The 72,089-nt window shown below is 41.7% G+C and overlaps 2 protein-coding genes across 2 annotated transcripts in view; one reads left to right on the top strand and one right to left on the bottom strand.

Moving 5' to 3' along the window:
• The window catches only part of NEFM (neurofilament medium chain), a 5,454-nt gene extending 3,591 nt beyond the window's left edge, over positions 1–1,863 (top strand). Inside the window, exon 3 of the mRNA XM_055349689.2 lies at positions 1–1,863. This exon is cut by the window's left edge and continues 128 nt beyond it. Within this exon, the coding sequence (XP_055205664.2) occupies positions 1–1,376 (1,376 nt within the window). The 3' untranslated portion in view covers positions 1,377–1,863.
• A 31,776-nt stretch (positions 1,864–33,639) lies between these two features.
• On the bottom strand, positions 33,640–39,522 carry NEFL (neurofilament light chain). Its single transcript, XM_055348210.2, has 4 exons — positions 38,164–39,522; positions 36,874–36,998; positions 36,171–36,490; positions 33,640–35,646 (listed from the first exon to the last, which is right to left on the bottom strand). The coding sequence occupies exons 1-4, from the start codon at positions 39,205–39,207 to the stop codon at positions 35,504–35,506; spliced, it is 1,632 nt and encodes a 543-aa protein (XP_055204185.1). The 5' UTR covers positions 39,208–39,522; the 3' UTR covers positions 33,640–35,503.
• Between the last annotated feature and the right edge of the window lie 32,567 nt (positions 39,523–72,089).

The following is a 72,089-nucleotide window of genomic DNA, read 5'->3' on the forward strand; positions in this document are numbered from 1 at the left end:
AGCTTAAGGTCCAACACAAATTTGTCGAGGAGATCATAGAGGAAACCAAAGTGGAGGATGAGAAGTCAGAAATGGAAGAGGCCCTGACAGCCATTACAGAGGAATTGGCCATTTCCATGAAGGAAGAGAAGGAAGAAGCAGCAGAAGGAAAGGAACAGGAACCCGAAGCTGAAGAAGAAGTAGCTGCCAAAAAATCTCCAGTGAAAGCAACTGCACCTGAAGTTAAAGAAGAGGAAGGGGAAAAGGAGGAAGAAGAAGGCCAGGAGGAAGAGGAGGAAGAAGATGAGGGAGCTAAGTCAGACCAAGCCGAAGAGGGAGGATCCGAGAAGGAAGGCTCTAGTGAAAAAGAGGAAGGTGAGCAGGAAGAAGGAGAAACAGAAGCTGAAGCTGAAGGAGAGGAAGCCGAAGCTAAAGAGGAAAAGAAAGTGGAGGAAAAGAGTGAGGAAGTGGCTACCAAGGAGGAGCTGGTGGCAGATGCCAAGGTGGAAAAGCCAGAAAAAGCCAAGTCTCCTGTGCCAAAATCACCAGTGGAAGAGAAAGGCAAGTCTCCTGTGCCGAAGTCACCAGTGGAAGAGAAAGGCAAGTCTCCTGTGCCAAAATCACCAGTGGAAGAGAAAGGCAAGTCTCCTGTGTCAAAATCACCAGTGGAAGAGAAAGCCAAATCTCCTGTGCCAAAATCACCAGTGGAAGAGGCAAAGTCAAAAGCAGAAGTGGGGAAAGGTGAACAGAAAGAGGAAGAAGAAAAGGAAGTCAAGGAAGCTCCCAAGGAAGAGAAGGTAGAGAAAAAGGAAGAGAAACCAAAGGATGTGCCAGAGAAGAAGAAAGCTGAGTCCCCTGTAAAGGAGGAAGCTGTGGCGGAGGTGGTCACCATCACCAAATCGGTAAAGGTGCACTTGGAGAAAGAGACCAAAGAAGAGGGGAAGCCACTGCAGCAGGAGAAAGAGAAGGAGAAAGCGGGAGGAGAGGGAGGAAGTGAGGAGGAAGGGAGTGATAAAGGTGCCAAGGGATCCAGGAAGGAAGACATAGCTGTCAATGGGGAGGTAGAAGGAAAAGAGGAGGTAGACCAGGAGACCAAGGAAAAAGGCAGTGGGAGGGAAGAGGAGAAAGGCGTTGTCACCAATGGCCTAGACTTGAGCCCAGCAGATGAAAAGAAGGGGGGCGATAAAAGTGAGGAGAAAGTGGTGGTGACCAAAACGGTAGAAAAAATCACCAGTGAGGGGGGAGATGGTGCTACCAAATACATCACTAAATCTGTAACCGTCACTCAAAAGGTTGAAGAGCATGAAGAGACCTTTGAGGAGAAACTAGTGTCTACTAAAAAGGTAGAAAAAGTCACTTCACACGCCATAGTAAAGGAAGTCACCCAGAGTGACTAAGATTTGAGTCCATTGCAAAAGGTTAAGCCATATGACAATTTCAAAATGCATGTGATTGGCAGCTTCAAAACAGAACGGGTTCTCCCATGGGGGCTCCAGACATTGTATTTTACTTTGTGCAATATGAGGGGACTGCATGCAAGCTCAGGGTGCTCCCTCCTCAGTCTTTGGGGGATTCAAATGCATGATATTGTATGTACCTGGGAAATTTGCCAATTTCCTAAGCTGTTGGAAGGGGGTCACTTAAGGGGGGATGTCTTGAGATGTATTATGCAAAGTACCAACTGAGCCAAAAACAATAAACGAAACACAGAACTCAGCCTTAAGAAAGCTATATATGAATAATTATGTTTACCTCACTGGTGCATTTAAAATGGACTTTTGTTCATGGGAGAACCTCGTTGACATGCACAGTTTGCAATCTTATGTTGATCGATGTTAAACGTCACAGCAGTACTTGCTCAATAAAGGTCATATTGGAAACATAGTCAATTGCTGAGTCTTATGTCATTTCTCTTTTTTTAATTTTTATGTATTTATTTTTATTTAGAGATGGGGTCTTGCTATGTGGCCTCAAGCAGTCCTCCTGCCTCAGCCACCCAAAGTGCTGGGATTACAGGCATGAGCCACCACGCCCAGCCTGTTATGCCATTTCAAAGTGAAATCTCCACTACCTGAAGCTTTCTTGCCCTGAAATAGATTACTGGGGGGGAATCATAAGTAAACTGCACATCTTATTGCTATTTCCCTGACAGCAATTACTTGGAAAACGTAATTGCTGAAGATATTTTCAGGTGTCAACATCTTCACGGAGCCCGGTCTTCATCCCAAAATTTTAAAATCATATTTTTGAAATAAAAATAAAAGCATCAGATACAAATAGGAATCTGGTGGAATAGAAATCTTCAGTGTTTGTTTCTATCCCAAAACAGAACTCAGAACCTCTAGGTAAGAGGACCAATAAAGGAGGGGTTCATAACTTGTGCCTTGGAGTTCGGACAGAGACAGAGGAGCTCATGGCATTTATGACGATGTGTCCAGTGGGGACAGGGCTGACATCACTAACACTCCTACCCGGAACTATCCAGCCTCAGAGGCATGCCTCCTGTGCACAAACACACACATACACATTGTCTGCATCACTAATGCTTGATTTGGCTGACAGAGATTTACACCTTTAGTATTTTACTAATTGTGGAAAATGATATAAAATAAATTAAATACCCTACCTGAGAAAAGAAAAATGAGATTCTGTGACATAGGCAATAAGTGTTTTTAAATAAAAAGACATGATCTTGACCAAGGAAATACTATCATCCCCTTTTCAAAACTTGTTTTAGGCCTTGAAGACCATTCATATATTAATTAGCACATTATCCTGTCCAAGTCCCTGTTTTTTCATTAATAGGATCAGCTCAATAATACAATCCTTGATGTATTTTCAATGACTTTTTCAAGATAACTCCAATTTTAACGCCTAAACATACCCAGGAAGCTAATTGTTAATGGCAGTTTTTATTGTTTCCCAATCGTTAGCCATTTGCCAATCCTCACAATTTTGGCTACATCTGAGTATTATCTGTACAATTATGTATTCAGATTTCTTTCTTTAAACAATTTATGTTTTAAGTTAAGATGTTAATTTTTCTGAAGGAAAAATATCCATGACACGCAAAGTGACACAGGATTATTTAAATATAATCAGCAAAAAAAAAAAACTGATCTAGTGATACAGAATTAAAAAATAAAAAAGAGCATATTGGAAGGACACAGGGTAACTCCTAGAGTGAAAACATCAGCAGGGGAGTCAGGTGTTGGGAGAGAGGAGCTCCGACAGCCCCAGGGTCAGAGGTCGCAGGAATCATCACGGAGTCACAGGGCGGATTAAACTGAAAACTCTGTGACACTTCATTGGAATTCCAGGAACAGAGCATCATCTATTTGCCACACACCTTTGCTAGCAAAGAGGAGCACCTTGATTGATAGTCCCACCCAAACTGACTCCAATGACAGAACTGCAGCTCTTCACAGAAAAGTCTGGGAGCTGTTATCAGAAATAGGAATGGAGGCTGGAGTTATGTGATACGATCTATGTGAATTTTTTAAATGCCCATTAAATATACAATCATTACTATAAAAATACTCATTTGCACCTAAAATCATCTCACTTACCAGCACTGGACCCTGGGGCTTAGAAGACTTTCTTTTTTGGTAGCATATATTGTTTAAAAATGACAGGATCAATCAGCAAAACTCTCCAACGCAGGCACCAGAAACTTAACTCTTCAGCTCTAACTTTGTTTTCAGCCACTTCGTTTTCTTTCCTAAGAAGGTAAGACATTCAATAATACTGCCACATATTCCATAAAACAAAATCACTATTTTCTATTCTTTAAAAATGACAGAACACCTCTGGCTGCAGTGGCACAGGCCAATAGTCACAGCTGTTCCAGAGGCTGAGACATGAGGATTCAAGCCCAGGAGTTCGAGTCCAGCCCTGGCAAAGTAGTGGGAACCCATCTCTAAAATAAATAAATAAATAGAACAACAAACTTTAATAACCCATGCAAGTATTCCTAAGTCAATCAATTGCCTGGTTGATTAATTAATTCAATAAATGTTTATTGAGGACTAGAGCCTGGAGATACAATGGTCTTCTCTTATAAAATTACTTACTTTGTTGTCACTGCCGGCCATTACACTATTATTGAAAGAGAAAGCAATTTGAAATTCATGTTTCCAAATATGTTCAGTGACAGGGAGAAACTACATTTAAACTAAGCACAAATCTCCACGTGTTTAGGATATAAGAGTACCTTTCCTCTGACGACAATCGGTCTCTGGGCACAATGACATCAAGTCATTGAAAAACAGAATTTCTACCTTGCCAGTAGACTGTCTTGGAGACACTATTTTATTTTAAATATTGCGAGGATTATCAAAGTTCATTTATTCTCAATCTTAAAACATATAAGAACAGATTTTTTTAAGAAAAACTTCCTCTGGGTCACACACTAGTAGATGACAGAACTGGGATTTAACTCATAGGAAAGGTGCAGAGTATGTACTCTTTTTTTTTTTTTTTTTTTTTTTTTTTTTTTGACAGGCTCTGACTCTGTCACCCAGACTGGAGTTCAGTGGCATGATCATGGTTCACTGCCGCCTGGAGCATCTGGGCTCAGGTGATCCTCCCACCTCAGCCTCCTGAGTAGCTGAGACTACAGGCACACGCCACCATGCCCAGCTAACTATTTCTGTGGGGGTTTTTTTTGTAGAGATAAGTTTCGTGATGTTGCCCAGGCTGGTCTCAAACCCCCGGACTCAGGCAATCTGCCCACTTCAGCCTCCCAAAGTGCTGGGATTATAGATGTGAACCACCATGCCCAGCCCAAAGCATACACTCTTAACCTCTGTCCTATAGTAATCCTCAAATCTATCCATTGTGGCCACCTCCATGTATAAGGATGTTAAGCTAGGGTCATTTCTTTCTTTTAAAATTGAAAAAAAAGAAAACAGAGGAATACTATAAATCATTCATTTAATATACTTGCATATCTCTTTACATTTAAAAAAAGATACAATATCACTTCTCTATGGCACTGTGTTTGCATCTTGAGGAAAAGAATAAATACTCAAATGCAAAATAAGTGGTGATTCTTTCTATCACAACGGCTTGCAAGTGCCAAACAATTTTCTCATAGTAACTTTCATGTTCAATAGACAGAGTTATTTCTAGTGCATTTCCTTCTATTGCCAGTCAGTGCAGACAGAAACAGTATTAAAACATTAGGATATTCATTTCCACAACAAATAGGTTGGTTGTTCCAGTTTAGAACAAGTTATTTTTTCCCAGTGTTTTATATAATTTGCCCAAAGGGAACCAGGAGCTATTTTTAAGTGAATTATTCTATTAGATCTGCCTAAAATTTGTCTATTTTTAGGGCTCCTCAACCCTTAGAGCTTGGCAAAAATAACAGACGAGAGTTCAAGTCCCGGGCTGTAGATAGCAAAATTGTGTGTCTCGGGTCCATTATATTTACCCTCTAAGCCTCCACCTCCCTATCTGTAAAACAGGGCTGCCGAGGTGATGGGGTGTTACCTATGAAAATGCTCCACACTGTAACAGGCATTTGGTAGCCAATCAAAACCATTTGTTAAAGATAATGAATTTTAAATTGGATCACAGCTATAGGTACAGAATTTTTAATTTAAAGAGAAGAAATTAACTGGTACCTTAATTTTCTCATATATAATTTCAATACAGATTGCAATGATGAGTTTACCAAAATAAATACACAATATAAATATACTCATGTGCATATATATTTCTTCATCAGTGTACACATAATTTCATTACCCATATAGACAGTTTGGGTGGAAAATCACTGCATTTTTCATTGCATTAATCTATATAGGCTGTTTAGACACCCAAGAATCCATCTACATAATCATGGGGCTTAAAAGTTTCTTGACCAGGCGTGGTGGCTCACACTTGTAATCCGAGCACTTTGGGAGGCTGAGGTGGGCAGATCACCTGAAGTCAGGAGTTTGAGACCAGCCTGGCCATTATGGTGAAACCCCGTCTCTACTAAAAATACAAAAATTAGCCTGGCGTAGAGGCGGGCGCCTGTAATTCCAGCTACGTGGGAGGCTGCGGCTGGAGAATTGCTTGAACCTGGGAGACAGAGGTTGCAGTGAGCTGAGATCGTGCCACTCCAGCCTGGGCGACAGAGTAAGACTCCACGTCAAAAAAAAAAAAAAGTTTATTGATGGAAATTATTTAAAACCATATTGAGAGTAAGAGAGAGAAATATTTTTGTGCTAGGCTCTGAAGACATGAAATCCCCAGATCCATGCTAACTGTGCTCAACACCATAATGCAGGGCTTTCAGGATTCTCTTTGACTTATTTGAGGTATTTTGAAAAGTTACCACATCATATCTTCAATAAGGTATTCATTTTAGGTAATGCTCCTTAAATCATTCCCTAACTCTAATTAGCATTCTTATCTTAGAAGAGAACAGGGTTGAAAAAAAATTAACAGCCGACTACATAAAAAGGCTTTTATTTTAAGCTTATGAAAAGCATAATCATTCTAAAGGGCTAAGTAGGAAGGACCACTTACATAGGCCTATGCTATAGTCTTGTTTTGTATGTGGGTGGGTGAGGTGAGTAGTGGGAGGAGAGCAGAGAATCAAGGGCCCCAGAATTTGAGTGACAACATTGTGTCCAGAAGGCAAACACTGGGAATTTTTGATTCTGCATTGAGATCACAAGATCACAAGTCAGGGGCCAACTTCAAGTATCATAGGTTCTACTTTTGGTGTTCTCACATTCCTAAGAGAGTAAACTCTGACAACAAAAAGAGATAAGGACTGAAAAGGGCTCCTTTTCCTATTGGTTCTCAAATTTCAAATAAATTTTGGTGAGGAGGGTAAAATTACTGGTTTGCATTAGTGCTTTGGAATATGCTTAATTGTAATTGCTCATCATCTCTTCTGCAAAATCACAGATTAGTTGAAACCACAGAGTATAGCACAAAGAGCCTTCTTTGCCCTGGGATCTAGAAGGTTGGGCCCTCTATACAAGTGACAACACCTCCACACCTCCCATTTTAACTTGGAAAATTCAAGTGTATGTTGAATTCTGTGATGATGCGTTTATATCTTCCTCGATTCATATGTCAAAAACTTACTCTTATCCAAAAACAGTAATTCAGCTTAAGGAGAATTTGCACTCAAAATACTGTGTGCTAACATTTGGAAGAACAAAAAGTTAAAAGTTATTAACTTTTGGGCGGGGAACAGTGGCTCAGCACATTGGGAGTGTGAGGTGGGAGGAGATCGCATGAGCCCAGCAGTTGGAGACCAGCCTGGACAACACTGGGAGACCTGCTCTTTACAAAAAATAAAAAGAAAAATAAATTAGCCAGATATGGTGCCGTGTACCTGTGTTCCAGCTACTCAGGAGACTGAGGTGGGAGAACTGCTTGAGCCTGGGAGGTCGAGGCTGCAGTGAAGCATGATTGTGCCACTGCGCTCCAGCCTGGGTGACAGAGCAAGACCCTGTCTCAAAAAAAAAAAAATCATTTACTTTTATCTATGTAACTATATAATGTATGAATATCAGCAAGAGAAATAGAAAACTGACTTCCCTCTTCCCCAGATTTCTTTCTAACTATGGCTGCCTAGTTACTTCTGAACTGGACTTCTCAGTGGCCCCAAATAAAATTACAAATATAAGACACAGAATAACAATGTCTGACAAATAGTAGGCATTTAATTAGTGGTAAATTTTCATTGCCGTTATTAATATTCATTTTAAAAGTAATAACTGGCTGGGCGCGGTGGCTCACACCTGTAATCCCAGCACTTTGGGAAGCCGAAGCAGGCGGATCATGAGGTCAGGAGATAGAGACCACCCTGGCTAACACGATGAAACCCCGATTCTACTAAAAAATACAAAAAAGTAGCCAGGCATGGTGGCGGGCACCTGTAGTCTCAGCTACTTGGGAGGCTGAGGCAGGAGAATGGCATGAACCTGGGAGGCAGAGCTTGCAGTGAGCCGAGATCGCACCACTGCACTCCAGCCTGGGCAACAGAGCGAGACTCCATCTCAAAATAAATAAATAAATAAATAAAAATAAATAAATAAAAGTAATAACTAAAATAGCCATGTATATTAATTACCATGTCAATAAGAGATACACACAAAAATTAAACCTGTAGCAAAGCTTCAAGAAGTAGAAGAGTAGATACCTTTACACTAAACTTTACTTACTATATATATGCTACTCAGAATCATAAAACCCTAAAGGTTGAATTAGCTGATAATGTTTAACCCACATTTCTTACGCCTAAAAAGCAGCTGCCTAACCTATAATTGAATATCTACAGTGACAGGGAAGTTACTTTGCTGCAAGCCATCCCAACAGATAACTTGGACTGTTTGCAAAACCTTCTTTACATTGTTCTAATCTCTGATCCCCTGTAACGTTCACCCACTGATGCAAATTCCAGGAAGTCATATAAATCCTACTTCCCTTTTCCCCAGAATGGACTTTCAGAGAGATGAAGGGTGGTATAGTGTGGATATTTGTCCCCTCCAAATCTCATGATAGGAGGTGTTTGGGTCATGGGGGTGGAACCCTCATGAATAACTTGGTGCTGTCCTTGCCACAGTGAGTGAGTTCTCATGAGATCTGGTTGTTTAAAAGTGTGTGGCATCTCCCACCTCACTCTCTTGCTCGAGAACTCTCATGTAATATATTGGTTCCCCGTTGCCTTCTGCCATGATTGTAAGCTTCCTGAAACCTCAGCAGAAGCAGATGCCAGCACAAATGCTGCTTATACAGCCTGCAGAACTGTTAGCCAATTAAACCGTTTTTCTTCATAAATTACCCAGCCTCGGATATTCCTTTAGAGTAACGCAAATGGACTAAAACAGATGGCCATGTCCAAATCCAAGCAGCTCATAGCAGTAGTGACCATTGTTGAGTTTACTACCTACCAGGTACTCTTCTAAGCACATCACCTGTAATTAATCCATGATTTCTCATAACAAACATACATGCAGGTATTATTTTTAAGACCATTTTTTTGCAGAAGTTTGGGCATAATAAACCCAGGCTTTTTTATATCAAACCCATGACTTTTCTACTTTATACTTTAATAGACAAAACAGCAAACATATGTAACTACACGTGTTCACCCTTGGAATGAACCTTCTATCTGATGAGCCGAGCCAGTCTCAAGTAGTCCCCATTCTCCAGTTTTTCATTTATGTCAAAATTAACTGATCTGGGGAAGTGCTACTTTAAAACTTATTGCTATATAGATGGCAGGAATTTTAAATGCAACGATGAGTTATCCTAGCTTACAGTCTAGGTTTCACTGATCTGTGCCTGGATATATAACACCATTTTGTGGTATCTTCTTTACAAAATAAAATAAATTAAAATTCTGATTGGCGCATGAGCTATTTCATGTCTCTGTTTTTCCATTTCTCAGATTCTTAAGTAGACGATGCCCTAACAAATAAGTTTTTCTTCTAGTAGTTATTCACCTATAACACATAACCAGTTTCATGGGGAGCAGCAACATGTATCTGCCTATCACCTTTGATCGACACTTTGTTCTTCAGCGATAGCAACGAAGGAAGTATTTAGGCTGGATTAAAGTGATTAAGCATCAAGCGAAATTATTTCTATGCATCAGCAATTAGACAGGTTTGGACAGTTCTAATAAAGAATGCCTTGAATGTCACATGTTAGAAATTTGGACAAATTTGTATGGCACTTTCACATCCCATGCACTGTCATCTGTTACTATCATAGTTTGAGATTAAATTTCCTTTGCTGGGCATTATTGATTATGAGGCTTAATAATCACCATGTTCCTGGGAAAGCAGTTGACCATGTCCACCCACTGAGTTCATTCCTTTGGCATATTCAAATGAATATTACCATTAGAGGGAAATCGTGTGTCCATGACATTTGCAGAGCTAATGCCGATCTCCATTCTTCATCAGCCACCCATTAAATATGCCATAAATGATTCTAAAGTAACACTTTCTCATTGGCAATTAGCAAACTGCTTTGCCAATTCTTTGTCAGGAATTTGCTTACAGGATTTGCTCAAGAAAACACATGAATTTCAAAATCACCATCGAGACATATGAAAAAGTAAGGCCAAGGAAGGAAAAGTGAATGAAGTCACCCAAAGTATATGCTTCCTCCTCAACTTTGGTAGACAGAAGTGTTAGGGGAAAAGGAGCACAGGAGAGCCAGGGTGCCATCATTTGAAAATCAACTCCATCTTAAAACTAGCAAGGCACATTCCTCATCAGTCACAACCCATGGTCATAAGATGTTTATGGCTAAGGAAGCAGCTTAGTCATGCCAGCAAGGACAAACTTCTGTGACAGCAGAATGTCCAGATGTACCAATACTGATGGCAGCAGTGAGCCATCTGCCATCACACTGGCCACTGCAGGGAGGGCGCAGGAGGAGGCAGACAGCACCCTCCCCCCAGCAGCTTCTGCCCTGGGGCCACTGAGATGGGGCCAGGCCAGGTCACGTGCCTGCTGAGGGGGAGCTTTCCAGGTACAACTGCAGCCGCCCCAGTCACAGCTGCAGCCCAGGCACCCTTTTTCTCCTGGGAGCCAGGAGCACACAGAAACCCCACCCCCCCACCCTGCGTAGGTGCAGCCACCCAAACCAAGGCTGCAGACTCAGGCCTCCCTGCACTCTTGCACTTGCAGGCTTGGAAGTGACTGTTCCTGCTGCCTGGCCTCTCCCTGGCATGCGCTTCAATCTCGGAGCAGAGTTGGGGCCAAACCCAGGTGCTGTCACAACCTGGCTGCGTATGCACATGCTTGGGGCAGTGTTGATATGCCAGCCTCCTGCCATCTTGGCCCCCTCCAGACTTTGGGTGCTGATCAGCTGAGGAGCATGAGAGGGGAAGCTGAGGGGAGCTGAGGGCTACTAGGTGCTGCCCTGCAGGTGTCCCTTGGAGCAATAGATGGTCATGGGAGGCAGACAGGCTCCTGGGTGGAAGTGGGTAGATCCCCAATGAAGCCTCACCTTCAGGCTAGGGCACGACTGAAGGCTGGAGGCTGGGCTGCCAGTCCTGTAGAAAGGAGGGGGAACTCATGGTGCTTTATCCTAGGCCCACTCATGGCTGCCCATGGACCAATCAGCATGCACTTCCCCCCTCTGAGGCCTGTAAAAGCCGCAGGCTCAGCCAGAACAGAGCAGAGGACAGGACAACCAGCTACAAAGAGGAGCTACCCTCCCCAGGACCTCCTCTCTGCTGAGAGCTGCAGACCAAACAGGACCACCTGCCTGCAGAGAAGAACCACCCACTCCAGGGCCTCCCCTCTGCTGAGAGCTGAACACTGAATCAGATGACCAGCCTACAGACAGGAGCTGCCCCCTGTGTGTCTCCTCTGAGCTGTTCTAACACTCAATAAACTTCTCTTTGTCTTGCTCACCCTCTACTTGTAAGCATACCTCATTCTTCATGTACACAAGATAAGAACTCAGGCAAAGGTGCCTCCAGCCACAGAGGTTTCTGGCCAGAAAAGTGATACACTAAAGATCCCATAACTTTAAAGATAAAGTTATGTGATACACTATCACATAACAGTGTGTGCTTTTATGATAGCTATAGTCATGCTTTGATGTACTTACTCACTAAAATGCCAAGTAAAACTTTCTTTAAGTCAACAAAGTAATAAATGTTGTCATGCTCTCAGTCCACCTAAACATAGACATAGCTTACTTTTACATAGATAAGACCCCTACATAAGGAGAGTTTAAAACAAAGATGGCATACTCCTCCTCTTGCTTTCTGAGGATGGCCTACTCTGTTACTGAGCAGCTTTCAATAAACTCTGTCTTCTCACTGTACTCAAGGACTTGCCCTTAATTCCTTTCTGCATGACAGCCAAGAACTCTCTCTTGGGGTCTGGATCGGAATCCCTTTTTCTGGCAACAGATGTGAACAAGATATTGCTTGGGAGAAATGAAAGATTTGTCAAAGAATGAGAATAGTTAACAATATTAAAGACATGTACCTTGCCCACATTAACAGCCTATAACTCCATGTGTTATCAGAAAAGAAAAACATAAATATTCACTGCCAAGCTAATATATATTTCAGGGCTTGGCATGCCATATCATGATACCATTCAAGATACTGTCAAGGAACACCAATGTCCACATTCCATCAGTACAATATCCCTACCCCTCTTGCTGTCCATGACAGCAGGGCCACTAACTGGAATGCTGTCTCTCCACACAGACCCCCAACCTCCAGCCTGTCATTACAAAGGATGGGTCTAAAATGTCACATTTAGAACCACTGAAAACTTGAAACTTTTTTTCCATTTCCATCCCTCTTAGTGTCATTAATCAAACAGAACCTCTTTCATATTATTTACTTGGCTGTTCCTCAAATCTCTTCAGATAACCAAAACAATCTAGAAAGTACAGTGTAGCTTTTAAGAACACAGATTTTGATGTCCAATTAGATCTTGGTTCAAGTTCCAGTTTTAAACTTCCTAGTGGACTTAGCATGTTAGGGGCCAGTCAAGGGGAGGAGAAGGAGGAAGAGGAGGAGGAGGAGGAAGCGGAGGAGAAGGAGGAGAAAGAACATTCTAAGAGCTCCAAAGAGAATGGAATGTAATACAAGGAAATATATCACAAGTTAAGGGAAAGGTAAGAAGCAAATTCAACTCTAGTCAGTGTGGGCTGCCATAACAAAATATAGACTTGGTGACTTAAATGACAGAAAGGTCTGCGTGATAGCACAGTCAGTTTCTGGTGAGGGCTCTCTCCCTGGCTTGCAGAGGGCCATCTTCTTACCATGTCCTTACATGACAGAGCAAGAGTGAGCTCTCCAGTGTCCCCTTTTATAAAGACACTAATCCAATCAGATCAGGGTCCTACCCTTAAAGCTCATTTAGCCTTATTTACTTCCTTAAAGGCCCTATATCGAGATACAGTAACATTGGGAGCTTAGGGCTTCAACATACGAATTTGGGGTGGGGGAGAGGGAACAGTTCAGTTCATCGCAGGGCATAGTGGGGCAACCCAGAAATTAGCAATGGAAAAAAGCCGTTATCACCTCTGGGGTTGCAGCACACAAGAAGTAGATGTTGCTACCAGAGACCAGAACCGAGGATCATCCAGAGGGACCTAGAATTATGGCAGCAGGGGCAGCCTGGTGAGAACTGAGACCAAGGAGGGGAGAGGTGTCCAAGGGAAGTCATACTCAAGAACTCAAGCAGGAAAAGGAGACACTACCTCTGCTGGACATGGGGCCTGAAAGAAAGGTGGGGAAGTGATGGTGGCAGGTATTCTCTGATTTGTCCCTCCTCCCTTTTCTACCCTTTCTCTGGTTCCTCCCATGACCCAGTAGCATATGCAATCTAGTCCAGAAGGGAGCCTGAACTATGCAACTCCTGTGATAAAGAGTAGAGCAGGGTCAGTGTGAGAAATTGAGCTGAGAGCAAGCATTGAAAGATGACTGGCACACTCACCATGTGACCTTAGGCAACTCATCCTACTTTTCTTCACATCCCTTTTCTCATCTGAAACATGGGGCCAATAAAAGATAATTTGATCACCATTAAATCAAGTTTAGCCTAAAGCTGCCTCTTGGCATATTTTAAGTTTGGCCTGTGAAAAGAAAATAAATCTTGGAGCCCCAAAAATCACTAAGCTAAAGGGAAAAGGCAAGCTGGGGACTGCTTAGGGCAAATCTGCCTCCCATTCTGTTCTTCTTACTGAGATAAAAGCATATTTGATTGCCTCCTTTGGAGAGGCTAATCAGAAACTCAAAAGAGGCTGGGCACGGTGGCTCACATCTGTAATCCCAGCACTTTGGGAGGCCGAGGCTGGTGGATCACTTGAGGTCAGGAGTCCGAGACAAGCCTGGCCAGTGTGGTGAAACCCCGTCTCTACTAAAAATACCAAAATTAGCCAGATGTGGTGGCACGTGCCTGTAATCCCAACTACTTGGGAGGCTGAGGCATGAGAATCACTTGAACCTGGGAGGCAGAGGTTGCAGTGAGCCAAGATCACACCACTGCACTCCAGTCTGGGCAACAGAGTGAGACTCCATCTCAAAAAAAAAAGAAGAAGAAGAAGAAGAAAAAGAAACTCAAAAGAATGCAACCATTTGTCTCTTTTCTACCTGTGACCTGTAAGCCCCCTCCCTGCTTTGAGCTGTTCTGCCTTTCCAGACCAAACCAATGTTCCTCTTACATATGTTGATTGATGTCTCATGTCTCCCTAAACTGTATAAAACCAACCTGTGCTCTGACCACCTTAGGAACATGTTGTCAGGACCTCTTGAGGCTGTGTCACAGGTATGCATCCTCAACCTTGGCAAAATGAACTTTCTAAATTAACCCAGACCTGTTTCAGATATTCAGTGTTCACAGGCCTAAAGGTCTACAGTCTGTTTATACCTGCACTTGTTAGAGTTCTGTACATCATGAACTATAACAAGTGGAGGTATAAGCAAACTGTAGCCTACACTTTTGCCAATCAGCAAGTTGGGCCAATGAAATGTAACCCACTGTTCAAACCATGTTCAAACAAGGCAAATGTTGAGCTGTAACCAGTCCGGCTGTTTCTGCACCTCACTTCCATTTTCTGTACATCACTTTCCTTTTTCTGTCCATAAATCTTCTTCTACCACCTGGGTGTACTGGAGTCTCTGAGCCTACTTTGGCTTAAGAGGCTGCCCAATTCATGAATCGTTCATTGCTCAATAAACTCCTTTAAATTTAATTCAGGTACAGTTTTTCTTTTATCAGCATTAGGAATAAAATTATTTGGAAGCTCTTAGGGCAGTGTCAGTTCTCTAGTAGATGGTAGGCACTAAATAAATGCTGCTTATTATTAGTCAGGGAACTTTTATTTTAGGTAGTTTCAAGAAAAATCCAAATATTGGTTTGAACCAAGCTGTCTAGCTGTTTATAAAGGGAAGCTTCTGGGAAGGTTAAAACAACTTCTGAGTGTCCACTCATGCTTCCTTTCTGCTCTCTACTTCTTTTTCCCTTGTTACCTCCTTCCATTAGAGGCTCATTTTTTCCTCTCATCCACAAGTCCCTTCTTGTGCAAAAGTTCCAAGATTGTGTACCTGTGTGCCTGTGTATGATAGTCAAGATGGTTAATCAATGGATTGATAATTAATGGATTTTTAACCCATTTAGACATTTTCCCCAGCTGCATCCTTAGACCCAGGGAATGCATAGGCACTCTGTGTAGATATCTTCTTTATGGAATGGCTCACCTTGCTCAGGACTGAACGTCTTAGCAGATATCCCTTAATGACGAAAGACAAATAATGGACACTAGAAGACCCTCAGCTTATGATCCCTCCACATGAACTGCTCTGTCAAAAGGAAGGTCATACTATTCTACCAAGGCCATATCCTTCCCTACGAGGAAGAGACAGTGTGGGGAAGATGGCAAATGTGAATGGATCTCAACCACTCTGCTTCTCAGTTTCTAGAAAAATTGCACATTGCAGACAAAAAGAGGCCAAAAGTAGCGATCTCCAGGAGGAGGCTAGGGCTATTCTCTGCTTTAATCAAGGCAAGAGCATCTATCCAGCTTGTAGAACAAGAACAGCGATGGGCATCGGATGCAAATGCAGTGAGTAATCAATTAGGACACAGCTGAGTGACCACAAACAGGAAGTCCAGAGGAAACTGATTCAAAATCGAGTTTTTAGCCACTCAAGGAAAGTCTCAATAAGGAATTGTTTCAGGACAAATGTGCCAGGAAAGACAGAATCTTGTCGGAATTAGTAATAGCTTTTTATTCCAGGCCTCTCTCCTGAAGAGTTGAACATGAGCACATCAAACATGTTTGCCCAATGAGAGCTGACTGTGTCCAAAAAAAAGACAGAAGATCAGAAAGTATGGCAGTTGTATATCCGTACGGCAATATAACATCCATCTCCACAGCAATGCCAATAACTAAAACACCTAAAACTCATATATTTTTCTCCAGTTTAGAAAGTAGCTTCAGATACATTGATATGGTTTGGCTGTGTACCCACCCAAATCTCATCTTGAATTGTAACTGCCACAATTCCCACATGTTGTGGGGGGATCCCAGTGGGAGGCAATTGAAATATGGGGGTGGATCTTTCCTGCACTGTTCTCATGATAGTGAATGAATCTCACAAGATCTGATGGTTTTAAAAATGGGAGTTTCCCTGCACAAACTCTCTCTTTGCCTGCTGCCATCCATGTAAGATGTGACTTGCTCCTCCTTGCTTTCTGCCATGATTGTGAGGCCTCCCCAGCCATGTGGAACTGTAAGTCCATTAAACCTCTTTCTTTTGTAAATTGCCTAGTCTCAGGTATGTCTTTATCAGCAGCATGAAAACAGACTGATACATACATCATCCTGTTCAAATCTTAGAGTATGTCAGACAGATATTGTGCTCTCTGTTTTCAATCTGCAGACGCAGAAGCTGAGAGAAGTGATTAACTTCTATCAGAAGAAAGTCACCAGTAGGACCTACCATATGCATTACTGGGGCATTTTTTTTTAAGAAAATATATTTTACTTTTTAATTTCTAAGTGTAACAAATATCTGCTGTAGAATAATAGCTTTGTGTTTGCCCATATTCCTGCCACCTTAGATAACTGCTATATTTCAGCATATGTCTTTCTGATATTTCCATATGCACAAATTTGATATGGCTGTGATCATTTCTGATAATTTCATTTAGTAACTCATTTGAAGACCATGCTACCAGTGCGTAATTAACAGATATTTATTGAGCATCCAGTTTCTGCAGGAGAAATACCAGCTATAGGAATGAGGGAGCTGGTATTTGACTCATCCCACTTAAATCTGAGTCAGCATGAGCAATCTGTGGTGGAATTTTTTAGGGGTTCACAAATTTGCATTAGACAAAATAAATATCAGAGGCAAAGGTCAAGATGTAAGCAAGATAATGATATAGTTGGGATATTCATCCCCCCAAATCTCATGTTGAAATGCAATTCCCAATGTCAGAGGTGAGGCCTGGTGGGAGGTGTTTGAGTCATGGGGGTGGGATCTCTCATGGCTTGGTGCTGTTCTCATGACAGTGAGTGAGTTCTCATGAGATATAGTTGTTAAAACATGTGGCATCTCCCCCCCACACCACCTTCTGTCTTTTGCTCCCACTACAGCCATGTGAAACACCTGCTCCCCCTTCATCTTCCACCATGATTGAAAGCTTCCTTAGGCCTCACCAGAAGCAGTGCTGACACTATGCTTCCTCTACAGCCTGCAGAACCATGAGCCAAATAAACTTATTTTCTTATAAGTTGACCAGTTTCAAGTATTTCTTTATAGCACAACAAGAATGGCCTAATACAGATAGGTTTGAGAAAAAAATTCAAGATAAAGAGCAAATTTAGAGACAAAGGGAGGATCAGGAGAGTCAGGAATCTTACCAGAATTAAAGAAGGAAGCCTAAAGGAAAAGAACTAACAATTTATTTGGCAGGAAAAACATAACCCAACAAATAGCCAAAAAGTCCATTCACATCCTGGGTAACCTTGGGCCCATCCTTTCACAGATCCTCAGAATCCAGAGGCTGGAAGAGACATGATTGTGCTTGGCCCTTTCTTGAAAACCATGCTACCAATGCATAATCAACAGTTTATTGAGCATCCAGAGTATGCAGGAGACATACCAGCTATAGGAGTGAAATAGGAATAAGTAAATAGTTAATGTTTGCAACATTATTTATTAAGTAAGTCTCAGGAACCAGGCTAAACATCTTACATGTGTTCTCTGGTTTGTATCATGTTGTTTAATTTTATCATCATAACCGCACTATGAAATAGAAAGCATAAAATCCCTTCCAACAAAGAAACTGAGATTAGGAGAGTTAAATAAACTATCAAATGTCACAGGAGTATCAAAGAAAAAACTCAAATCACTTATCTCTGACACATGATCTCAACCCCCCACTATGCTGCTGTCCTTAAAGGACATCTAGCTTAGTCCAACCCTTCAGATCATTAGGTTCATTTTATAACATAGTACCAATACTGGAAAACCCCCAGTGTCTACTATCATCCAGGGAGGCCCATTCTGTCTTTGGATGGCTCTGAATTCATCAACTTATTCATTTAACAAGTATTGGTAAGCACAAAAATTGCATGAGAGAGGCATAGCTCAAGGCTCTGGCAATATGGCAGTGAACAAATTAAGTCCCTGCCTTTGCGGAATGTATATTCCTGTACAAGAACGTAGGAAAAAAGCAAAAGAAAAATATAAAGGATTCAGAGGGTGATAATTGTTTTGGATAAAAAAGATAAAAAGATTAGGAAGGGTTGAACAGGGAGAAAAGCGTTGGTCTTTCATATAGGAGAGTTAAGCTCTAATAAACATATAGATTATTTATGAGCCATATATATGCAGATGTCTATGAAAGATACATGGATATATATGAGAGAATCTATTCCAGTCAGAAAGAGTAAGTACAAAAGCCCTAAGGCAAAAATTCTATTGGCAAGTTATAGAATAACATCTAGGCCAGGTTCGTAGGAAGGAAATGAACAAGAGGGAAGCCAGGCCAGTGATAAGAGGGGCTCAGTCATGGAGAACCTTGTAGGCCACAGTACATACAAGGCTTTGGAGGGTTCTTAGCAAAAAAGTGACACTGATAAATTTGGGAAGAAGCACTCCCGTTACTCTGTTGAGTGTCTACTGGGGGACAGGGAGAGTTGAGGATGATAGGGTTAGTTATGAAGCTATGGCAATAATCTAGGTAAGAGATTTTGGTGTCTAGGACCAATTGGCGATTAAGAGAACTACTAGGCAGCGTTTTGAGCATATTTTGAAAGTGAGGGCCATGAGATTTACTGGTGATGTGTAGAGAGTAAGAGAAAAGAGAAACCAAACAAAGGTGAACCAGTAAGAGAAAAGAGAAACCAAACAAAGGTGAACCAGAATGTGTGTTCTGGAGAAGAAAAAGGATGGAGTTTCCATCTATTGATGTGAAAATGAGTGAGACGTCTTTAGAAGTGGACAGGGTTAAGGAAGAGGAAGGGAAACCCAGACAGTGGCTTTGCCATGAGAAGTTGACTGCCCATGAGACATTAAAGTGGAGACGGCATCTCAAGAGAGACCAGTTGCCATCGGCCCTGTGCTTCTTATTCCACCTGTAAAATGTGTGGAATACATGTCCTCCCAATTCTCTGCATTGTGGGAAAGGATGAGAGTGCTTCTAAAAGCAAAACACACCATCAAACCCAAACCTGATGATGGTGATAATTTTTATTATCCCTGAAATTAAAATCTCAACTGTGAAGAACAAAAGGAATTGACAGATGGGGAATTGGGACCCATATGGATAGTAGGTTGGGACAGAGGAGAAAACAAGCTTGATTGCATAGATGTCAAATGAATGTGTTTGCTTTAACAGTGTAATGTGACCTTGGAGATGATGTATTGGGCTGCTGGCCCATGTGATTTTCGAGTCTTTCAAAGTAATTATCTTATTTTGATGCTTCACAATCAGATTATTCCTAGTCTGAAAAATCTGCTTTTATTCCTTAGGAATTATGACTAGCAATTTGATTGCTCAAGGAATAAATGGTTGGCTTTATTTCATGATGCTTTAGCTTTGTTCAATGACATGCCCCACATGTGTGTCTTGAGAGAAGGGAATTCTTACAACAGGCAGAGCTCCAAGCTTGGTGTCACTGGAGTGACAGCTCCATCCTTTCCAAGATCACCCAGTGCATGGACTCAACTCATCCTCCTCACTCTCCATCCTAGAATGTCAGGATTCTTCTACAGGAAACAGCACAAAATGAATCCCAATGTGTGAAGTCCAATGTATTTAACCAGTTGATTGAATTGAAAACCAAATAGTTAAACGCAGCTCAACTATTTCCAAAGCAAGCATCCATTAAAAAGAAGAAAATTTCAAGTGATTTCTTGAACTGAGTATTTTGTTGTTGTTGTTGAGATGGAGTTTCACTCTTGTTGCCCAGGCTGGAGTGCAATGGTGCAATCTCGGCTCACTGCAACCTCCGCCTCCCAGGTTTAAGTGACTCTCCTGCCTCAGCCTCCCAAGTACCTGGGATTACAGGCGTGCACCACCATGCCTGGCTAATTTTGTATTTTCAGTAGAGACAGGATTTCACTATGTTGGTTAGGCTGGTCTCAAATTCCTGACCTCAAGTGGTCCACCTGCTTCAGCCCCCACAAAGTGCTGGGATTACAGGTGTGAGCCACTGCACCCAGCCTGAGCACTTCTTTTACATGAACAATTCATTGCTGATCTGAAGAGCAAAAAAAAAAAAAAGACCAGGCTCACAACTGATACAGTTTGGCTATGTTCCCACCCAAATCTCATCTTGAACTGTACTTCCCATAATCCCCACATGTCATGGGTGGGACCCACTGAGAAGTAATTGAATCATGGGGGCAGTTATCCCCATGCTGCTGTTCTCATGATAGTGAGTGAGTTCTCACGAGATCTGATGGTTTTAAAAGGGGCTTTTCCCCCTTTTTCTCGGCACTTCTCCTTGCTGTCACCATGTGAAGAAGAACATGTTTGCTTCCCCTTGCACCATGATTGTAAGTTTATTGAGGCCTCCCCAGCCCTGAGGAACTGAGTCAATTAAACCTATTTCCTTTATAAATTACCCTGTGTCCAGTATGTCTTTATTAGCAGCATGAGAATGGACTAATACAACAACACTCAGAATTTTTCTGATTTGTACATTTACTTCCAAGTCAATAAGTGACCCTTGATGGAACTATTTAATGGAGTGGCTACCAAATTATCAGTAATAAAGCCTAAAATTCAAGAAAGAAATAAAGAAACACAGAAAGATAGGATAGAAAGAAAGGAAGAAAAAGAAAGAAGGAAAGAAAGAGAGAGAAAGGAAGGAGGAAGGGACAAAGGAAGGAAGGAAGGAGAAAAAGAAAGAGAATGAAAGAAAGAAAGAAAGAAAGAAAGAAAGAAAGAAAGAAAGAAAGAAAGAAAGAAAGAAATGGAGGGAGGGAGGGAAAGGAAAAGAGAGACAGAAAGAGATAGAGGGAAGGGAAAGAGAGAGAGAGAGATACGGAAGGAGGGCAGAAGGGAGGGAAGGAAAGTTCCATGTTAAATGGTACAGACCACCCATTGTTATACCAATGTCATTGTAACTGAACAAGACTATCTTTCACTACACAGTCTACTTGATCTTGGCCACCAAAGAAAGAGCAGGAATAATAATATCATTTCTTGGGAGGCAGTGCTGTCTAGTGCAGGGAAAACACACTGAGTTTTGGAATCTAATCCCAACTCTGTTATTACCAATTACATCATATTTGGTAAACCACTTTACCCTCCCCCTGCCCTGATTCTCAATGTCCTCATATGTAAAATAAAAAAATATTTCTTAAGTAGCTTCTATAATTTTGGAATTCTCTAATTCTATGGCACTATGCATTCATGGAGAACTTTCTTATAAGGGCTTAGAGTGTTCAGGGAGAGAACTTTAAAACACTATTGAGATTCATATCTCCTGCCACACATCTGCCTCAAATGTAACATAGACAAAATCTGACCTTTGATGTCCGCAGCCCCCCAACTCTGCAACTCCCACAACCTGTTACATCCTCTGTTTTCCCATTGTGTTACATGGAAACATCATTCTCTCACTCTCTCAGATCAAAAACTTTGTAGTCATCCTTGACTCTGCTCATTCTCCCATATCCAATCTTCCGGGAAATTCCAGTGGCTTTGCCTTCAAATACATGCAGAGTCCTACAATAACCCGCCTTGCCCACCACAATCACCCAATAATAAATCACCATTTTTTCTCACTTCCATTTAAGTCAGTAGCCTTGTAATTGGCCTTCCAGCCTCCGCAACTTATCCTCAACACAGCAGCCAGAGTGATCTTTTAAAAATATAAGTCACTTCTTGCCACAGCATGGCTGGAAACCCTCCCAGGGCTTCCCATGATGTTCAATCTCCCACATAGTAAAATCCAAAGCCTTCGCCAAGCCTGTAAGGCCCCATCTGATCTACTCATTTCCTCCCTGACCTCATCTCCCCTCACTTCTCACCATGTCTATTTTGTTCTGGCCACACCAGTCTCTTCATTCTTATTCCGACACATTAAGCATGCTCCCACTTCAGAGTCCCCAGGCTGGACTTAACCCATTGTCTGCACAGCTTTCCTCCTCCCTTGTTCCAGGTCTCTGTCCAAATGTCAACACAGAAAGCTTCCCTGACCAACCAAGGCATAATTGAACCTTCCTGCCAACTCAATCCCATTTACCGAACTTCATTTTTCATTATAACCCATAGCCCATATCACCTAACATAGCGTATGCGTGTGTGTGTGTGTGTGTGTGTGTGTGTGTGTGTGTGTGTGTGTGTGTATTTGAGACAGGGTCTCACTCTGTTACCTAGACTGGAGTGCAGTGGTGCAATCACAGCTCACTGCAGCCTCGACCTCCCCAGCTCCAGTGATCCTCCCAACTCAGCCTCTTGAGTAGCTGGGATCACACAGGCATGCAATAGTACACCTGGCCCATTTTTTGAATTTTTTGTAGAGATGGGGTCTCATTATGTTGTCAGCATATATTTTTTAAAAAATCATCTGCCACTGTGAAAACAGAAAATTAGTATTGTAAATGCTGCATCCCAAGGACCTAAAGATGGTATCTGGCCCATAATAGGTACTCAGAAAGTATGTCATGAATGAATGAATGAATGAATTGTAAAATAAAAATAAAATCCAACTCCCCCCACCTTCAGCAGATTAAAAGGAACCCTCTTGGCCAAGGAGATCCCAGAAAACCTTTAAGTTTCCCAGCCATGAAGAGACGGGAGGTTGGTCATGCCTCATTATGCCGTCTTTCTTATTAATCTTTACCAGATTATTTCTTAACAATTAAACAGAAACTGGTCCTGGAGAAACAAAGAATGGAAGCTTTGCTCCATCCCTGATGTCAGCCAATTGCCAGATAGATACCACAGCCCAACTCCCCTCCCTTCTTGTGGTTTTGACACAGCAGGTAACTGGTTTCACCATGCATTCCTTTCAGATAAAATTCTCCTTTCCATGGACTGGTTTACAGATGCTGCGCACAAGACACTCTGTGTCCTTTGCTTTACCTTTTCACTTATAGAGCCTAATTTTAATGCATTTAAATGTCTCCACTTCAAAGTGAACATGGGACATGCATAACATGCATGTTTGCTTATAACTTGTTCGCGATCCTCTATTCATGAATATTCATAGCTCCTCCTGTAACCTGATGAATATTATATTATATTCAACCCATTTAGCATAACACTCCTGTCCCACCCTTGCTCTGGCAGAGTGCCTGCTTTTAGTCTGCACAGGAGACTCCACTTCCCAGCCTCCAAGTTGCAACTCTTTTTAAGAAATAAAACTCTACTTTGCAAATTTATGGACGTTGTAATTTTTAAGTCTACAGCAAGGATGTTATAAGTTTACTGGCATTACTGGCAGATATAGCCTACAGTAAGCCTCCAAACCTGGCATTCAGCTCCAGAGAAAGCGTTCATGTTAAAGCTGACAAAAACTGACCACCTCGTGAGCTCTCAGGCCCTGAGCTCTCCTTCGCATCTTGTCTTCTCCTTCCCAGGCTTGTGCCTTCCAAGCACCAGGTCTGCTTGGTCCTGGGGCCAGGCTAACGCTCTCCCTGGGATAGATACAGGGTCCAGAGAAATATCTGGTGCTTGTTTTCCAACCATCGCCACCCCAACCTGGGGGGAAGGCAGAGCTAATATTATACAGGTGAAAGTTGCTTGAGGAGATGAGTGAGGCCTGTCTTACGAAAGTAACTGGCAAGGAGCTTTACAGACGGCAACATGAAGCCAGATAGGATTTGCACCAGGCGGGTGAGGAAAACATTGCCCTGCCCGTGAATGTACATTTTCACTTGGGTTCTGTCCTACCCCACCCCTCGCCCCCATGAGTTTACACTTCTCCCACACGGGGCTTGGACAGCCTCAGCAGGTCAAGCGGCTGAGGGTCCTGGAACATCTTGTGCCCAATGGCCTGACCTCAGCAGGCCTCCAAATGGAAGCCAAGTGCCGACCCTCAAGGGTCTACAAAAGTTCCTTTATCAAACTCTACCCAGGATAGTGAGGGGATGTTTAGAAGACGGACAGGAATGAGCTTTTCCCTTGGCCAGGCCTTCCCCTTGCTTATTACTTATTAATTATTATTATTATTAATAATATAGGATCTTGCTCTGTTATCCAGGCTAGAGTACAATGGCTCTGTTATAGCTCTCTGCAGCCTCAACCTCCTGGGTTCTATGAACCCTTCTGCCTCGGCCTCCCAAGTAGCTGGGACTACAGGCGCCACTACACCCGGCTAATTTTTATTTTTTTGTAGAGACCGGGTCTGCTATGTTGCTCAGGGTGCTCTGGAGCTCCTGGGCTTAAGCGACCTTCCCTCCTTCGCCTCCCAACGCTCTGGGATTACACGTGTTAACCACCGCGCCAGCCCTGCCCTTAGTTTATAAGGCAAAGGGAGAAGCTGCTCCTCTTCTCGCCTCTCTGCTGTTACGAAAAGCAACCTGCTGCCTCCTCTGCCTCCCTTCTCCACTCCCCAGTGTAAGAGTGAGCTGCAGATAAGCGTTATGTTTACCAGGTCGTCTCACACTTAATGTGCACAGGAATCGCCTGGGCGTCCGGTTAAAATGCAGATTCCGGTTGGGTGGGAGCCCTGGCGGGGGAGGAGGGGGTCCAAAACTGCATTTCCAACCAGCGGCGAAGGATGCAAAGGCCGCTTGTCCACACTCCACCCAGGAATCCGTAGGAGGCCCCGCCCCGCCTCCCGGTGGCCTGGTGCTGGGCCGCCCTCCCCCTCCTCCTTCCACCCCAACCTCCTACCCCCTCCTTCTTCCTCCTTACCCCTCCTCCCTCCTCCTCCTCCCTCCTTTCTGCCCACCTCCCTCCCCTTCTCCTTCCCCTGTCTTCCCCATCCCCACCGCAGCCTCTCCGCACCCTCGGAGTCCAGCTTCTTCACATTAAACTCAGACTCCAGAGCGGTTGGGGCGTGGCTCTCGGGGCCAGGCCTCGATGAGGAGGGGCACTGTCCAGAATGACTGCGGATGCCCCCTCCCCAGCCCCATGTTGGAGTCTGGGGTCCCAGAACGGCCCGGCTCTGGAGGAGACACCTCTAGGCTCCCCGAGTAGGGCAGGCGGCAGAAGTTCCCTAAGAGGACACCCCCACACCACGATGCCCACCTCCCGACCCCCGCGCTGCCCACTCTGGCCACTGGGTTTCTGGCCGCAGATCTCGCTGCCGCCTCCTCCGGGCGCGGCCACCTGGAGAAAGATCCAGCAAAACCCTGATTCCCGGCGCCTCCTCCCTCCCCCGCCCCTGTCCATCTCCAATGGCGGAGCTTTCTGCAAAGCCGCGTGGCTCTACCAGCTCTAAAGTATTTCAAAAGTCTCGGAACTTGTTCGTTTGCGGGATGGGGGTCTCAATAGTTAAGGAATTGGAAGCTGCAGCATTTTGCACCTTAGGGGGAGGGGCGGGATCTCTTACTGCAGGGGCTGTGAAGGCTGCACCCCGCACAGGTTTTGCCCCCGGGGGGCATCCTGGGGTCGTGCCCACCCACTAAGGAGACTGGAGCGGCTTTTTTTTTTTTTAAAGACAGTCTCGCTCTGTCGCCCAGGCTGGAGTGCAGTAGCGCAATCTCCGCTCACTGCAAGCTCCGCCTCCCAGGTTCACGCCATTCTCCCGCCTCAGCCTCCCTAGTAGCTGGGACTACAGGCGCCCGCCACCATGCCTGGCTAATTTTTTGTATTTTTAGTAGAGACAGGGTTTCACTGTGTTAGCCAGGATGGTCTCGATCTCCTGACCTCATGATCCGCCCGCCTCGGCCTCCCAAAGTGCTGGGATTACAGGCGTGAGCCACCGCACCCGGCGGAGAAGCTTCTTAAGCTCCTGTCTCAGCCCTGGTCGTCCCTCCCCAGCCCACAGCTCCTCCTCCCCCGACCACATGTGCATCCCGTCTGCCCTTGCAGGGCGGAAAGAAACAAAGAGAGCAGGTGTGACCAGCGGCGATGCGAGCGTGGGTGGCGCCCAGGCAGAGCTGCAGGTGCAGGAACCCAAGGGGGCGGCTCCGGGCAACAGCGGTGATCGCGACAGTGAAACCAGAAAAAGCGGTATCTGGCCATTTTGATTTTTCAAAGCCTTTTATCTCAGCTCATTAGATTCTCACGGGTTTAGGGAGGCGTGTTTAGGTTACTTTAAAAAATATATTCGAATGATCCGTATGTTCAGTGTAAACCTAAATACGCTCGGATGCGCTCCGCCCTGTTCAGGAGCACAACCCAGCCCCTCCAGAGAGACCCCCAGAGCTGGTAGTCACGAGGCTCAGGGAAGATAGAAATAGGGGCTGGGCCGGACGCAGTGGCTTACGCCTGTAATCCCAGCACTTTGGGAGGCCGAGGCGAGTGGATTACCTGAGGTCAGGAGTTCGAAACCAGCCTGACCAACATGGTGAAACCCCGGCTCTACTAAGGTGGCGGGCGCCTGTAATCCCAGCTACTTGGGAGGCTGAGGCAGGAGAATCGCTTGAACCCGGGAGGCAGAGGTTGCGGGGAGCTGAGATGGAGCCATTGGACTCCAGCCTGGGCAACAAAGCAAGACTCCGTCTCGAAAAGAAAAAAGAGAAGAAAAGAAAAGGAAAAAAGGAAAGGAAAGGAAAAGAAGAAAAGAAAAGAAAAAAGGAAACGAAAAAGAAAGAAATAGGGGCTGAGGTCCTACGACCCTTCCTCGTTCTCCACACCGATTTGGGGGAGGTGGGGAGCAGTAGGCAGATGAGGGTAGCCTGCCCTTACAGGTCTGCCCTGGGAAGGCAGGAAAGCCACAAACAGGCTTTCATCACCTCGGGAAACCTGCTGCCACTGAGTGAAAGAAAGTTTTTTGGGTGTTGTTGTTGTTGAGATGGAGTCTCACTCTGTCACCCAGGGTGGAGTGCAATGGTGCGATCTCGACTCACTGCAACCTCCGCCTCCCAGGTTCAAGCGATTCTCCTGCCTCAGCCTCCCAAGTACCGCCACCATGCCTGGCTTTTTTTTTGTATTTTTAGTAGAGACGGGGTTTCGCCATGTTGGCCAGACTGGTCTCCAACTCCTGACCTCAGGTGATCCGCCCGCATCAGACTCCCAAAGTTCTGGGATTACAGGCTTGAGCCACCGGGCCCGGCCTGAAAGGAAGTATTTTTCTACTCATTTTGCTTAAATTATGCATAAACTTGAGCAAAGTGTTGTTTCCTAAGCCGGCTGGAGAGAGCCGCTGGGCTCTAAAAGCACCTGGGCTTCTACTCCCTAAACAATAAGATGACTGTCTGGCCCCTCTTATACAAAAACAAGCTAAGGGCATGGTGTCTAAACAACACACACTCACCGGTGCACACACCCCAACACATCAGGTTGCTTGCTTTGCCTGAGGAGGGGCCACTTGTTTCAGGGCTGTGTGCCACCCCAGGAAAACTGCACCCGTGCTGTAAATGCTGAAAACAACTTCCACTCACTCCTGTCTGCAGGCTTCAGCTGACTTCTCAGAAGTCACACTTGTCTTTTCCAGTTTTCACTGCTCAGGTGGGAGTAGGAGGACCTGAGGGCAGGTGTCAGTGTTCAGAGGGGAAATCGAGAACAAGCTGTGTCCCAGGTGCTCCTATTAAGTCACAGTGGCCCTTTGGGGATTTGGTTCACACTCAGAAGTCACTTCCACAGACACACTCAAGGGGAAGCCACTCTCTGGTTAAGTCCTGGGTTCACACTGGGATCCTGCTGACCATAAGGGCCAATTGACAAACCCACTGGGGAAGGCGCTGCATTTTACTTTCACCCTTGGGGCAGTAGAGGTGGCTCACACCTATAATCCCAGCACTATAGGAGGCCAAGGGAGGAGGATCACATGAGCCCAGGCATTCCAGACCAGCTTGGGTAATATAGGGAGGCCCCTGTCCCTACAAAAATACAAAAATTAGCCAGGCATGGTGTTGTGGGCTGAGGTCAAAGGATTGCTTGACGTCAGGAGGTTGAGGCTGCAGTGAACCATGATCACGCCACTGCACTCCAGCCTGGATGACAGAGCCAGACCCTGTCTCAAAAAAAAAAAAAAATGCTTAGTTAGTTTCACATGTCTGACACCAATTTTTCTGCCTTAAACTCTGAATGATTTGCGGCTTCCAGGTGAGATTCTCGCTCACACATATTCTCCTTTGTGTGCATCTAGGATGGGGAGGAGGAGAAAGAAAGAAAGCCAGCCTCTCTCTGTCTCTGTGTGTGTGTGTGTGTGTGTGTGTGTGTGTGTGTGTGTGTGTGTGTGTGTGTGAAAAAGATTGAGTTTTCCAGTGAATAAGTGATTCAAAACAAACTAACAAATCAGAACAAGCAGATCATTCCTGCCTCACAGCTAGAGCTGATTAGGTAAAACATAGAGTTTTAAATATAGGGTTTCTGTCTTTGCTGGTGGGGTAGATACACAGCAAAAGGGAGCATTAATTTTGCTACATCAAAGCATCCCGCTAGTTGCTATTTGTCTTTTTTCTAATGATCATGTCAGGAAACAGCGTATATTCCACATGAACATATAAGGATGTGGGATGGTTATAAATGGAAAAGACATTTACCTAAGAGTAAAAGGATTAGTGACCACCATTACACAAATGAAAGTGTCTTTAATAGCTATAAGAAGGCTGAACCTCATCTGCAGAATCTCATGTTTTTTGTTTTATCATTTTATATTAAGACTACTTGTAATTAACATAAATTATTGTTTATTAAAAATCTCCCATTTGAAATCATGTGCAAAAGTAAAGTATTTTTAAAAATTAGTTGTTTAAGCTTCCTGAGTAGCTAAGACTACAGACATGTGCCACCATGCCCAACTAATTGTTTTTTTAAAAAAAATATTTTTTGTAGACAGGGTCTCACTATGTTGCCCAGGCTGGTCTCAAATTTTTGGCTTCAAGCAACCTTCTTACCTCAGTCTCCCAAAGTGCTGGAGTTATAGGCATGAGCCATCATGCCAGGCCCTAAAAATAAATTTAAGATGTCAACCGGGGTGCATTTGATCTCCCAACAAAACAATAAACAGTTTTATTTTTCTGTCACAATTTACCTTGTCACATATTAGCTGCCACCATACTTATTCCAATTAACTAGAGTAATATACATTTCATTTAAAATGAATGAATGCAGGAAGTAAAGCTCTTAAAATATAGCTATCACCTTTTATAGAATAGAAATATGAGATTACACATCAGGTGCTATTAAAATGTACATGATATCTCGTGAATACACAAACCCACTGAGGCAATTATTAAAGAAACACTTCACTAGAAGGGTAAACATGAAGACATACATTGAATATTTATTGCCATGCTATCTAGAATTTTTATGAACATGTTTTTAAACTTAAATTGGGACACACATAACAGATAAGAATGAGTATACTGGTGAAATTAGAGCAGAAGAATATTTAAAACTGGAATTTTTTCAGAATCTGTGAAATGCATGCCTATTTTTCATAAAAGAAATATCCACATGCCTAGCTATCTGTGGTAGCCTCTAATGATCTCTCCTTCTTGCTATTTGCCCTTGATATATGCCCTTGTGTAGATCTCTCCCACACTGAATCAGGCAGACTAGTCTCCGTGACCAACAGTACACAGTGTTAGTGATGGTGTGTGACTTTCAAGCCTTGGTCATAGGAGACATTGCAACTTCTGCCTTGGTTTCTTGGAAGCCTTGCTCTGGGGAGGTCCAGCTATCGTATTGTAAGGATACTCAAGCAGCTCCTTGGAGAGGCCCACATGGAGAAGAAATTGACAGCCAAGTTGATAAGCCTCTGTGAAAGGCATCCTACATCCCTAATCAAGGCCTTCAGTTAATAGTACCCTCAGTCATCATCTGACTGCAAGTCCATCAGCAGCCAAAGGCCAGAAAATCCCAACGGGGCCACTCCCAAATTACTGACCTGCAGAAACTAAGAAAGAATGAGTAATTGAGGTGTTCAAATCCACTTAGCTTTGGAATGATTTGTTATGCAGCAACAAATAACTAATACATACTACATATTAACATGTTGAAATATTATGTTATCAAAAGATACTGTTTACAACTTTCCTTCTTCATTCATTTATTCTGTCAGTGAGAAATACCTTAAGAATTTCTTGAATCATACCATGTAGTGCCATGTCTAATGCCACTGCCTATTCTTATCTGGACTAAAATTCTCTTAGTCTCTTACTTGGATTCTTGTTTTTCTACAGTCTATTCTCCACACAAGAGTCAGAGTGGTCTTTATAAAGCATAAAAGATAATATCACCCCTCCCCTGAGTAACCTCTTCAAAAGTTTCTAATTGCACAAGGAATAAAATCTAAATTCTTTGGCCTACAAGCCCACGCATAACCAGGCCTTTGCCTGCCTTTCTCAGCCCTATCTTCTACTCTCATTAATAATCTCATTTGTGTTTCATTCATACGACTGAGCAATGAGTTTAATGCATGTTTCTGGGTTCAAAGAAGCCAAGGTTGCTGTACTTACAGTTCCTGCCACCTGGAGCACTCATACCCCATACCCTTACATGCCTGGCTCTGATCAAAGATTATCTACTTTTTACCTGTTTACTTGTTCACTGTCTGTTTACACACACACACACATGCACACGCAAATACACACCATTATTAAGTCCCCAAAAGCAGGAACATTTTCTGCTTTATTCCTTGTACCTTTAACAGCATCTGGCATTTAGCGAATGATTAATTTTGTGGAATGAATGGATGATCAGCGTCAAAATATACATAAGTAGGAGCAAGAACTAAAACAGAACATATAAATGAAAATAACTGGGTTTAAATGGAGGAAATGTGTTTTCTTTTCAAATTTGTTTTTAATACCATTATTATATTATTTTTTAAATCCTCATATGCAAATAATTACCTATGTTGAAGTAGAATTAAAAGATTGGTTAAAAAACTATAGTTACTTTCTGGGGCTGCTAAGGGTTTTTTTTTTCTTCTCATGTTGCCTTATCTTTTGACACTCTAGTTCTTATTTAAGACTCTTCACTGGGAATTTTCTAGAAGACCTTAAACTAGAAATGGTCCTCACTGCCTAGCTTGTATAACTCACTGCACCTCACTCTGCCGGACATTTTCCTAAGAAATAAATATTCTGAATTCTCCACTGGGAGCCCCTTGCAAATGAATCACGGCTGAACCAGTTCTGACATCTCACTCTGTCCCCAAAAGAGAAAGAAGAAATTCTCTATGCTGTTCATGTTTATGGAAACTTCTCACAAGTATTAAACCTTTGCCATTCCAGAAACATATGCCCACTCAACCCAACATGCTTTGTCGGGTGTTGTGAAGGGAAACAAGGACATTTGTTTATTTATTCAGTCAATCTTTATTCCTCTCCCCTCCCAAAATGATTTGAAATTGCTTGCAGTAAGAAGACTTGCAAGAAGAAGGAAGAGGAAAAGGAAGAAGAAGACAAAAAAAAAAAAGAAGGGCAAACAGTGAAGGGAGGAAAAGAAGGAGAGGAAAAACTTGAGGACTACTAAAATGTCAACAGAACTAGAAAATAGCATCCAGGTAGAAGAATAACATCATGAGAACCAGCATCTTGAATGCTGGTGATCCTTGAAGGTAAATGTCAAACTCATCTCTGCTTATGAGACTTGACTCCTGCCTTCTGAAAGCTTCTATTAGCAGAGGAACTAAGATATGGACATAAGTCATCAAAGGGGTGAAAGAAACCTTGATCCTAACTGCAGTGGAACACTGTGAGTGTATATGTGGCTCTTGAATGGTACACGACTGCCTTGTAAGGATTCTGACTATTGTGTGAACTCCCCAACCACTGTCACAAAACATACCTGTGGAAACATACTCTGATGCCACAAGTGTACCTTATAAGCTGGACCACAAAGGAGATGCAGTGAGGTGGGTGAGTCTGAGTCTCAGCCCTGCCACCAACCAGCTACATGACCTTCGTCGACTCACTTAACCTTAGTTACTTATCTGTAAAATGGGGATTATAGGCTGCTCGCAGTGGCTCACACCTGTAATCCCAGCACTTCAGGAGGCCAAGGTAGGCAGATCACCTGAACCCAGGAGTTCAAGACCAACCTGGGCAATGTAGTGAGACCCTGTCACTATTTTTAAAAAATACAAATAACTTTTAAAATAATAATAACATAGGGAATGGTAATCATAGTGGACTCAGAATGTTGTTGCATGTAAGGAAGAAATGAGTTAATGCAGAAAATGTACTTAGAACAGCATCATGGGACATAGTAACCCCTCCAACAGCACTGGAATCTCCATATGGGTAAAAAAGTGACGAATTTAATTGCTTACCAATTTGAGCAGTTAAATTGCTAGCAATGAAACTTCACACTAAGTTTAGCAATTCCCTTTAGGGGGTGGATTTTTAGTGAGGACATGAGTATCATATGTGTGTTTTCCATTCAGCCATTTAGCCTGGACTTCTAAAATAAAGCAGTAAGGGTATTTCAGGAGATTTTGAATTATGAATCTAGAATGGATCTGAAATGTCCACCACTGAACCCTTGTGTAGATAAGCAAATTGAGGTTGGGCAGGAATGGCCAATGTTCCATAATAGTGCAAAGCTAGGACCCAGGATGGACTCTTGATTCTTGGTTCTTTGCTCTTTCTACAAGAAGGTATGGACTAGACTGGGACTTATTATTGAACACTCTTGACTTGCCAGTCATCTTGAAGGCATTTTAATCGATGGGGAAAGTCACTCATTAAATAAATATCCACTGTGCTTCTACTATGGCAGGAACTATGCTGGATACTGGGGCTAAATTAATGAGCAACAGAGATCTGATTCTAATACTTGTAAAGATCCCACTGTAATGGGGGAGGCAAACATTCATCAACTGATCACACAAATAGATGCTAATGGCAAGAATCAAAAAGCCTACAAAGTCTTATGTACATATTTCAAAGATTTTGACCCACTAGAAGAGGTCAAGGGAGGCTTCCTTTAGAGAATGACATTTAAGCCTAAATCTGAAGGGTCAGTAGGAACCGGCTGGGCAAGGCTGAGGGAAGGAGAGAAAAGATGAGTGCTCCAGAAAGAGGAATCACCAAAAATCCTGTGACAGATGGGAGAACAGAATACCAGGGTGACTGGAGTGCTGGAAGTGGAGGGAAAGGGGTGTACAATGGGATGAGGTTAGAGAAGTAGGCAGGAGTCAGCACTAGGCAGGCCTTGAAGATCACATTTGAGATTTTGGTTTTCATATTAAAAGTGGGAAGCTATTAGAGGGTTCTATTCAGGGAGATGCCATGATCAAAATGTGCTTTTTAAAAGATTGGCCTGCTGTAGGGTGCTAATTGAAGGAGACCAAGAGTAGGCCCTGGGAGAAGGGTTAGAGTGGTGGCAGTATAAATTGAAAGATGTGGAAGGATTTAAGACATTGAAAGATGTGGAAGGATCTAAGACATGGAGGTGTTCTCACTATAACTCGGTGATAGGTTAGTCTATAGGGGCAGAGGAGAGGTAATGGGAGGTAGGATGTCATTCAAGGAGTCCGTTTAATGGAATCAGATGATTATAGAGAGGGGATCATTCATTAGGAGAGGGAATACTGAAAGAGAACTGCAGGTTAAAAGGGGCACTGACCACAGTACCAAATTTGGGGAAATGTTAAAAAAGACTTTAAGCTCAATTTAGGTTTTTTACTATTTTATTATGGCACACAGGATAGAGGATGGTACAGTTTTCTTACTTCAACCAAGTAATTCTCAAAGCATCCAGCTATTTCCATTTGGCTAAAGTTACTTTTTGCACGTAGCTTGCATCTGTTTGAGACTTGCCATGTACATCATCCCAGGTCTAGTAAGCAGAAATGTGAAAAGCTTTGTTTCTGAGGAGACACCTCATCTTTACAGAAGCCAATACACTGAGAGCCTTCATAGTTCCAATCCACACCATCATGGCAAGGAAGCACTTTACCTATTTGCACAGCAACATATATTTAACTAGAAATAGGTGGTACAAAGGGATTAAGTAACTTTAAATGGAGACCACTTTGGTTTCAGGTTAAATTAATAACTTATAAAGATCGTCTAAAAAACAAATATTGAATGAAATTAGCTGACAAAGTAATTGTTTCAGAACAAAGGCAGAATAGCAGATAGTAACATCATCTATATTTATTCCACATCAAATGCAAGTGCAAGAGTGTTCTTAACTTTACAACAGACAGAAAGGATACACGGGGCGTGTATTTGATGCAATGTCCAACCAGTCAAGCTATCATTGAAATCCAAATATTTCCCAGTAGAGACATGCAGAGCAATGTCAATGTAACATACAAGCATATTACCTCCCCCCTTAAGTGACTCATAATTTCATTACTTGTGTCTGTAGTTTTTAAAGGTTTAAAAATGTGTAGCATTAAGTGGTATTTACTTGAGGCAACAGAATTACGCTTAACAACACACTAAATCATGAGCTCAGGATTGCAGGCAACATGTTTGCAGTGGAGTGGCAAATAACCTTTGATAGTTTTAATCCCTTCTCCTGAAATTATATATAGATAAAAAATTATTCCTTCTTATTGTACCATGTTCTCAGGTTTTAACCTCCTCCCATGATATTTAGACTATATTTTAAAATGCAGTTATAGGGATGAATGTATGGGATTCATATTCTATCCATATTGCATTATGACATATCAGTTTGAAATGACCTATTTATCATGGTTCCATAGTGTAATGGTTAGCACTCTAGACTCTGAAATGACCTGTTTACCATAAAGAGTGTATCTGTCAAGTAATTTCAGAATTGCTCCCTAGAAAGCCATCCCAAAACCTAACACAACACGTGTTATGAGGCAAAGTCTATTGTTATTTATAGACTTTCTCATTTACTCATGTTTAATATCAGTAAAATTTTTGTGGGGAGAGATTTCATGAGTAATCATGACATAACTGTATCCCTCAGAATTTCCAATTGAAGGAAGAAAAAAAAGTATTGGTAATTGTTAAAATTTCAACTTTTTAAAAAATTGGAGGTCAATAGTCCACTGGTATATACTTTATATTGGTGCCATCTTTAAGGTATTTTAATTAAGTAACAACCACAGCAAAAAATACATCATTCGGTATAACTTTATTTACTATTTATTGCACATAACTCAGGGTCTTTAATTGCTAACCACCGAAGGTTCAAAAGACTATTTTTCCATGAAGTTTAACATTAACATTAGTGAATTCATTTACTCATGTGGTGTTTTTTATTGTAAACATCTGAATGATTCACATTGCCGTAGATCCTGAACTCATAAGCGTGGACCATGCACAGGCTGGCAGCAAGCCAGAAAGCCACTCTGCAAGCAAACAGATACTCTGCATAAAGAGGAAATTCATAGCACAACATTGAATGTCCAACCTAAGTCATCTCAGAATTATACATATATTGACTTTTTAATTCACATAGAATCTGGAACTCAACTGGTTGGTTGGTTGGTGATGGGGTTGACCTGATTTCGGGAGAATTATTCCTGAAATAATTAAGGAAATGGGGGTTCAATCTTTCTTCTTAGCTGCTTGTTCCTCCCCAGCACCTTCAACTTTCTTCTCCTCCTCTTCAGCTTCTTTGGTTTCCTCTCCTTCTTCACCTTCACCTCCTTCTTCTTCTTCTTTTGCTTCTTCAGACTCTTCCTTGGCAGCTTTAACATAAAAAGAAAATGTACAAAATCCAAATCCAGGGTAAGTCCAGTCAAAACATGTCTGCAAAGGTTTTATTTGCAAACACAACTGTCAGAATGCTCACCAAAACCTCCCAGCTCCACTCTCTCCAAAAGCACATGTAACAGACAAAGCTTGCAATGAATAATTTGCCACTGAACACATATTTAAATCGAATGAGATCACTTCTAGGTATGGGAAGCTCTGCTCCTCTCCAAGACTTAACCTCAATATTTCTTTCATTATGTGTCTGGTATCTATTTTTGTTCTTTAGGACACCAACCTGCTGTGTTAAATGATTATATTAAAAAATGAAAATTTTGACCAATCACCTCATTCAGAGTAGATGCCTTAGGAAAGTTTTGCTAAACAAACAGAAAATTTATTTATGATTCTAATGTCATATATGAATAAATGAGCAAGGCTTCATTTGTCTTATCCACCTCCTAACAAATCTCCACACCCAGTTTACACTTGAAGTTGCAGGGGTTTTTTCTTATCATACCTTCTTCCTCTTCAGCTGCCTCCTCTTCCTCGGCCTCTTCCTTGTCCTTCTCCTCCTCCTCGGCTTCTCCTTCAGAGGGGGGCTCATCCTTGGCTTCCTCAGCCTTGGCAGCCTCAATGGTTTCCTCCACTTCGATCTGCTCCTCTTGGACATGGCTGGTGTAGTAGGACGGGAAGGAGCGGGTGGACATCAGATAGGAGCTGGTCTGTAAACCACCGTAGGCAGATCGGCCAAAGACCTGGGAGCTCTGGGAGTAGCCACTGGTTATGCTTCCCACGCTGGTGAAACTGAGTCGGGTTTCCTCGCCTTCCAAGAGTTTCCTGGGGATGCAGATGCAAGGTGAGGTTAAAAAACACCTGTGTTTCACAACTTGCTCTGAGTACCCTAAACACGAAGGCAACCAGGAGCAGGGCTGGGATTTATCAATACTTAATGCCTGGGGATCTTTTGATGGAGACCAGAAAAAATATAAATAAATCATCCTATTAGATTTAAAGTGTAATGACAAGATAAAAACAGGACTCCTAATTACAGGGTTAAATTCTTATATATCTAAATACCTTCTTCTTGGAAGAAGCCAAAAACTAACACTTCATTATTTCAAAAGGACTATTATTCAAGGTTTCTGATCCAACATAACTTTAAATGGGATCTGATTTTCTTCCTAACGTTTAATGGCTGCTGTCTGCCCCTCTATTTTCACCTGTAAGCTGCAATCTCAATATCCAAAGCCATCTTCACGTTGAGGAGGTCTTGGTATTCTTTTAGGTATCGTGCCATTTCACTCTTTGTGGTCCTCAATTCATTTTCTAATTTGTTGATCGTGTCCTGTTTGAAGACAAAAATAAAACAAAAAAAAAATCCGAGCATAAATCCCTTCTATTATTTTACTGTAGTGTAGTTGCAAAGGCCTAGTTTCGATTAAAATCAAGGTGCACACCTTTGATAAAATCTCTCCCAGAATAACTTCCTGTATCTTTTGAAAAACCTTCATGCCTAAAATACCCAAGTTCATGAAGCCTGAGATGAAAAAAAGATGGACGAAAATTCTGTTCTTCTGTTTCTTTACTTAATACTGTTTAATGATCATCATAAAATGCCTGCAAACAAACTAAGTTGATAGAAAAACTGTGTCTCTCATTCACTGATTAACTCTTCTTTAGCTGGGTTACATGCCAGGAAACTAATGCCTTTCTTTATGAGAAGAAAATAGCCAGATGTAAACAAAAAAAAGAAAAAAATTATTTTCTATAAAATATTTCCTATGTATCTAAATTATTTTTTCTACTCCCCAGAAGAAGAAAAAAATTTCTACTCCCCAGAAGATGGAGATCTTTTAAAATGGAGATCTTTTTAAAATTGTATTTTTTCTACTCCCCAGAAGATGGAGATGTTTAAACAGAAATGTTGTAGAAGATTTTACATATAAAGAAAAAAAGAAAAAAAAAAGGTAAAAGGAAATGGTTTACTATGAACATCACTAGTTAACTACCTAAAACAATGTTGACTATTTTCCTGTCTACCTACTAAATAAAGGAACGGAGTGGTTGGTAAAACTAGTCATAAAGCATGCTGGTCACAGTAATCTTTCAGAATTCATTGAGAGTTGTTCACTCTACTATTTATTAACTAGATGATCCGATAGTTGCTGCAAAGTAACTTGTGGTTAATGCAGGTCAGTAGAGAGCTGATCTCACTGCAGGCCGGAGGCAACGCCCAATTCCCACGTCTTCCCCTCCCCCACCAAACAAGGGCTGGGCAGCTTTAATGCGGAACGCCGGTGCAGCAGCACCGAGAACACTCCCAGACTACAGTCGCGCCCGCACTCACGCCCTTCAAGTGCCCCACCCCTCCCACACAGTGGCCAAGGAGCCAAGCCCTATCCCTAAGACCTGCGTACAGCCGCACCACCCCTGGTCTCCACCTTCTGGGCGCACCAACTCCCCCCCTTGCTCGAGTCCCCCGCCCCCCTGTGTTTCTGGCCGTGCCGCACCTGCATAGCGCTGATGTCGGCGTTCTGCTTGTCCTCCAGCTCCTGCAGCTGCTTCTCCAGCGCTTCGTTCATGCCCCGGCATGCTTCGATTTCCAGGGTCTTGGCCTTGAGCAGACGACGGCTCTCGGACACCTCGTCCTTGGCTGCGCGCACGGCGTCGGTGTTCTTGGCGGCGCTCTCGGTCAGCACGGTGAAGCGGCTCTTGAACCATTCCTCAGCGTTCTGCATGTTCTTGGCGGCCAGCTTCTCGTACTGCGCGCGGATGTCCTTGAGCGCGGCGGAAAGGTCGGGCTTGGTCACGTCCATCTCCACGGAGATCTGCGCGTACTGGATCTGCGCCTGCAGTTCGGCGATCTCCTCTTCGTGCACTTTCTTCAGAAAAGAGATTTCGTCCATCAAGCTGTCGATGCGCTTCTCGAGCTCGGCGCGAGCGAGCGCCGCCTCGTCGGCGCCTTTGCGCGCTTCCATCAGCCGGCCCTCGGCGTCCTCGCGGCTCAGCACCTCCTCTTCATAGCGCGCCTGCAGGTTGCGCAGGGTCTCCTCCAGCCCTTCGCGCTCGCCTTGGAGCGCCTGCTTCTCGTTGGTGGCATCTTCCGCCGCCAGGCGCAGGTCGCGGATCTCCTGCTCGTACAGCGCCCGGAAGCGGGATGGCTCGGAGTGCTTCTGGCGCAGCACCAGCAGCTCGGCTTCCAGGACCTTGTTCTGCTGCTCCAGCTCGTGCACGCGCTCGATGAAGCTGGCGAAGCGGTCATTGAGGTCCTGGAGCTGCGCCTTCTCCTGCGTGCGGATGGACTTGAGGTCGTTGCTGATGGCGGCTACCTGGCTCAGGTCGAGGTTCTCCAGACTGGGCATCAACGATCCAGAGCTGGAGGAGTAGCTGCGGCGCACGGACAGCGAGGAAGACACCGGCGCCGAGTAGCTGGAGTAAGCTGAGCGTGCGGTGCTGTAGCCGCTGCGCACGCTGGAGATGTGCACCCGGGGCGTCTCCACGTAGCGCCGCTTGTAGGAGGTCGAGTAGTACGGCTCGTAGCTGAAGGAACTCATGGTGGCGGCCGGTGGCTCCCCGGCCCGCGGCGGCGGTGGGAGCCCGGAGAGAGAAGACAGGGGAGAGAGGGAAGGGGGAGGATGGATGGCTGTGTGCGGCTCGGCGCCGTTCTGCCACCCCTATTTATACGCCGGGAGGCTCCTGACGCAGCCTGCGATCGATCACGGCGCGCCGGCCAGTGGGGGCAGCGCGCTGCTGCAGCCAAGGCGAGGATTCTGCGCAAAAGGGAAGGCGGGGTCGAGCTACGGCCCGAGGAGCTGCGGCGGTCGTCCTTTCCACTTTGCTCAGAGGACCCTGATTTTCTCTGAGATCCCATGCCCCCTCACTCATTTCCCTTCTGTACTCACTCACGCAGCCCCTCCCGTCCTGCATCGCCCAGACCCCGTGACACTTGGATCCTTAAGTTGTCCCCAAAACAGGTTCTTGCTCCCTTTTGACACCCTAGTTTTCTGTATCCCGTCACCTCGCAGACACTCTGTCCCCCCAACTCGCCCATTTCCCACCAGGAACCTCCTTAATTATTTCCCTTGGTGTTTACGGTGATGGTGCAGCTAGGGGATTTTAGATACAAATAAATAGGCTAGGTTATGTGTATGCAGTATGTATGGAGAAGAGTTTTAATTTCTTTCTAGCTTTCTGCCACTTTCTGCAATTCATCTTCCTTTGTCCTGATTATTTTTCTTTTTCTTTAATGCGCTGCTTCTCAACACATAGGGAATGTGCGCGCGAGTGTGCGCGCACACACACACACACACTCGTGAAACTGCGGCACTACTGCAGGTGTTGGTTTAGCATTTTTAAACCTTTAGAGCAGTTAATCCGCCTGTTAGTGTTTCTAGATTTTCACATTTCTTAACTGAGAATGAAGCCGCAGATGGCTTTAACGTGTTGCAGTGTGTGGGTGGTGGAGGGCAGAGAAAGAGTTGGAAACACAGAGACTGACTTGCTGAGGCAGCCGCACGCTCCGCAGCCGGGAGCTTCAAGCTGCCTGGATCCTCACCAAGCTAAATTCCTGCTTGCTACCACCAACCGCAGCACATTTAAAGTCCGCTTCCCTCTTTTTACACATGTGTAGCACACGACCTGATGATTTCGATAAGCCTTGCAGTTGGCTGATTTTCAGGGAAGCCGCTGCGGCCAGCCCTGAGCGCTGGGTGTGGTCTCTGGGGAGGAGAACTCGGCACCCAGGCTTCTTCAGGAACGGACAGAAAATAGCCATAGCCGCGTGATTCTTCCCCCGATACAATGTAATAACCCGAAAACAGATGCAGTCAGGAATGCATGGATTTCCTTCAGGAAGCACCCAGATGCTTGAAACTGGCGCACGCGGTAGCGCACGTGGATACAACCCTGCGGTTTGCAGGGCATTTTCACACGCATGATGTTAGGAGTCCCCCAGGTTTCATGGAGGGATTGCAGAGATTTACACGAAACACCTAAGATTTATCTGAGCAAGCATTTAGTTTTTGTTTTATTTGTATATCGCAGCATTTGATGTGCAACTTATGCTTTTTTTAAGAGGCAAACTGAGGGGGAGTATGGTAACTGTTTTCAAATAGAGAAGCCGGAATGGCTTCCCCTGTGATACTTGGAGGGTGAAGTATTTGCAGTGGTGCAGTTGCTTCTGGAGACATTTCACTCCTCTCCCGAGGAAAGGATGGGGTGGGGCTTATCCTCAGAGGCCCTTTCTGACCCCCCTCCCCAAAAAAATACCTGTGATTGTGATAGCCCACCGTCCTCATGATAGACTGCAGCAGATAACTTTCCTCGGGTTTCTAAACAATGTCTGTTGTCGCAAATAATGCAAATTCAGAAATATTGAAATTAGTAGTTTAAATCTATCAAGACTAAGTAATCTCAGAGGACCATCCATGCCCAAATATTCTAGATTTCAAGCCTAAGGTCATGAGGCTGTCCTGAATATTGTTTGTCCCTGGCAGGCTTGGTAGGGTACTTACTCTGTTGACTTTTCATAGCCTAGCTATCCTTGGTCTTTTCACTCATGAAATTCAAGGGTGGAATAGGCTTCTCTGGAGGCGGGGGGTGGAACAAGGACCTAGATTAGCCATAGAGTTGTCTCCTCCCAATTACCCATATGTAGATGAAGCGTGGCAGAATGGATTATTTTGTTAACCTGCTCCCTGCAAACCTCATTGTTCCACACTCAGTGTGTGTGAGTCTGCATAAAACACACTCTCAGGTATTTATGAATTCATTTCCTTTGTGCCAGCTGTCTTTCCCCGGAGTTTCAGGTCACCCTCAGATCTTAAGTCCATCAGCGTTTTTTTTTTTCTTTGTTTCTTTCTTTTTTTTTTTTTTTCTTTTTTTTCCGCGGCTCCTCCCTGAAGCCTTTGACTGCAGAGGAGGCTGCCCAGAAAGGAGAGGGGCGGCGGATGCTGCAGGGGGATGCTTCAGAGAGAAGAAACCATTGGGGCACCTGCTGCCTGCCGTCCCCTGGGTAGCTGGAAAAAAGAGGAACACAGGAGCAAAGGGTGAGAATGGGACCCTTTCCTGTGCTGAACCCGGCCCACAGAGTGGGGGAAGGGGCAAATCCACAGCGTTTAGGCTTGTCGATCTCTGGTCTTTTTAAATATCTCCTGGCCTGGCCACCTCATACTCCACGACAGCCTTGCTTTGCAGGACTCCTGAATCCAGCCTGGGTCTGAGTTTTGGTTACTCTACCTTCAGCCTTCCTCTGCCAGGTGCCTGCCTCTTCTTTAATATTCTGTCCAGTCATCCTCCTTTTTGAATCCTCTTTCCAGCATTTTGCTCTAAAAGCACACATGGCATTGCTTTGTGTGGCAAAGCAAAGTGAGCAACTTTAGAAAACCTATTTGGGTAGAATATATATATTGACTTTTTCTTTCCCTCACCATAAATGTTTCTGATTAGTGCTGTTTGTAGTAGAGTCGCAGTCTCTTTAGAAGGAGGCTTTTCAGTCTTGTCACACCCTTATGCATTTATTCCCCTTTAAACATATTCTCTGCAAACCTGAACTTGGTTGAGGGCTATCAACAAAACATGCTCCTGGGAGATTAAAAATATGGAAGTATGTTGATGACCCCTTTAACAGAATTCCTACCACTCTGGTTATCCTTAATACTTCTGTAACCCTCCAAAGAACTGTCCCAGGTCATTTAGTTAAAAAGCAAATATCTTCACAGTAATAATAAAAAAAAACATAAGGCATAACTCTTAGAACCACTGAAAACATTTTACTTCTTCTCCAGTGCCAGCAGAGCCTGAAAGTTTCAGATAGATGGGACCTGGCGACTGATGACTTTTCATTTTATTATTCTAAAGCCATTTGAGAAAGCAGGAAGTTCTGTATTGGCATGTGTTTTTGAAAAGGTCAGCTTTAGGGTAGGGCCCATGAAAAGCCTCAGTCCAAGAGTCAAAAGAGTCAAGTTCTCCTACCACCAATAAGCTCTGGCAGAAGTCCTAGGATAGAACAGCGGATGAGTCGGCCGGGCGCAGTGGTTCATGCCTGTAATCCCAGCACTTTGGGAGGTCGAGGCGGGTGGATCACAAGGTCAGGTGTTCGAGACCAGCCTGGCCAATATGGTGAAACCCCATCTCTACTAAAAATACAAAAAAAAAATAGCCGGGTGTGGTGGCACATGCCTGTAATCCCAGCTACTCAGGAGACTGAGGCAGGAGAACTTCTTGAATCCGGGAGGCAGGGTTGCAGTGAGCTGAGATCGCGCCACAGCACTCCAGCCTGGGTGACAGAGTGAGACTCCATCTCAAAAAAAAAAAAAGAAAAAAGAAAAAAGAAAAGAAAAAGAACAGCAGATCAGCAGATGAGCCTCCATCCATCTCACCACCAGGTAGATACATCAGTGTCACCAAAGCTGGCATCGGTACATGGATGCAAGGAAACCCAGTAAATAAATGCATGCAAGATACCTGCTATATGACAGGCATTTGCTATCTTGTATTGAATAATGACAAGATCACCTGGAGATGGTCACTATTATTCAGAGCAAACAGCTGAGGCCCAGAGAAGTAAGTAATTTGCCAACTCACACAGCTCCTTCATACCTAAGCTCTACCTTCTTCCAGACTGAGGGTTCTACTCATTCCACAAACTGCAGCCATTGGCATTTACTGCTTCCTTATGTCTCTGTGGAATTTGATAAGCGAAGTCTGCCATCTGCAGAGTTTAGCGTGCATATAATAAACCTATCCTGCTTTGGGGACACCAATTTGAATTCTTCTGCATTAACGAGCATTAACGAGCATGCTCCATTTGGGCAGCTAGTGGCAGCAAAAAACTACATGATTGTTGTAGGTTTCTCAAATATCCCAATGTAAAATAAAATGGGTGTGGCCAGTGGAACATGAGACATAACTGGCACTGTAACATTTTAGATGCAACTCTAAACATCAATTTACAAAACACCCTTTCAGGAATTAATAAGCTAAAATGCAAATTAGCTGACCTAACTCTTTAAAATAGCCACATCACGACTTCCACTTTTTTTTTTTCTAATTACAGTATCTTCATTTTCCACCCTTGTAAATGGGTTTTCTTTGGAAACGTGCCCTTAAAAGTTGCTCTAAGGAATAAAAGAAAAAAATGCTGGCACTGAACACCTCATTATTGGAGTTTATAATGCTTTCTGCAAGTCTTTAACTTTCTCCAAAGCAGCATGAATAAAGTCAACAGAAATGTATAGCTTGTTGAAATCACAAAGATCTTTCATCTCTGTTTCTTGTAGCCAGTTTATTTCTTTGTATATTTTGCTCACGACAGGAATCATGCGTGAGTCTCCTTCATCTCTTGGGAAATATGTTTGTTTGAAAGAAAACTTTTCCCATTTTATTATCAAGTATGTCTATTTTACATATTTACAAGTGTGTCTATTTATATTGAAGCGATGCATCATAAAGTGTGCTATGTGGCTATATAAAATTTAGATTGCAGCAGGAAAGAGAATGTCATTTGAATAGATTAAGGATGGAAAGCACGTTTATATTCAGAACACGTGCAGTATGAGAAATGACGGGAACTCACTGCTGTCCAAGCAGAAATGATGGTGATAGGTTCAAACTCCTAAATGCTCGCTCCAGAAAACTAGCGAAGGTAATGTATTTTCTTCCCAGAGGCCTGCTCTGCTATGCCTTGTCCTTAATCATAGTCACCAGACTCAGAGGTAAGAGGGTTACACTGGGGACAGCCATTTCAGGCAGGTCACAGGGATATTGGTTAGAGCCGACAGTACTAACCCTGTTTGTTCACTTGTGCTTTCCCGACTGCAAGGAAATACATGCTGCTTCTACACTTCGGGCACCAACCAGCCACAGAAAAATACATATATATTCAATGCGGCACCTGAATTTCTTTGCTGACCTTTACAGTGGTTTAATAAATCAATGGGAGGAATGTAAGCTTTAATGTTTGCAAAGATAGAGGATAAGCATTTCTGTCTGCAAGAGACAAAGCCCCGAGTTTGGCTCTTTCACAGCCATGCTGGATGCTGTCCAGGGCAGGAGTTCAGTTTCTCGCCAGTACTTCACGGCTGCATGAATGCAGCAAAGGCTGCAGAATTGCATATGGGCGGATCCCTGGATTCCTACAGTAAAGCAGGCAGGCTTCTGAAGCCAGGATATGTAACGCCGGTGTATGGTAAGTTGAACGTGTAAAAGACTCGCCGGATAAGAAAAGCAAAACTTGATTGTGTCTAAATGGCTTATCGATTAATTATATAACTCAAATGTTTATTCACCCATTGAGTCGCCAAAAGTTAACTGAACACTTACAAGGTACAGGATTCTGTACAAGTGCCATGGGAGATGCAGGGAGTTTTAGCCCAGTCCCAGTCTTTGAAGGCCTTGAAAAATATCTGAATACAATAAAAAGAAACCAACTACTACTACGTACAACAAGGATACATTTAAAAAACAATATACTGATACTGAGTGAAAGAAGGCTTAAAGTATACATGTTGTATAATTACGTTTATATAAAATTCCAGGACAGGCAAACTAATGTATGGTGGAAAAAATATCAGAACAGTGGTTTCCTCAGGGAGTGTGGAGTAGGAAATGACTGGGAGGAGGCACAAGGGAACTTTCCGGGGTGATGGTATTTTTATGTCTTGAGAAGTTTGAATTGTGCAGATGTATCCATTTGTCAAGATGCATAGAATGTACCAGGATTTGTGCATTTTATTAAATGTAAATTTTACATCAAAAGAAGAAAACTAAACCGAATGTGTATATACACATTTATAGATTACATATAATTATCAAAATAAATATAACAGTTTAAAAATTTATAAATATAAAACAAATCATGTTAAAATAGCTAAGCAGAAAAAAATTTATACGCATGGAATTTCAAAGAACTATGCAAAAGTTAAATGATAAAAGAATTCTAGGAGATGTCAGAAGGAAGAAGAAAATAGTACAAACAATAACTGCTATAATTTTAGAAAAGGGAGCAGCGACTGTGGGCTTGAATCAACATTTCTGTGTCTATGGCCGGTTACTATGCCAGATGCTTTGAAAGTATTGTATTTAATTCTCACAGCTGCTCTATGAAGTGGATGTTCTTATTTTTGCTCTAAAGATGGGTAGTTACAGTATTAATATTTCTATTAGTTCATCTTCATGTATTAAAAATGTTTAGCAATCTTACATTGCTGCCTTATATTGAATTTGCATCAACTTTTATAAAACATTGAAAATGATTTATACTGTGGCTTTCTAAAAAGGCTAAAATATAACTTTCCTTTATTTTCTTTAAATCTAATCTTTAATATAAATACTTCCAGTCCATTTTTCAAACCTGCTGAAATCATTTTAAATCTGTCGACTTTAGGTAAAATTTTATAATGAACGAATGTGCCAATTTTTTTAACTTAATACACATCAGAAATATGCTTTATACACTGTGTGTCACAGTCTCTTGGGATTGGAAAGTGTTTAAATGTCTTCCAGGCAAGACCTTCACTTGCTTCTTTATCTTTGTCAGGCCTTAACCTTTGACGGCTTTGGTTATCCTTCTGTAAAGTGGATTATCTTCTTTCTATACCCTGCACTGCAGCCATTGGGCACTACTTCGGAACAGAGCAGAAATTTCTAGGGAAGCAGAGGCATTGATGTCCAGAAATGAGCCTTGGTTTTTCACTTTCACTCTCACACTTAAATTTCTTTTCCATCTGATTCCTATGGCATCCTCACATAACAGAGATGATGTCATGATATTTAAATGGGGAGATGAGGTTTCCCAAGCATTCATGAGTTACATCACTGGTTCCCTGTAGCAATCCGTTGAGGCTTCTGCAGATCTTGCAGATGTCACCATCCTCACTGGATATATCAGGATGGTGAGAGGGCTGGAGAAGTAAGGGATGTACCCCAAACCATATATCCTATAAGCAATGGAGCCACGACTGTAATCCAGCTTTCATGTTATCAAATTCACTGGGAATTTTCCCCCTAAATCTTTCAGTTTTATAAGTACATGTACAAGGCCAGTCCTTTTTCGGATCCTTTCATGGTACAATTCCAGAAAGAGGGAAGTCCCAGTTGCTGCCCACTTTCTGATCAGATACTTGATGTGTAACTACTCTAATCAGAGCTTCATCTCTTTACCTTCAATCACTGTTAATATGCCAATATCAGTGGAAGAGGTAAGGGCTAAAGCTGACATACCTAAGCTTTCTATCTAAGACTGACTATGAGGCTGATAACAGTTTTGAGAAAAAAGAAAAAAAAAGAAGGGAAAGCTTGAGGACCTTGAGCAGTGAGTATAGGGCAACAAGGGAAAAAGGAGACTCAACACTTCCAGGATGAAGTGGACAGTCAAAGAAGCCAGAATAGTAATGGGGCTGGAAGCAGAATATTCCTCATAGACTTCGAGTTTGCCATGCCTAAAGCAAAGGCCTCTACTTCCATCGTATGGTTGACTAAGCTATAATTCATATGTCAATCAATTAATCCTTGGTGTATTTAAATCAAGGGAGAACACTAAAGCTTTATTTTGGGTGTCTTTCCCCACCTGATATTTGGCCAAAGAAATTCTGTACAAAAGCCAGGCGTGGTGGCACTCGTGGCTTAGTCCCATCTACTCTGAAGGCAGGAGGATTGCTTGAGCTCAGGAGTTTGATGCTGCAGTGAGCTCTGAATGTGCCACCGCACTCCATCCTGGGCAACAGAGCAAGACCCTGTATCTAGGGGAAAATAATCTGTACATTGACAGGCACTCATTCAAGCTCCTTTTCAACCCTTACATGCTCCAGCAAGGTGCTGGACAGCCAGAAAAAGGCCAAAGGGAGTAGGAAATAGAAAGAGGAGAAGCAAAATGGCAGAATAACCCACACATCAGGTAATCAAACCAAGGAGGACTGATAGAAAATGAAATCATAATCCTGTAAGTTACGAGGATAAGGGAAAGGGGAATTTGCATTTATTAAGCATAATTATGTGCAATAATATGAATAGTATCTTTATGTCAAGCACCGTGCAAAGTCATTTACTTGGATAATTTCATTTAATCATCACAAAGTCCCAATGAATTGGGTATTAAAATCGTGTTCATTTCAAAGATGTAATAATGAAGGTTTTAAACTAACAGTATGCCAAAGGAACTCAGCCATTAAGCCCTCACAGAACCCTGCTAAGGTAAGCATTATTTTCACTTTACGATGAGGAATGTGAAATTCAGAGAGTTTATGATTATTGTTCAAAGTCACACAGCGAGGAGAAGGTCCAGCTGAATTCTCACACTTCCTGCTAGGACCAAAGTGCAAGATTCTTGAGAGATGGTATGCAAATAAGATCTCTCACTCTTTTTTATTTCTCCTACGAAATTTAAATTTATATATTAATGCAAAAAAAACCCCACTGCAATAATCAGAGTCAAAAACGCTGAAATCACATCACTCATCCATATAATCGTCTTCTGGGCAGAGTAGCAAGACACAAGCCAAGTAAGTCTACACTCTGCTTTATTAGCAGCCTGCAAAAATAGACATCCATCACTAAAATAACTTATAAGAGCCAAATTGCATTAGAGCGTCTCTCTCCAGATACAAGTTCAATGTCTTATTGCTAACCAGCAATTCCTTTTGTTATTATATTATCTGGAAGAGAAAAAAAAAAACACTAACAAAGATTCCCTGCACCTTTCAGGATCACTTCATCCTACAAATCTAATAAACTGCACTACCAAATCACATTAGGATAACAGATGTGCTTTTGAATAGGCCTTAGATATTTCAATTTGCAAAGTGTTTTTTTCTTTCTCATGCCAAAACAGTTTTTGCCCATTACACTGATTAATACTTACTTTAGAAGTTATCCAAATTAAAATTGCCTTCCAAATTAGTTCCCAAAATGAAATTTAGAAAGGTTACTTAAGTAAAGCCCATAGCTCTGTTTTAACACTCTCCAGTGTACAAATGGATGGGAGCTATAGGGAGAGAAGGCTCAGCTGCATGTAACATTCAGAGCTATCCAATCAGCTGCATGTAACATTCAGAGCTATCCAAAGGTGGAAGGAATTGCTCCAAGCGTGAGGCAAGAGCATTTTAGAAGAAGAAAAAAAAAAAAAAAAGCACTTCACCTCTGAGCTGGCCTTGACCCTAGATGGCCTCTCTGGTTGTCTGTCAAGCTGAGCGTCTCTGATTCAAAAGGACTAAAAAGGTTTAAAGTACTGAACAAGCTATGGCCAAGGAGCATTCCCAGCTTGCAGTGATCATGAATGAGAGCTTAAAAGCACAGCATTTGTCCCCAAACCGAGACTTGCTAATATCTTAGTTTGGAGATGAGTCAAAAAGACAAATTATGAGCAAGAGCCAGCAGAATGAGATTTTTGAGGAAAGAAAGAGAGCTACTAACTCAAGTTTTGGGGAACATATATTTGCTTATTTGCATTGAACTCATCTTTCCTACAGAATAAGGCTAAGTAATAAACAGCTGAATATTCATCAGTTGAATTGGTTTCCATTCATGTAACACAACAATATTCACTTTCCTTCTTCCAATTTTTTTTTCCTTTCACGGGTTCATTTGAATGAAAGGGGAGAAAAGCAGATGCTTCTCTTACTCTCGCTTTCAGATTAAGTGTGGAAAGGAGCATGTACTCAGATCCATTCACCTTTCTCATCTAAGACTCAAACCCAAGCATGAGGAATTGAATAGTCTCTCTCCCAGTCCCTACTGTCTAAGTCTTTGGTTCTTTATCTCTTCCTAAAATTTGTGTGTTGCTGATTTCCCTTTGAAGAAAGTAACTATAAATTGGTCTGCAAAGTCCAGGGAATAGCAGACGGTGGAGCCTAGGGTTTAGAGAGAGGGTAAGTCAACAATCACTAGGTGTTACTGTGGTGACACATCCTAGAGGATGAGTGATGAGCCTGTTCTTACTTCAAAAAAGAAAAAGTGTCAATGAAGCCAGCCAAATGCAGCAGCATCTTTTCCTGACAACTAAATGTTATGGATGTCATGTTGCTCTGTGTACAATTGTGAAAGTCTATATAGTTTTGGGAATAGCACAGAGGGTATAAATGGTACTGGATTTGATGTTGAGGTGTCCATTCTAGACCTAGTTCTGCCACTAACCAAGAGCAACTGTCTTCAAACTGGGCCATGTGTTCCCCTGGGGAGACTGGAGGTCTTTCTAAGGGGTTCACAGGCATAGATAGTACACAGGGAATCTATTTCTAGATCTCCCATCGCCCTATGTAGTTTTTTGCAAAATCAATCTGCTTTCAAACTTGCACATGTTCTCCTTCCCACCTCTACCCTAAAGCGAATGAGGTAAGTCTTCAACAGTAAGATTTTGACAAAAATGCATTTAAGTCACATAAGAAAATAATTTTGTAATATTGCATTGATAAAGATGCACTGAAATTAAAAGTATTCTTATTCCAATCCTTTTAAGTCTAATGGGTTAAATAAAGTGTCTTTAAGAGAAAAAAATAACTAGGTATAATTAAGGGTCATTTGATAAGACTTGGTAAAGCCTCTTTTGGTGTATTTCCCAGAAATGGAGTAACTTACTTTAATCAGCTAGAGAGAAATTCCTATGCAAGCTAAGTGCTTCCCAATTCTCAGCTTTTAACAAACTCAAAGGAGTATTTAATCAATTAATCCTCTGATCATGAAAGTATTTTGTAGGACTGGGCATGGTGGCTCACACAAAGTAATCCCAGCACTTTGGGAGGCTTTGGCAGGTAGAATCACTTGAGATCAGGAGTTTGTGACCAAACTAGTCAATATAGCAAAACCCCATCTCTACAGAAAAAAAAAAAATTAATAGCCAAATGTTGCGGTGTGCCTCTAGTCTCAGCTACTCAGGAGGCTGAGCGAGGAGAATGGATTGAGCCCACGAGTTTGAAGCTGCAGTGAGCTATGATTGTGTGACTGTACTGCAACCTGGGTAACAGTAACACTCTGTCTCTAAAATAAATGAAAATAAGTAAATACATTTTATAATAGGTCAACATGTGCTTTTTGGTTTAAAATTTGGAAACATTTCAAATATTGAGTGACATTGCTATAACTTAGTATAAAACTTTTAACTTAAAGCTTGTATTCCTGTACACTTATATACTTATTTGTATACTTTTATACTTATATACTTATTTTGGTAAACTATGTTTCTCAGTAATTTTATAGTACATGTGTATGTGGGCATATCCTGAAAAAAAGAAAAGTTTATTTTTATTTTAATAATTGCTTAATAAAATTTATAAGGTCCTGTTTTGAGCGAAAGGATTTGCAAACGTAAAATATATTAAAGGTAAAACAATGTAGGGAAGAGTAATAGAAATAAGAGTCCAAGGAGAAAAAGGAACAATAAAATTGGTGAAGGGTAAAGAAGAGCTTATTCATGCATATGTCAATTGGATGATAGTAGGTAAATGTTGGCATTTTATTTAGGTTCCATTTGATATGTTGAAAAGAGTAATCTCACATTTTTAGAGACAGGTTCTCACTCTGTCACCCAGGCTGAAATGCAGTGGCGTGATCATAGTTCACTGTAACCACAAACTCCTGGGCTTAAGAGATCCTCCCACCTCAGCCTCCCAAGTAGCTGGGACTATAGGCATGCACCACCATGCCTGACTAAGATTTTTATTTTTTGTAGAGACAGGGGTCTCACTATATTGCCCAGGCTGGTCTCAAACTGCTGGCCTCAAGCAATCCTACTGCCTCAGCCTCCCAGTGTTGGGATTACAGGCATGAGCCACCACACCAAGCCTAATTTCACAATTTTATTTTAGAATACCTATACTTTAAATACATTGGAGCCAGGTATGGTGGCTCATGCCTGCAATCCCAGCACTTTGAGAGTCCAAGGTGGGTAGATTGTTTGAGTCCAGGAACTTGAGACCAGCCTGGACAACATGGTGAAACCCCACCTCCACCAAAAAATACAAAAATTAGCTGGGTGAGGTGGTACACACCTGTAATCCCAGCTACTGAGGAGACTGAGGCAGGAGGATCACCAGAGCTCAGGAGGTGGAGGTTACAGTGAACCATGATCACACTGCTGCACTCCAGCCTGGGCAACAGAGCCAGACTGTCTCAAAATAAAATAAAATAATAAAATAAAATGGAAATTACACCTTTTGCAACTGTCTAAACTTAAGAAAAGAATCAAATGAATTTTCAACATTCTTCTAGGGCATATATGAGCTAAAAATGTTTGAAGAATGCAGACTTGGGCAAAAGATTTGAATAGACATTTCCACAAAGAACATATATAAATGACAAGCTCATAAAAATATGTTTAACATAGTAGTTAGCAAAATGCAAGTCAAAACCACAATGAGGCACCACTTCACAACCCCTGGAGTGAATGTGACTTAAAAAACCAGACAATAACAAGTATTAACAAGAATGTGGAGAAATTGAAACCTTCAGACATTGCTGGCAGGAATGTAAAATAGTGCAGCCACTTTGAAAAGCAGTTTGACAGTTTCTCAAAATATTAAACATAGAGTTACCATATGATCCAACAATTCTACTCCTAGGTATCTACCCAAAAGAAACGAAACATATGTACACACAAAGACTTGAGTATCAATGTTCATAGCAGCATTGTTCTTTTTTATTGATACATAATAGTTGTACATATTTATGGTGCACATATTTTGATATGTGCATACAATGTGTAATGATCAAATCAGATTAATTAGGATATCTATCACCTCAAACATTTATCTTTTCCGTGTGTTGAAAACATTGCAATTCTTTTCTTCTGGTTATTTTGAAGTATACAATAAATTATTGTTAACTATAATCACCCTACTGTGCTATTGAGCACTAGAACGTATTCCTTCTATTTAACGCATTTTTGTATCCACTAATCAAGTCCTCTTTACCTCCTCCTTCCCTCTACCCTTCCCAGCCTCTGATAGCCACCATTCTACTCTCTACCTCCATTATATCTGCTTTTTAAGCTCCCACATCTGAGTGAGAATATTTGATATTTGTCTTCCTCTGCCTGGCTTATTTCACTTAACATAATGACCTCCAGTTTCATCCATGTTGCTGCAAATGACAGGGTTTCATTCTTTACATGGCTGAGTAATATTCCATTGTGTATTATTACATTTTCTTTATTCATTTATCCATTGACGGAGACTTAGATTAATTCCATATCTTTGCTATTGTGACTAGTGCTGCAAAAAACATGAGGGTGCACATATGTCTTTGATATACTGATTTCCTTTCTTTTGGATATATACTCAGCAGTGGAATTGCTTGATCATATGGAAGCTCTATTTTCAGTTTTTTTGATGAGCCTCCATACTGCTCTCTTTAGTGGCTCTACTACTTACCATTGCCACGAATAGTATCCAAGTGTTCCCCATTTCTCCATATCCTTACAAGCATCTGTTATTTTCTGTCTTTTTGATAAAAGACATTCTAACTGGGGTGAGGTGATATCTCATTGTGACTTTGATTTGCATTTCTCTGATGATTAGTGATGTCAAACATTTTTTCACATACCTGTTGACTATTTGTATGTCTTCTTTTGAGAAACTTCTACTCGGGTCTTTCGCCCATTTTTAAGTCAGATTATTTGGGGTTTATTGCCATTTAGTTGTTTGAGTTTCTTATATATTCTGGTTATTAATCCCTTGTCAGATGGATAGTGTATTAGTTCATTCTTACACTGCTATAGAAAACTACCTGAGACTGGATCATGTGTGAAGAAAAGTGGCTTGATTGACTCACAGTTCCACAGGCTTAACTGGAAGCATGACTGGGAGGCCTCAGGAAACTTACAATCGTGGCGGAAGGTGAAGGGGAAGCAAGCACACCTTACCATGGTGAAGCAGGGGGGAGAGAGAGAAAGAGAGAAGGTGGAAGTGCCACACCCTTTTAAACCATCGGATCTCTTGAGAGCTCACTCACTATCACGAGAACAGCAAGGGGAAAATCTGCCCTCATCATCCAGTCACCTCCCAACAGGTCCCTCCCCCAACACTGGGTATTTATAATTCGAGATGAGATTTGGGTGGGGGCACAAAGCCTAACCATATCAGATATTATAGTTTGCAAATAATTTCTCCCGTTCTGTAGGCTGTCTCTTCGTTGATTGTTCAGCATTATTCTTACTCTCCAAAATGGAAAAAGAAGTCAAATGTCCCTGAGCTGGTAATGGAAAAACAAAGTGTGGTAAAACAATGGGAAACTATTCAATATTTTTTAAAAATGAAGTACTAATACATGTTACAACATGGATAAATGAAAACATTACATAAGTGAAAGAAGCTACCACAAAAGGCCACATACTGTATGGTCTATATGAAATGTCCAGAATAAGCAAATCTATAAAGACAGAATGTAGATTAGTGGTTGCCTAGGGCTGAAGGGTGGCAGGAGGAATGGGAAGTGGTAGCTATTGGGTGTAATGTTTCTTTTTGGGGTAAGGTTTCTTTTGGGGGGTGATGAAAATGTTCTAGAATTAGATTATGTTGATGAGTACACAACTCTATAAAAATTCATAAATACTGGTTAAAAAGGATAAATGAATGTTCTTGCATTACTTTTACTTCCTTCAATGGAGACAGAAAGAAGAGATCAGACTCTCTGATACAGCAAGGTGAAGGATGATGTTACTTATCCCTCCCTAGGGACCGGCAAGGCAACCAGGACAGCCAAATGACCCTGCATGAAGCCCAGCCCAAGGCAGGGCAGGGCAGGGCTGGCCAGAGGCCCCTATGGACAACTTCACTGGTCAATGCTTTATGACCAGAGTCATGGGTTTCATGCTCCAAACCAGTTATCTGTTCTATCACCAGAGCTGAAAGTAGCTAGTGGAAGCTCAACATCATTTCCTTTTGCATAATTTCCTTCCGTTGCCCTTCACAAATAGACTGATGTTCCTGTCAGGTTATCAATAATAGAAGGAGAACTACCTGGTTTCTATGCATCTAGGAATGTGCGAGGGGAAATAAGCAATTAATGCTCAATCTTTCTAGCTGCAAGGATAGCTTCTTTTGTGTACATCTCAGCTGAAAAGACTAAAGTCATAATTTCCAATTTAAGTTTAGAATGTATTGAATATTCTCTTTCTAAATATGTGCCTTTATAGTTGAATAGTGTAATGAAGTTGAAAAAGGAGTAATAAGCTTGTACATTAGAGTGGTGTAGAATAGGTACAACATAATCTTTGGAAGGTTACATGCATATTCTAGCTCTTCTCTCATTGTTTGAAACTTTTTTGTAGTTTTCTAGCCAGTTTATATGCCACACAAGGAAACCAGTTACCCTCCCTTTATAGTCACATCATGCCTTTTTTACAGTGTTACCCACTTTTATCTTTGACTTTATTTGCTAGTTTGGGTTCTCAGTGACTTTTGATCAGTTTCAAAAATCAAAAGGTAAAAATGTGCCACCGATAATTTTCAAAATAATGGGGTTTATTACATTCTACAGACATTTCACACAAAAATGTTTCTGGTCTGAACTGATTATACGAAATGTCCAGAATAAGCAAATCTATAAAGACAGTGCTCCAGGGCAGCTTCACCCCAATGTCCCAGGATTTCCTTTATTTTTACTGCTCGTTTTACCTATTCTTAGGTCACATATTTTCCTCTTTCTCTAGTTGCAACCTTGTTTTTTCTAAAACATATCCTCAAGTTATTTTGTAGGAATTAGGAATTAAACTTTCTGAATCTATTCATGTCTAAAAATGCCTTTGTTTGCCCTCCCACTGCACTGATACTTCCCTGGGTATAGAGATTTCATAAAACAATACATCTTACACATACACACACACACACACAATTTCTAAGAACTCTTTCTTGCTCTCTTTCTATTATCATGGTCTGGTTCTTGTTTTACAGGGACGATGTCTTAGTCCATTCGGGCTGTTATAACAAAATATCACGGACTGGGTAGCTTATAAACAACAGGAAATTATTTCTCATAGTTCTAGAGGTTGGGAAGTCCAAGATCAAACTGCCAGCAAATTCAGTGTCTGGTGAGGGCCCTCTTCACAGATCTCTGTCTTCTTGCGGTGTCCTCACGGGGTGGAAGAAGTCAGGGAAGTCTCTGGGGACTCTTTTTTAAGAACACTAATCCCATTCATGTGGGCTCTACCCTCATGGCCTCATCACCTCCCAAAGAACCCCCTTCCTAATACTATCACCTTGAGGTTAGGATTTCAGTGTACAAGGCAGACATAAATATTTCATCCATTGCAGATAATATAGTCTCAAATTTCTCTTAATATAGTAATTAGGTTAAGAAGGTGGCTTCTACCTATTGCATGATCTGTTTTCTCCAGGGTGAGATTTTCCATTTCCTTGGCTTTTTTTTTTTTTTTTCCCAGATAGAGTCTCACTCTGTTGCCCAGGCTGGAGTGCAGAGGTGCAATCTTGGCTCACCACAACCTCTGCCTCCTGGGTTCAAGCAATTCTCCTGCCTCAGCCTCCCAAGTAGCTGGGAGTACAGGCGCACACCACCGTGCCCGACTAATTTTTGTATTTTTAGTAGAGACGGGGTTTCACTATGTTGGCCAGGCTGGTCTTGAACTCCTGACCTCATGATCCGCACACCTCGGCCTCCCAAAGTGCTGGGATTACAGGCGTGAGCTACTGCACCCGGCCAACTTTCTTTTCTCTATCACAGGCTTTTTTCAAAGATTGTTGCACTCTCTTGTTCTTTGTATTGTCCTGTAAGCCATCATAAGATTACATATTTTTAAAATTTATTCATTATCATTTCAGTGGTGTCTCAGCAATGAGGATGAATATGATGGTTTCAAAACCTCAAATTAGATAGCTTTACTATTCTATTATTACATCTCATATGTATTATAGGAACAAAATTGCATACAAAGCATTTAAATCAACGACTTGCATTTTAGTGCCCAATGACTTGTGCCAGATGAGTTGATAACCAAAACCAGGAAGCATCAATGGCTTAAAAAATACAGCCACTTATGCACCCTCCCCTGACACATGTATGTGTGTAGATATATTTCAGGGGTCATAGTTTGTGTTTATATTTTAAAGTCACGCTATTCACAGCTTTGTTTCCATTCAGGATCACACAATGGTAATGTACCTTTTAAAAAAATAATAACAAATTTTTTTGAAAAACTTCCAGGCAGGCATGACCAGGTTTTAGCAATTTTTTTTAATTACAGCATGCAGAAAAATATTAAAAAGTATTACGGGCCGGGCGTGGTGGCTCATGCCTGTAATCCCAGCACTTTGGGAGGCCGAGGTGGGCGGATCACCTGAGGTCAGGAGTTCGAGACCAGCCTGACCAACATGGAGAAACCCCGTCTCTACTAAAAATACAAAAAAAATTAGCCAGGCGTGATGGCGCATGCCTGTAATCCCAGCTACACGGGAGGCTGAGGTGGGAGAATTGCTTAAACCTGGGCGGCAGAGGTTGTGGTGAGCCGAGATTGCACCATTGCACTCCAGCCTGGCCAACAAGAGCAAAACTCGGTCTCAAAAAAATAAAATAAAAATAAAAATAAAAAGTATTAGGACAAACATTATATAGCTCTTGCTTAGCTGTCAAATACCAACATTTAATCAGATTTACTTTGGATCTTAAAACAAAAAATTGTAGGTACGAAGACCTTTCCATAGCTTTCCCTAATCCCTTTCCCCTTCCATCTTTCCCAATAGTAACCAGCAGACTGAATTTCGTATGACTCATTGCCTAGGGCAATCATCTCTTGCATAATTTAGAAGTTCATATCTATAAATAATATGGATATATATAAATATAGACATGTCAGTCATAAATAAATGTAATTGTATTGGTTCCCTTAAAACCCTGAAACCTTATAAATCTCTTTTTCAACGTATTTACAGTTCTACACTCTGTTGAACAAAATTAACAATAGCATGTTTTTTTTTTTGCTGACTTCAAAGAAAATGTTTTTAACTTTTCTACATTAGATATGTTTGCTACAGATTTGGCAGAATATCATCTATTAGGTTAAGAAAATGTTCTTCTATTTCTAGTTGGAAAAGAAGTTTTATCATGGATGAATATTTTTATGGAATAATTTTTATTTAATGTTATAATCATGTGTATTTCCTTTATTCTGTAAATGTGATTATTATTATTATCATTTTTTTGAGATGGAGTCTCACTCTGTTACCCAGGCTGGAGTGCAGTGGCACGATCTCAGCTCACTGCAAGCTCCATCTCCCAGGTTCACGCCATTTTCCCGCCTCAGCCTCCCGATAGCTGGGACTACAGGCGCCTGCCACCATGCCCAGCTAATTTTGTTTATGTATTTTTAGTAGAGACGAGGTTTCACCATGTTAGCCAGGATGGTCTCGATCTCCTGACGTCGTGATCCGCCCACCTCAGCCTCCCAAAGTGCTGGGATTACAGATGAATTTTATTAATAGGTTTTCTAATGTTAAGTCATTTCATCTTGTGACTAAATACATAGATAGATCATAGACAGACATAGATATAGATGTACATTCATTCATTCTTGGATTCAGTTTGTCTATATTTATTTAAATGTGTTGCATATATTTCCCCTACAGTCTTTGTCTGATCTTTGAATCAAAGTTCTACTAACCTCATTAACTGAGTTTAGATTTTCCTCAGTTTTATTTTTTGGAAAAATTTGTATAATAGGCTATTTATCGAATGTTTAGTTAAACTTGCCTATAAAACAATCCAGGTATGGTGTTTTATTTTGTATAAATCTAAACTACTGAAAAAATATCATTATAGTTACAGGACTATTAAAGTTCTCTATTTCTTCTTGAGTAAATATTGGGATATACAGTTTTACAGACAGATAATCGTACATTGTAAGTTTTCAATTTTATTACATAAAATCATTGGTGTTGGTGATATTCCTTTATTATTTTCATGTTTTTGTTTTATTGGTAGTTATGCCTCCTTTTTCATTATTCATCTGTGTCTTTTATTTAAAAAAATTTAATTGTAGTAAAATACACATAAAATGTACTGTATTAACCATTTTAAAGTGTATAGTTCAGCAATGTTTAGTATATTCACACTGTAGTACAACCTATCTCTAAAACTTTTTCATCTTCCAAAACTGAAACTCTGTATTCATTAAACAACTTCCCATTTCCTCTTCCCCAATCTTCTCACAGCCACCATTCTACTTTGTATTTCTGTGAGTTTGACAATGGATATGGTCTGGCTCTGTGTCCCCACCCAAATATCATTTTGAATTATAATCTGAATTCTAATCCAAACACGTTGGGGGAGGAACCTCATGGTTCCTCATGAGGTTCCTAATCACCTCATGGAGGTGATTAGATCATGGGAGAGGTTCCCCCATGCCATTATCATGATAGTGAGTGAGTTCTCACAAGATCTGATGGTTTTGTAAGGGCTTTTCCCTGCTTGCAACCATTCTCTCTCCTGCTACCCTGTGAAGAGGTACCTTCTGCCATGATTATAAGTTTCCTGAGGCCTCCCCAGCCATGTGGAACTGTGAGTCAGTTAATCCTCTTTTCTTTATAAATCACCCAGTCTTGGGTATTTCTTCATAACAGCATTAGCACAGACTAATACAACAACTTTAAATGCCTCATAGAAGTGGAAGCATATAGTACTTCTCATTTTGTGACTGGCTTATTTCACTCAGCATAATATTCTCAAGGTTCATCCATTGTAGCATGTGACATTGTAGCATGTAAATTCAAGATTGTTGTAGCATGTGACAAAATTCTTCTTTTTAAGGGCTGAATAATATCCCACTATATATATCACATTTTGTTTATCCACTCATCCATTGACAGACATTTAGGTTGCTTCCAATTCTTGGCTATTGTGAATAATGCTGTAATGAACGTCGGTGTGCAAATATCTCTTAAGAAACCCTGCTTTCAACCTGGATGGAATTGGAGGGTCATTATTCTAAGTGAATTAATTCAGGAATGGAAAACCAAACACTGTATGCTCCCACTCATAAGTGGAAGCTAAGCTATGAGGATGAAAAATGCAATGGACTTTGGGGCCTCGGGGGAAAGGGTGGGAGGGGGATGAGGGATAATACACATTTAGATACAGTTACACTGCTCAGGTGATGGGTACACCAAAATCTCAGAAATTGCCACTAAGGAGCTTATTTCTGTAACCAAACACCACCTGTTCCCAAAAAAACCTATTGAAATAAATAAATAAAATGAGAATAATAATTTAAAAAAATAAAAAAGTGAAAAAAGTATAAACAATAAAATAAAATTGATTGAAATACCTTTTTTTTAAAAAAAAAAAAAAAAAGGAGCTCTTCCTTTCAATTCTTTTGGATACATACCTAGAAGTAGAATTGTTGGATTATATGGCAATTCTATTCGTAATTTTTTGAGGAACCTCCAAACGGTTTTCTAGAGAGGCTGCACCATTTTGCATCTCCACCAACAGTGCACAAGGGTTCCAATTTCCCCACATCCTCACCAACATTTGTTATTTTCCTTTTCTTTGTTTTCTTATAATAACCTTCTTAAGGTGTGTGGAGTGCTATCTCACTGTGGTTTCAATTTGCATTTCTTTAATGCTTAGTGATGTTGGGCCTCCTTTCATATGCTTGTTGGCCATGTGTCTCCCTCTTTTTTTGGGTTATTTTTACCAAAGGTTTATCTGCAATTAGATTCTTTTCAGCGGACTGAATTTTCATTTTGTGATCTTTTCTATTTTCTTTCCTGTCCCGGCCAAGACAGGTACATTTTAAGTTGACTTTTTTTCAGTTCAACTTGGTTGCTGAAAGGAAACAGAGAAAAATTGAAGAGACAGGCTCATTAAAGGAACTGAGAACAATTTAATTCAAATAACTTAAGTACCGATTAGCTAATTGCAAGCCCCATGCTGATAAGTCAGAAGATCTTAGCTTCTGGGCAAACCAGTGAGACACGTGAGATTTTGGAATCATAGGCCCAGATTATGTGAAATTCATAATAGATCATCCAAGTAATTCACGTATAGGATTCGGAATTAAGAGCTAAGAAAGCTTTAGGAAGCACTAGACAGAAACGCCTTGGCTTGAATCTGTTGGATTAACTTTTATACAGTTTTCTATTTGTTTATATAATATGCTATTATTAAGAACTAGTTAGTTCTACATAAAAACTAGGTAGTTGGATCTTTTTATAATGAAGTGATCTATACCTTAAAAGGTACATTGATTTCTGGAGGACAACTTACTCCAAAGTTATCAAAACGACAAGTCCGCCATCTGTTGGTGAAATTAGTACACTGCAAGATAAATTCAAGACTAAATGTTAGCAATTTATCGACCTCTTCCTGGTTTTTGCTTTCAAAAAAACCGGGATTTCACTTGAGCCCCGGAGTTCGCGGTTACAGTGAGCTATGATCGCGCCACTGCACTCCAGCCTGGGCAACAGAGCAAGACTGTCTCTAAAAAAAGACAAAACAAAGATTCCTGGAGGGTCATCTCAAAAGATTAAATTGTTAGTAGTAGGATTCCAGGTATTTTGACTGGCAAATAGGAAAGGTATTTGGCAAAAAGATAAGTGTGGTTTTTTAGTGTCACTTTGTTTATATGATAAAAGGCAAATGATTATTCTGTTTATTTCTGAAAGCTCTCCAGGGTGAATGTTACTATACCAAATTTTAGAGGAATTTTATATTTGTGTAGAAGATACAGCAGTTTACTTTTAATTTTTATCTTTTACTGATGGTACTAAATGTATCCAAATTATGATTTCTTTAAATAATTTTTAATATATAGATTTGCTTCTAATCTGGGAGTTAATTTATATATTATTTTAAGAAACAGGCTGCGTTAGTAAATAAATTCATGTCTCCTGAATCCATAAAATTCATTAGCGGCACCTATGCAGTGTGCTCTTCATAAATCACATCCTAGGACCATTATTCATCTGGTGCATGAAATTTTTCCATGGGGGCCAATGGAGGGTTAAGCGTAGGATGAGAACTCTGAAGCCATCTGAAGGACCTCAGCTGCGCCAACATGTTCCCAGCGATCCCTACCTGCCTTCTCACTATTCTTACATCATGGATTTCCAGAATCTTTCTCTGCTCAGACACCAGTAACCCAATTTCCAGGCCCCATTCTCCCTTCTCCATAAATACAGACATAAACTGTCAGAGTTAGGCTAGCATGTGACCCTGCGCCAGTCTGAGCAGACGCAAGATGATGGCATGACAATTCTTAGCTTAAAAAACACAAATGTAGACCTCAGACTCCAGCTTGCCAGCCTTAGCTGGTTTCCTGTGAAGAAAGCATCACTTCATCAGGTTAGAAAGCTCTGTCTGCCCATCCCTGGAACCAAGACTAAGAGCATCCACTAAATAATTTTCATTCTAGGCTTCCATCCCAACGTTGGCTCTGATCTGAGCAGGTTGTGGAGGTTGGCTTGCCTCAGCTGACTTTCTCATCTTCACAGGCATGAGAATTAGAAGCTCCTTAGTAAATAGTGCAGGACAGTGTTGAATGGTGGTTATTTAACAAGGCCTCTTCCATCTTCACTAAATATGCTTTGTTCAGCCCATACATCGAGAGAGAGAAATAGGGTGCATTTTAAACAAATGGCTCTTTTCCCCAGGCTGTTTTTCACTGGCTTGGTATCTCTTGCTTCAGTTACTCAGGGGCTGAGGAGCTGTGACTTAGCCATCACATGGCTTTTCATCACTTCTCTAATCATTTTCTTAATTTAGATTTTGATGTCAACATTAGCAACAGAATTCAGGATGGTCCAACAGAAGAACCAGTGAGAGAGGTGAGGAACCTGGTTTCATGACTGAGGACGAACCGCTTGTGAACTCTTTAAGGAGATTGTTCATCTAAAGGTCTCTCTGCCTCAGTCTCCCCCCAGCCTCAGTTCACACCATCCACTGCTGTCAAAGGTCTGCGTGGAGCCCAGATCTGCCAATGCCATCGGACCGTGCTCAGAATAGTCTTTAGCTTCTCATTGCCTGCTCTCAACTCCTGTGAGCCATCCCAAGCTCTACTGTGTCTCGCCGGAACTGAACTGGAAGGTGCTCCTGGCTTTTTCTGCTCAGTGCTATCCCAGACACTGTGCACTTTTCCTTTACTGTATTTCCTCACCTTTCAAGGCTGATTCAAATGTCTGCCTCTTTCTCTCCTCTGAATTGCTGTAACTCATCTCCCATAGCATTCCATGGTGTCTTACGATAATTTCCTTATAGGTCTGATTTTCCTTTTAGTTGCTTGGAGCTTATACAGTTATTTTTATCTTTGTTTTTTGTTTTTTTTTTTTTTTTTTTTTTTTGAGATAGAGCTTCACTTTTGTTGCCCAGGCTGGAGTGCAGTGGCGCAATCTCAGCTCACCACAACCTCCGCCTCCCGGGTTCTAGAGATTCTCCTGCCTCAGCCTACCAAGTAGCTGGAATTACAGGCATGTACCACCATGCCCAGCTAATTTTGTATTTTTAGTAGAGACAGGGTTTCTCTATGTTGGTCAGGCTGGTCTCAAACTCCTGACCTCAGGTGATCCAACGACCCTGGCCTCCCAAAGTGCTGGGATTACAGGAGTGAACCACTGCACCCGGCCCACAGTTCTTTTTTCCTTCTGAACTCCCTAACCAAGCCTGATTCTTACTGGCAACTGAAATTTTTTTTTTTTTTTTTTTTTTTTTTGACAGAGTCTTACTCTGTCACCCAGGCTGGAGTGCAATGGCGCTATCTCGGCTCACTGCAACCTCTGTCTCCCAGGTTCAAGTGATTCTCCTGTCCCGGCTTCCCAAGTAGCTGGGATTACAGGTGCCCGTCACCATGCCCAGCTAATTTTTGTATTTTTAGTAGAGATAGGCCTTTGCCATGTTGGCCATTCACAGAGGGGAAAATGGAGGCTTTCTGAGGTTAGGGTCCTTCCTCAGGTCACAGAGGCAGGGCTGTCAGTGAGGTCTGTCTAATACTTAAGTCAGTGTACTTAGCCATTATACTGTTGCAGCTCTTCCCTTCTCCAAAATCCAGGAGCAACTTGAGTCTTGATAAATGCACACGAAGTGGTCGGGCCAACAAGGAAAGGCATTTCAGATAGAAGAAACTGCATGTGTAAAGCATGGGAGTGAAACTAGGGTGAGTTTGAGACTTAGAATGTGTCTGGGAGAGTACGGAGAGAGGCCAGGGTCAGGGAGTGGAGAGTAAGCAGACTCCTGACCATGAAAGCTGTCATACAGTACTCTCTAAAGCTATGAACCTTGGCCTTTTAGAGTGCTCCTGGTTCTCCAAAAGAAATGAGATTAATCAGAAGACTCTAGTACATTTGTCCACACACATTGCTCAAAAAAAGGTGCTGGCAATAGCAAACACATGGAATCAACCTAGGTGCTTATCAATGCAGATTGGATAAAGAAAATGTGGTACATATACACTGTGGAATACTAAGCAGCCATAAAAAAGAATGAAATCCTGTCCTTTGCAACAATATGGGTGGAGCTTGAGGCCATAACCCTAAGCAAATTAATGCAGGAGCAGAAAACCAAATCCCACATGTTCTCACTTAGAAGTGGGAGCTAAACATTAAGCACACATGGACATAAATATAAGAGCAATAGACCCTGAGACCTTCCAGAGAGCAGGAGAGTGGATTTAAAACCTGCCTATCAAGTACTATGTTCACTACCGAGGCGATGAGATTTGTACAGCAAAGTTCAGCATCATGCAATATTCCCATGTAACAAATCTGCACGTACACCTGCTGTATCCAGAATAAACATTTACATTTTAGAAAATTAAATATAGAACAATTTTTTTTTTAGATGGAGTCTCGCTCTGTTGTCCAGGCTGGAGTGCAGTGGTGCCATCTCAGCTCGCTGCAACCTCTGTCTCCCAGGTTCAAGCGATTCTCCTGCTTCAGCCTCCCCAGTAGCTGGGATTACAGGTGCCTGCCACCATGCCCGGGTAATGTTTTTGTATTTTTAGTAGAGATAGGGTTTCACCTTGTTGGCCAGGCTAGTTTTGAACTCTTGACCTCAAGTGATCCACCCGTCTTGGCCTTCCAAAGTGCTAGGATTACAGGCGTGAGCCACCGCGCCCAGCAGAAACAATTTTTTAAAGGTGCTGGGATCCCTGAACAGAAGAGAATAAACAAGATTCTTGGTACCTTTTTCTCCTCGAGTGCCTTGAACTTTAATGTTTTAAAACTTAAAACATTAAAGCAGCCATCAAAACTAATTATGGCGTGAAAGATCAATTGGAGCCAAACACACAATTTCCAAAATTGCAGGTATAGGAATAAAATAAAATACTGGATCACTGAAACATTCATTCTGGAAACAGAACGTTGACAGGTTTCTCTGTTAATGCACTTTTCTACTCTTCTGCCAAGCTAGAAGATGCCAAAGCCCCCGCCCTTGGTCCAGGGCTTTTCATCACAGAGTATGCAGCACGCTATTGAGAGAGAAGCCTGGGCTCTGGAGGCACTCAAGGTGACTCAGAATCCACCTCTCCCATTTACCTTTGTTGTGACCTGGACCAAGGCAGGTCACCTAACTGCCATAAGCCCTCGTTTTCAGGTCCATAAACTGGGCTAACTGTAATGACTAACTCAGAGGGTGGCTGGGAGAGCAACAGCACACATAATGCCCAGCACAGTGCCCAGCACATTGTAAGGGACCAATCAATGACAAACATCAGTATAATCATCAATCTATACAGCCTCAAGTACAAGTCAGATTCCCAAACCCCACAGAACACATTTTGACCATGCAATACTAGCTCCACACAGCAAGAGTCTTTAAAAAATGGTCCTATCTGCAAACTTGCATTGCAAGACACTCTTTTCTGTGAATAAGGAAAAGAGCAGTGTTATTGTCACACTCTGCCCCCCCGCCCCCAGCTATAATCAGTATGTTATATACTGAGTTCCGTAGCTCAAAGATGTGCTGTCAATCTGCACTGCAGCTACTTTCTGTGCCTCCAGGAGTTCTATTTATGCCTGTCTCAGACATAGTTCCTTCACTATATCTCAGGTTCAGTTCTTACTATCTTTTTAAGCCAACAGTGGGAGGGAAAGGCAGGAATCACTCATCAAGGACATAGAGAATGCCAACAAAGTAAAATTATGAAGCATTCTGTTAAAAAAAAAAAAAATACTTGCAGCCAAGAGTTTAAGTTGAACTTATACTCTACAAGTGACTCCAGAAGTGAGTCAGTAGAGCTTGGTATATTCTGGTCAACATTCACTCAGCATCCTCAGTACCTACCATGTGCCTGGATGTCTGGAAAATCCAGAAATTATTGAGATAGCCCTATCACCTTCCAGCAACTTTATCTGTAGAGGACTAATGGCATGCACACAAAATGTCTCAAGTCAAAATGGAAAGCGAAAGTAGAACCAACAAGTTGAAGTTCACAGAATTGAGGAAGAAATGATGTCTGGCTGGAAAATCTGAAAAGGTGACACGAAGAAGCCAGCATTTGTGTTAAGCCTTGGTGGAAGGAAGAAGACAGTCTAGGAAAAGGGAACAGGGTGTGGGCGCAGAGAACTAGAACATCTAGAAGCACGGTTCAGTTTGGAAGCTTAATAAAGAACAAGGGCTACTTCTGAGTAGGCGTCCAAGGCAAACTCCAGGAGAGGCCTTTGCCACCAGTGGACAGGCTGGATTGGGATGGGGGAGGGGATGCTAAGGCAGATAAACCACTGGGAGAATGATGTGCCTCAAGGATCGGAGGACTGGGGGTGCCAGGGCTTCCATAAAAGATTGGTACTCATTCATGGAATTGGGTTCCTACCTCTGTTTTGGTTCTTTTGACGCACTGCCCGGAACTCTTGTGTTCATAAGAACATCAATATCCAAGGAAATACAGTAAGAGGAGGAATGAAGAGCCTCTCTGAAGACTCTCCAAGGTCACAGTCCTCTGCAATTGGCCAATTAAAGAAAACAGGTCTCAATCAGTTAAATGACATATCACAAAATGAAGGAGACCATTTGTTTAACTGGCCGCATGTTTCATTGTTGAAGACAGCCATTTGTTTCATTCTTAAAAAATGGGTTTGATATGTTGGTGTGTTTTAAAGACTGAAATGACATGACTAAACAACCCCCCTAATATTACTTAGCCCCACCCTTTAAGGACTCTGAAGCACATCGTACACTGGCTATAGAGGGGAAGGCAGCCTGTAAAGTAATGTGGGAATCCACCGTGTTCAGAGCGCTGTGGGGATTTTATGGAAACTACTTAAACCTGATATTTTCGTGTCTCTTAATTTTCTCTCTCTCTTTAATTGTGGTCCGTAACATAACATACAATTTACCATTCTCACCATTTTTCAGTGTACAGCTCAGCGGCCTTAAGTATGTTAAGTGCAATCATCACTGCTATTCACCTCCAGAGCTTTTCATCTTCCCAAACTGAAACTCTGTACCCATTAAACATTAACTCACTATTACCCACTCCCCACATCCTCTAGAAACCACTACTTTATTTTCTATCTCCATGAATATGCCTATTCTTGGATATTTCAAATAAGTGAAATCATATTTGTCTTTCTGTGACTGGCTTATTTCACTCAGCACAATATCTTCAAAGTTCATTCATGCAGTAACACATATTACAACTTCCTTCCTTTTTAAGGCTAATATTTCATTGTAGGTATATACCATGTTTCCATTCATCCATTCATTGATGGATATTTTGGTTATCTCCACCTTTTAGCTATTGTGACTAATGCTGCTGTGAACATTGGTATACACTGTGAATCCATTGACCCCACCATTTTCTTTCTCCAATCTACCCTTATTCCTGTCTTGACTGTCTACTTTATGCAGAATAGATTCCACAACCTATCACACTCAGTTCTTTGCCCAATTCTCCCTCTGCTGCATGAATGTGACAAAATTCCAGCCGTGGATAAACCCAGATATCTGACTTTTCTGTCTCAAGCATCTATTCACTGGAATGTTACTGAAGACAACCATTCATGATTACCTTTCTTAAATGGGCACTCAACACTGCCCAGAAGTCCTAACACAGTAAACTTAGTCTCACATTATCCATTGATTAAAATCTTATAATTTTACTTTAACTTTCAAACTTCCCACCTATATTCTAGTCATTTCCCCTAACTTCTAGGTACTCTTCTGTATTGCATGGATTTATTTATTAAAAAAAAAACTATTTATTCTAGTCATTTCCCCTAACTTTTAGGTACTCTTCTGTATTGCATGGATTCATTTATTTAAAAAAAACTATTTATTAAGCACCTCCCAGGAGGTAGGTGCTATGCAGTCACTGGAAATACTGCGGTGAACAAAATTAAGTCCTGTCTCTCATTGAACTTCCTTTCTAGAATTTTAAGAGACAGACCATAAGCAAATAAACATATACATCCATAACAATGATAGGTGATGTCAACTACAGAAAAGAAAACTAAAGCGGAGTAGAGCATCAATCAAAAGAGAGACTCTACACAAGGTATGCAGGGAAGACCTCTCCAATAAGACTATATCTGAGCAGAAACCTAAATGCAGGGAGGAAGCAAGTTATTTAAATGCCCTGCTCAAAATTGCTCATTACTTCTTCATGGCCCACTTCAGTCTATGTTCCGCATCTCTTATGAAATGTTCCAAAACTTTCCTTATGCTTTAACCAAGCTCAACGGTGCACTCTGATTTTTCTGTTCTGTATTTTCCCATACTGCAGATGCTCCTCAACTTATGATGGAGCTATGTCCTGACGAACCCATAAAAAGTTGAAAATATTATAAGTTGAAAATGCATTTAGAAACATCTAACCTATTGAACACCATGCTTGGCTTATCTTACCTTAAACGTGCTCAGAACACTTACCTTACCCTATAGTTGGGCAAAATTATCTAGCACAAAGCCCATTTTATAAAACATGTTGAGTAGTTCATGTAATTTTTTTGAATAGTACACTGTAGAATACAAGATCAATTGTTTACCCTCATGATCATGTGCCTGAACTGGGAGCTGCAGCTCAATCCCACTGCCCAGCCTCACAAGAAGGTATCATACTGCATATCACTAACCCAGAAAAATATCAAAAGTCAAAGTACGGTTTCTGCTGAACATACATCACTTTTGCACCATCATAAAGTTGAAAAATCATAATGAAGCCATCATAGTCGGGAACTGTCTGTAGTCTCTTTCTCTGGAATACCATTCCTGTCCTTCAAGATCCAGCTTCAACACCTGCTCTTTTCCTGATCCATTCACTTCTGGGCTTCTGACTTTCTGAAATTTCCTCTTCTCTTGGCTTTCACAACATACCACTCTCCTGGTTTTCTTTCTTTCACTTTTTTCTTTTTTTTTTTATCATTACCTTGCTAAACTTACTTATTTGTTCTAAGAAACTTTTTTATGTTGTTTGAGTTTTTCACCTAGACAATCATACCATCTGTGAATACAGTTTTCTTTCTTCTTGATATGCATGTGTTTTATTTATTGTTCTTGCCTTATTGCATTGGCTAGAACATGCAATATAGTGTCGAATTAGTGTGTTCAAGGTGGACATCTTTGTCTTTTCCCTGACTTCAGGAAAAAAGCATTCTGTGCCTTAGCATTAAATATGATATTCACTGGGAGTTTTTTCATAATAGCTGTTTATCAGGTTAATGAGGTTCCTTTCTATCTATAGAGAGGTTTTTTTTGCTAAGTAGTTGTATACGTATTATTTATTTTAATACTAATAATGCTATGAAGTAAGTACCATTATAATTTTCATTTTGTAAGCAAATGAACTTGCACACAGAAAATTTAAATAACTTTCCCCAAACCAGGTATATGTGCAGCCAGGATTTAAACCTAGGGAGGTTAATTCCAGAGCCTATGTTCTTTTTAAAAACATTTATTTTTATTTTTAAATTTATTTTTTTAATATATATTTATCATTACATGTTGCAGTGATGTATGTATACATTGTGGAATGGCTAAATAGAGCTATTTAACCTATAGATTACCTCATATACTTATCATTTTTTTGATGAGAATACCAAAAATCTACTTTCTTGGCAATTTTCAAGGATACAATACCTTGTTATTAACTACTGTCACCATGCCGTACAATAGAGCTCTTGAACTCATTCCTCTTGTCAAACTGAACTCCTGGTTTTCTTTCTACCTCTCAGGCAGTCCTGCTTCCTGTTTCTCCCCACACTGGCTCCCTAGAAAATCTCATCCACTCCATGGTTTAAAATATCCATGTGCAAGAAATCCAAAATGTATGGGTCCTGTCCAGATTCCTTTCCTGAGTGCAAGATCACTTTACATTTTTTTTTTTTTTTTTTTAGATGGAGTCTCACTCTGTCACCCAGGCTGGAGTGCAGTGGTGCAATCTCGGCTCACTGCAAGCTCTGCCTCCCGGGTTCACGCCATTCTCCTGCCTCAGCCTCCCGAGTAGCTGGGACTAAACAAGCGCCCGCCACCACGCCCGGCTATTTTTTATTATTATTATTTTTAGTAGAGACGGGGTTTCACCGTGTTAGCCAGGGTGGTCTCGATCTCCTGATGTCGTGATCTGCCCGCTTCAGCCTCCCAAAGTGCTGGGATTACAGGCGTGAGCCACTGCGCCCAGCCCACTTTACATCTTTAATTGAATTTCCCCAAAACTTGTATCTCTACAGTTTAAGTCTTGAGTGGATTTTTTTTGTCTTTTTGTTTGTTTTCATTTATCATGAGTGTTGATTTTTGTCAAATGTCTTTTCTCTGTCTATTGAGATAACCATATGGTTTTTTCCCTTTATCCTATTAACATGTTTTAACTGATTGATTTTTATATGTTAAAATAACCTTATATTCCTTGGATAAATCCCACTTGGTTATGGCATAGTACATTTTATATGTTACTGGATTCAGTTTGTTAGTATTTTATTGAGGGTTTTTTTGCAGCTATATTCATAAAAGATATTGGTCTGTAATTTCTCCCTCCTCCCCAGCTTTATTGAGGTATAGTTGACAAATAACAATTGTACATATTCAAAGGGTACAATGTGATGATTTGATACACATATATATTGTAAAATCATGGCCTCTATCAAATGAACTAACACATTAATCACCACACATATCTACCATTTGTGTGTGTGTATGTGGTGAGGACATAGAGTTTGAGATTTTTTTTTTTTTAAGATATATTGTCTTGCTGTGTTGCCCTGGCTGAAGTGCAGGAGTGCTATCACAGTTCAACACAACCTCAAACTCCTGGGCTCAAACAATTCTCTCACCTTAGCCTCCCAAGTAGTTGGGACTACAGGTATGCAGCAAAATGCCTGGCTAATTTTTTACTTTTATTTTTAATAGAGATGGGGTCTTGCTATGTTGCCAGGCTGGTGTCAGCCTTCTGGCTTCAAGCAATCTTCCCACCTCAGCTTCCTAAAGCACTGGGATTACAGGCATGAGCCACTGCACCTGTCCCAGTTTAAGTCTTGACCCCTCACCCTAGACTTCTTCCTGCTCCTGTTCTCCCCACCTCAGTGACTGACATACCAGAGACCTGGGAAGCAGCTGCGTTTCTATCATATTTGGTATCCTTTCTCCACTCTTCACCCACCCAAGCAATTCTCAGCTTAAATTACACTTACTCGGAGAAGATTTCATTGATGACCGCTCAATCAATGGCAAGTTCGTCTTCATCCTGTTATTTTCTCTCATCATATCCTGTTTCCTGCATAGAGTTACTGAAATTTGCCATTATATACTTTGTTCATTTCCTTTTTTATTGCTGGTCTCTCCTAATGTCTATATGTTTCATAACGACAGGGATCATGGTTATTTGCTCACCGCAGATGCATATGGCCTGGCTTAGTGCCAGGCATCTAGTAGATATTTAAGAAATATCTGATGCATGATGAGACCAAAACATTAATGTCTTAGGATTCATAGACTTTCGGTCTCACCTAGCAAATCATAATATTCAGGCAGTGTCTGCTTAGCTTTCTTATTTGCTTTGATCTCTGATAATTAAAAGACAAAACCAGAGTCAAAGCCTGAGAAATTCTACTTCTATCCTTTGTTATTTTCTATTTAGATCTTCGTTTTGTCTTATTGATGTTGTGAACCCAGAACGTTTGAGACAGGTCTCAGTTAATTTAGAAAGTGGTCAGAGCACAGTTTGGTTTTATACATTCTAGGGACACATGAGACATCAATCAACAGATGCAACATGAACACTAGTTGGTCTGGAAAGGCGGGACAACTTGAAGCAAAGGGGAAAAGAGTTGAAGTGGAGAAGGACCTTCCAGGTCATAGGTGGATAAGAGACAAATGGTGGCATTCTTTTGAGTTTCTGCTTGGCCTCTCCATATTTGAGGCAATCAGATGTGCATTTATCTCAGTGAGCTGAGGGGTGACTTTGAATAGAATGGAGGCAGGTTTGCCCTAAGCATTCCCCCCTTGCCTTTCCCCTTTAACTTAGTGATTTGGGGGCCCCAAGATTTAGTTTCCTTTCACAATGTGTTAGAGTTAT

Source organism: Gorilla gorilla, chromosome 7 (assembly GCF_029281585.2).
Source record: "Gorilla gorilla gorilla isolate KB3781 chromosome 7, NHGRI_mGorGor1-v2.1_pri, whole genome shotgun sequence".
Classification (NCBI taxonomy): Eukaryota; Metazoa; Chordata; class Mammalia; order Primates; family Hominidae; genus Gorilla; species Gorilla gorilla.

What these genes read in the sequence shown, in the direction of transcription:
- NEFL (XM_055348210.2), bottom strand. Translation starts at nt 39,207, where the DNA reads ATGAGTTCCTTCAGCTACGAGCCGTACTACTCGACCTCCTACAAGCGG. An exon ending in ATTGAGATTGCAGCTTACAG is followed by an intron (nt 36,491 to 36,873) that starts GTGAAAATAGAG and finishes CTGCATCCCCAG; the next exon opens with GAAACTCTTGGAAGGCGAGG. An exon ending in GGCAGCTGAAGAGGAAGAAG is followed by an intron (nt 35,647 to 36,170) that starts GTATGATAAGAA and finishes TTTATGTTAAAG; the next exon opens with CTGCCAAGGAAGAGTCTGAA.